This window comes from Manihot esculenta, chromosome 18 (genome assembly GCF_001659605.2).
Source record: "Manihot esculenta cultivar AM560-2 chromosome 18, M.esculenta_v8, whole genome shotgun sequence".
NCBI lineage: Eukaryota > Viridiplantae > Streptophyta > Magnoliopsida > Malpighiales > Euphorbiaceae > Manihot > Manihot esculenta.
This window is the reverse complement of record NC_035178.2, coordinates 3,052,313-3,120,372: the sequence shown is the minus strand read 5'-3', so window position 1 is coordinate 3,120,372 and position 68,060 is coordinate 3,052,313. Positions and strand designations below refer to the sequence as shown.

General features: G+C 36.7%; 11 protein-coding genes and 1 non-coding gene across 14 annotated transcripts; 5 read left to right on the top strand and 7 right to left on the bottom strand.

Annotated features, from left to right (window-relative positions):
• Positions 1 to 18,247: 18,247 nt before the first annotated feature.
• On the bottom strand, positions 18,248 to 18,370 carry LOC122722560. The gene has a single exon (XR_006349500.1). It is a non-coding gene; the product is annotated as a small nucleolar RNA SNORA76 (small nucleolar RNA).
• Positions 18,371 to 19,395: 1,025 nt separating this feature from the next.
• Positions 19,396 to 21,466, bottom strand: LOC110605974 (putative dihydroflavonol 4-reductase). The gene is made up of 5 exons (XM_021744672.2): positions 20,941 to 21,466; positions 20,717 to 20,842; positions 20,450 to 20,614; positions 19,936 to 20,241; positions 19,396 to 19,798 (listed from the first exon to the last, which is right to left on the bottom strand). Exons 1-5 carry the CDS (start codon positions 21,211 to 21,213, stop codon positions 19,658 to 19,660), a joined length of 1,011 nt encoding a protein of 336 aa, XP_021600364.1. The 5' UTR covers positions 21,214 to 21,466; the 3' UTR covers positions 19,396 to 19,657.
• Positions 21,467 to 21,879: 413 nt separating this feature from the next.
• On the bottom strand, positions 21,880 to 25,641 carry LOC110605973. The gene is made up of 7 exons (XM_021744670.2): positions 25,247 to 25,641; positions 24,665 to 24,722; positions 24,239 to 24,319; positions 24,131 to 24,166; positions 23,717 to 23,956; positions 23,495 to 23,636; positions 21,880 to 22,809 (listed from the first exon to the last, which is right to left on the bottom strand). Exons 1-7 carry the CDS (start codon positions 25,417 to 25,419, stop codon positions 22,316 to 22,318), a joined length of 1,224 nt encoding a protein of 407 aa, XP_021600362.1. The 5' UTR covers positions 25,420 to 25,641; the 3' UTR covers positions 21,880 to 22,315.
• A 3,200-nt stretch (positions 25,642 to 28,841) lies between these two features.
• On the top strand, positions 28,842 to 38,091 carry LOC110606048. Of its 3 annotated transcripts, none has more exons than XM_043952953.1 (9): positions 28,842 to 29,241; positions 29,338 to 29,426; positions 29,512 to 29,650; positions 33,038 to 33,136; positions 33,289 to 33,411; positions 33,584 to 33,846; positions 33,945 to 35,541; positions 35,869 to 36,290; positions 37,805 to 38,091. In XM_043952953.1, the coding sequence occupies exons 1-7, from the start codon at positions 29,094 to 29,096 to the stop codon at positions 34,053 to 34,055; spliced, it is 972 nt and encodes a 323-aa protein (XP_043808888.1). In that variant the 5' UTR covers positions 28,842 to 29,093; the 3' UTR covers positions 34,056 to 35,541; positions 35,869 to 36,290; positions 37,805 to 38,091. The 3 variants fall into 3 exon arrangements, with proteins under 3 accessions (XP_043808888.1, XP_043808887.1, XP_021600475.1); XM_043952952.1 differs by having other exon boundaries at positions 35,798 to 36,290; XM_021744783.2 differs by having other exon boundaries at positions 33,945 to 36,290.
• Positions 38,092 to 38,914: 823 nt separating this feature from the next.
• Positions 38,915 to 39,644, top strand: LOC110606967. Its single transcript, XM_021745997.2, has 2 exons — positions 38,915 to 39,079; positions 39,192 to 39,644. Exons 1-2 carry the CDS (start codon positions 38,915 to 38,917, stop codon positions 39,642 to 39,644), a joined length of 618 nt encoding a protein of 205 aa, XP_021601689.1.
• A 292-nt stretch (positions 39,645 to 39,936) lies between these two features.
• LOC110606966 (succinate dehydrogenase subunit 5, mitochondrial) lies at positions 39,937 to 42,242 on the bottom strand. Its single transcript, XM_021745995.2, has 4 exons — positions 41,943 to 42,242; positions 41,007 to 41,326; positions 40,716 to 40,901; positions 39,937 to 40,318 (listed from the first exon to the last, which is right to left on the bottom strand). Exons 1-4 carry the CDS (start codon positions 42,091 to 42,093, stop codon positions 40,262 to 40,264), a joined length of 714 nt encoding a protein of 237 aa, XP_021601687.1. The 5' UTR covers positions 42,094 to 42,242; the 3' UTR covers positions 39,937 to 40,261.
• Positions 42,243 to 42,826: 584 nt separating this feature from the next.
• On the top strand, positions 42,827 to 44,026 carry LOC110606024 (probable carboxylesterase 2). The gene has a single exon (XM_021744740.2). It carries the CDS (start codon positions 42,949 to 42,951, stop codon positions 43,924 to 43,926), a length of 978 nt encoding a protein of 325 aa, XP_021600432.1. The 5' UTR covers positions 42,827 to 42,948; the 3' UTR covers positions 43,927 to 44,026.
• Positions 44,027 to 44,087: 61 nt separating this feature from the next.
• On the top strand, positions 44,088 to 45,388 carry LOC110606025 (probable carboxylesterase 2). Its single transcript, XM_021744741.2, has one exon. It carries the CDS (start codon positions 44,265 to 44,267, stop codon positions 45,228 to 45,230), a length of 966 nt encoding a protein of 321 aa, XP_021600433.1. The 5' UTR covers positions 44,088 to 44,264; the 3' UTR covers positions 45,231 to 45,388.
• A 2,743-nt stretch (positions 45,389 to 48,131) lies between these two features.
• Positions 48,132 to 51,215, bottom strand: LOC110605750 (26S proteasome non-ATPase regulatory subunit 14 homolog). Its single transcript, XM_021744372.2, has 6 exons — positions 50,952 to 51,215; positions 50,209 to 50,386; positions 49,546 to 49,627; positions 49,120 to 49,296; positions 48,839 to 49,006; positions 48,132 to 48,430 (listed from the first exon to the last, which is right to left on the bottom strand). The coding sequence occupies exons 1-6, from the start codon at positions 51,091 to 51,093 to the stop codon at positions 48,239 to 48,241; spliced, it is 939 nt and encodes a 312-aa protein (XP_021600064.1). The 5' UTR covers positions 51,094 to 51,215; the 3' UTR covers positions 48,132 to 48,238.
• A 3,004-nt stretch (positions 51,216 to 54,219) lies between these two features.
• On the top strand, positions 54,220 to 56,325 carry LOC110605763 (patatin-like protein 2). The gene is made up of 6 exons (XM_021744389.2): positions 54,220 to 54,511; positions 54,655 to 54,836; positions 54,916 to 55,102; positions 55,206 to 55,370; positions 55,477 to 55,952; positions 56,062 to 56,325. Exons 1-6 carry the CDS (start codon positions 54,380 to 54,382, stop codon positions 56,144 to 56,146), a joined length of 1,227 nt encoding a protein of 408 aa, XP_021600081.2. The 5' UTR covers positions 54,220 to 54,379; the 3' UTR covers positions 56,147 to 56,325.
• Positions 56,326 to 57,920: 1,595 nt separating this feature from the next.
• LOC122722358 (patatin-like protein 2) lies at positions 57,921 to 60,619 on the bottom strand. Its single transcript, XM_043952917.1, has 6 exons — positions 60,248 to 60,619; positions 59,979 to 60,163; positions 59,342 to 59,528; positions 58,847 to 59,011; positions 58,448 to 58,750; positions 57,921 to 58,313 (listed from the first exon to the last, which is right to left on the bottom strand). The coding sequence occupies exons 1-6, from the start codon at positions 60,404 to 60,406 to the stop codon at positions 58,047 to 58,049; spliced, it is 1,266 nt and encodes a 421-aa protein (XP_043808852.1). The 5' UTR covers positions 60,407 to 60,619; the 3' UTR covers positions 57,921 to 58,046.
• Positions 60,620 to 65,255: 4,636 nt separating this feature from the next.
• LOC110606840 (patatin-like protein 2) lies at positions 65,256 to 67,531 on the bottom strand. Its single transcript, XM_043953567.1, has 7 exons — positions 67,246 to 67,531; positions 66,898 to 67,079; positions 66,577 to 66,766; positions 66,296 to 66,463; positions 65,908 to 66,210; positions 65,647 to 65,819; positions 65,256 to 65,562 (listed from the first exon to the last, which is right to left on the bottom strand). The coding sequence occupies exons 1-7, from the start codon at positions 67,378 to 67,380 to the stop codon at positions 65,484 to 65,486; spliced, it is 1,230 nt and encodes a 409-aa protein (XP_043809502.1). The 5' UTR covers positions 67,381 to 67,531; the 3' UTR covers positions 65,256 to 65,483.
• Positions 67,532 to 68,060: the final 529 nt, after the last annotated feature.

Genomic DNA, 68,060 nt, shown 5'->3' with positions numbered 1-68,060 from the left:
GATGGCTCCAGCCGAGTTGAAAGAATTGAAGGAACAGTTGCAAGAGTTGGTAGAAAAGGGCTTCATCCGACCGAGCACTTCATCTTGGGGTGCACCAGTTTTGTTCGTGAAAAAGAAGGATGGATCCCTTAGACTTTGTATCGACTACAGGCAGTTGAACAAAGTCACTACCAAGAATAAGTACCCATTGCCAAGGATCGACGATCTATTCGACCAGCTAGCTGGAGCAGGTTGTTTCTCCAAAATAGATCTGAGGTCGGGGTACCATCAGCTAAAGATAAGGGATGAGGATGTGCCGAAGACAGCCTTCAGGACCAGATATGAGCATTTTGAGTTCCTTGTAATGCCGTTCGGGTTAACCAACGCCCCTGCAGCATTCATGGATCTCATGAACAGAGTGTTTAGCCAGTACCTAGATCACTTCGTTATTGTCTTCATAGATGATATCTTAGTGTATTCCAGGAATGCAGAGGAGCATGCCCATCATCTGCGGTTGGTCTTGCAGACCTTGAGGGAACATGGCTTGTATGCCAAGTTCTCTAAATGTGAGTTCTGGCTGAGGAGCATTTCATTCTTGGGGCATGTAGTGTCTGAGAATGGGATTAAGGTGGACCCCAAGAAGACAGAAACTGTGGCTAACTGGCCTAGACCCACTTCAGTGATGGAGATCAGAAGTTTCTGTGGACCGACCAGTGCGAAGAGAGTTTTGAAGAGCTTAAGAAGAGGTTGACTTCAGCACCAGTTTTAGCTCTGCCATCTAGTGATGAGGACTTTACAGTCTTTTGTGATGCGTCCCGTGTGGGACTGAGTTGTGTACTGATGCAGAATGAGAGGGTGATTGCTTATGCTTCTAGGCAGCTGAAGAAGCATGAGTTGAATTACCCCACGCATGACCTTGAGATGGCAGCAGTAATCTTTGCACTCAAGATGTGGAGGCACTACCTCTATGGGGTAAAATGTGAGATCTTCACAGATCATAAAAGCCTGCAGTACATCCTGAGTCAAAGAGATTTGAATTTGAGACAGAGGAGATGGGTAGAGCTGCTGAGTGACTATGATTGCAAGATTCAGTATCATCCGGGTAAGGCGAATGTCGTGGCAGACGCCCTAAGCCGGAAGTCACTAGGCAGTCTATCCCACATCACGGCAGAGAGGAGACCAGTGGTGAAGGAGTTTTACAAGCTCATTGATGAAGGTCTACAGATGGAGTTGTCTGGTACAGGTGCTTTAGTGGCCCAGATGAGAGTGACACCTGTGTTTCTAGAGCAAGTGGCTCAGAAACAGCATGAGGACCCAGAGTTAGTAAAGATTGCCAGGGCTGTTCAGTCAGGCAAAGACAGTGAGTTCAGATTTGACAGTAAAGGGATCCTCCGCTATGGGAGTCGATTGTGTGTACCAGAGGACATAGGGCTAAAAGGAGACATTATGAGGGAGGCTCATAATGCAAGATACAGCGTTCACCCCGGAGCCACCAAAATGTATCAAGATCTGAAGAAGGTTTATTGGTGGCCAGCGATGAAGAAAGAAGTGGCACAGTTTGTGTCAGCCTGTGAAGTGTGTCAGAGGGTGAAGCTGGAACATCAGAAGCCGGCTGGAATGCTTAACCCGCTACCTATTCCAGAGTGGAAATGGGAGAATATAGCTATGGACTTTGTAGTGGGGTTACCGGCGACGTCCAACAGAGTGGACTCCATATGGGTGATTGTGGACAGACTCACCAAATCTGCTCACTTCATCCCTGTCAGGAGTGGCTATTCTGTGGACAAGTTGGCGCAGGTGTATGTGGATGAGGTCATCAGGCTACATGGGGTTCCTGTTTCAATAGTGTCTGATAGAGGGCCCCAGTTTACCTTCAGGTTTTGGCGGAGTCTGCAGAATGCCATGGGTACTAGGTTGGATTTCAGTACTGCCTTCCACCCCCAGACGGATGGACAGTCCGAAAGGACCATCCAGACTATCGAGGATATGCTTAGAATGTGTATGCTGGACTTTGGCGGTTCTTGGAGGCAGCATCTACCTTTGGTGGAGTTTGCCTACAATAACAGCCATCATGCTAGCATCGGGATGGCTCCATATGAAGCTTTATATGGGAGGAAGTGCAGGTCACCTGTTTGCTGGGAGGAAGTTGGAGAGAAGGCCTTGGCAGGGCCCGAGCTAGTAGAGATCACCAGCAGGGTGGTACCCATAATCAGAGAGAGAATCAAGACTGCTGCAAGCAGACAGAAGAGTTATGCAGACATCCGCAGAAGACAGGTCGAGTTTCAGGAGGGGGATCTGGTATTGCTCAAAGTGTCTCCAATGAAAGGAGTGGTTCGCTTTGGGAAGAAAGGTAAACTAGCCCCACGATACATCGGACCCTTTGAAATCTTGCAGAAGATTGGGAATGTGTCGTACAAGCTAGATTTGCCTGCTTCAATGGCAAGAATCCATCCGGTTTTCCATGTTTCAATGTTGAGGAAATTTGTGTCAGATCCGGGCAAGGTTCTTAGTGAGCCTGATGTGGAGATCCAAGAGGATCTCACCTATGTTGAGCAGCCAGTGCGGATCATAGACACCCAGATCAGAAAGCTGAGAAACAAGGAAATCCCGATGGTGAAAGTCCTTTGGAACCACCACAAAATGGAAGAGTGCACTTGGGAGACACGGGAGTCCATGCTCCAGCAATACCCTTATCTTTTCTAAGGTTAGTTCTTTGTGAGTTATATGTGCTTTACATGTATGTTATGTGTATGCCATGCTTTGTGCTAGTTGAGGAACATTCGGGGACGAATGTTCTTAAGGGGGGGAGAATGTAATACCCGGCTAGACTCCGGTATCAGAATTCCTACCGTCCGGTGGAATCTCGGATGTCGGAAGCCTCTAGTAGGGTAGAAACATGTTTTCATAAAATGATTTAATTGTTTTTGATGGTTTTAAGTAAAGAGGAAATGAGTTTTTGAATAAAAACAACCTTGGAGGAAAACCCAGGTTCGGCCGCCGAACCTCAAGTTCGGCCGCCGAACATGCAGGCATTTCGGGTGTGCCTTAGGCCCCCGAAGGCATAGGTTAAGGAAAGTCCAGGTTCGGCCGCCGAACATGGTGTAACGACCCGGAAACCGGACCGCTACCGGCGCTAGGATTCAGGTCGGCTTAAGGCCGCCGGAACCCGTAGCAAGCCAAACATACATCCTGTGTACCTGTTCAATCCCATACATGAACCGAAACATACATAAAAATTTAAAACTTTTCTTTCATTCAAACATTTCTTTACCCAGCCTAGCCTGTGCATGCATAAACATGACATAAACCCCTCATTGGAGTCCTCAACAAATACTCCAATGGGGTACATAACATATAGCAGGCTTGGGTTACATAAACATCATAAAACATTTATTTCATGTATTTAAGGGATTACAACAGACTCTAGTCAAGCACACTACAAAACTTACATTACATTACATAACATACTTTTACATTACAACTAAACCATGTCCACTTCTATGCTATTACAGAGACTTCTCTTACTCTTGCTGACTTCTCTATCTACTCTGCACCTGCAAGACTGGGGTTAGGGGAGAGGGGTGAGCTAAAAAGCCCAGTGAGCAAAAAGTAAAAACATGATATTAATTCCTCCATTTTTAGGTATTTTATTCTCCATTTTAAAATTAACGTTTGCTTTAATTCCACACTTTTTAGGTATATTATTATTCATTTTATTAATAACATTAAATAACATAACTGTAACAGCCCGGAAACCGGTACCCCTCTTGTAACGGTCCCAAACTGCTCGGCACTAGGATCCAGATCGGCTTAAGGCCGCCGGGACCCGTAGTAAGCCTCTATACATCCTGAAACTCTAGGTATAATCCCGTACATGATCAAACTTTGCTTGAAAACTTAAACTTTGATCTCATAAAAACCTTTAAGCTTATCTTTCTTACATCAGCTTGACCTATGCATGGAAACATAGAACCTCCTACTAGATGGGTCATCAAGCTTGCTTTAAAACATATCCGCTTTGGGTCAAGGGATTGGAACCCTTTCTTCCCCCACGGCCATTCAAAACTCATAACATTTAAAACAGGAACAATTGGTACTCACTCTCACCAGACTATTCCCTTAAAGTGGGAGGTCAAGGGTTCGAGCAGTGGGGGAGGCGACCTAATTCCCAGAGGAAGGAATTGGGCCAAATCCACTCGGGCTAGGGCGGGCCGTAATGGCTCCCCCGAGGGACAAATCCTGCCTGGAACCCGTGAGGGTGAAGGGATGTTAAGAGCTGCTCACAGTGGCTGGGCCCAGAGGTAGGTCACGGGCTGTGAGCGGTAACAGTGCCGTGCGAAAAGGGCCGGGCTGTTACATAAAAAGGCGCCTTTAGTCCTCACATCTCCAAGTGCCAGGTGTAATACCCGGCTAAATCAGGCATCGGAATTTCTACCGTCCGGTGGAATTCGGGGATGTCAGAGTTTTCTAGAAGGGTATAGAAAGGTTTTCTAAATGTTTTTACGTATTTTAAAGAGTTGGGTTAGAAAAGAGTTAAGTTTTGTGGAAAATTGGCCTAAGGAGGTTCTGCCAGGATTCGGCCCCCGAATGTTAAGTTCGGCCGCCGAAAGTGCCCAATGTTCGGCCCCCGAAGGTTATGTTCGGCCCCCGAAAGTTGCATGGTTTTGCATGCAGTTTCGGCAGCCGAAGCTGAGGAGGTCGGTTCGTTGTGTACACGCCTCAGTCCGTGGTTTGGCCAGGTGTTCACCTCCAGATCATGACCAGAGGTTAGGCCACGTATCCCTTTGACTCATCTGCAAGCTTTAATCAGCTCATGCAGAGGGTTTGGTCATTTGCAAAGGAGTTGAACGTTTTGAGAGAAAAGAGAGAAAAGTGAGGTTTTGGTAATAGTTGAAGAGGAGTTGCTGAGTTGGCTGTTCCTCTTCTGTTTTCAAGAGGTAAGGGAAGTCTTTAAACTTGTTTTAATGATTTCTACCAGTTTTGAACGAGGTTAAGGGTAGAGTTGCATGTTTAGGTTTTAACGTTGAGTTTTGGATGTTTTCATGGTGTAAACTTGTATATATGGTATAGTTGCTGTTTTGTTGGGGTTGTTAGGTAGTTTTGGACCCCTTGGAACATATACTTGAGTATATGTGAGTGACGGAGGAGTTATGCATGTATGGAGTGGGGTTGGTGCTTGGCAGGAGATGGTTGTGCACGAAGCTGAGTTCTGGATGAACTCAGGTTCGGCCGCCGAAGGGAGGATTCGGCCGCCGAACCCCTTATGAAGGTAGTTTCGGCTGCCTAAGGTTGCCCCCGAAAGAATGGACTTTCGGATCTGTCCTGCACGTTCGGCCGCCGAAGATGCCGCCGAAGGTGTCCTGCCTAGCTTTTCCTTTGCATGTGCTAAGTGATTGTTTTATGAGCTTTTAGAGGGGTTTTGGGAAGTTGTTTAAGAGTTAGTAAGAGTATGTTTGACACCTCAATCGAGTCCTTTTGTGTAGGTTTGGACCCGACAGTTCAGGGAGGTCGTCAGGTTTAGCAGTTGCAGAGTCAGTCAGGTTTCTGCTTGAGGAGCAGAGGTGAGTAGAACTAAACTTAATCTTTTATTAAAGAAACATAATGCTTTAGCATAGTTCATGCATCATGAATGCTATGATATGTATTAGGGTGATTGCATTAGAATCACGAATATGAAGCATTGCATATTATGTGATCAGAGATTAGGTGGACCCAGGCGACTCCAATAGCCTAAGCTTCGGCTCCTGTCATCGTGTCAGGTCAGTTGGGCAAATACATGTTGGTATGCCCTGTGTAGCTCCTTTGGGGGGCCCAGTAGTGACAGAGGGTATTTTGGGGTCATGTCTACCTTTGTGGAGATTAGACCAAGGCGACTTCAGTAGCCCGTCGAGGGAATTCTGGGGTCATGTCTAATCCAAGATATATTGAGATGTTTGTTTGGTGATGCATTTTCATATATAGTGCGTATGAATGAACTGTTTTCAGTGTTTCTACTCACTGGGCTTTAGAAGCTCATCCCTTTCCCTTAATCCTAGTTTTGCAGGTTCAGAGTAGCTGGGAAGGGCAGAAACATCAGAGGTGCTAAAGGATTGCATGTGTAATAGTATAGTGTGGACATGATGTAAATTAAGTTATATGTTACAGATGTAAAGTGATGTACTAGATAGAATGTGCTTTTGCCTATAGTGTATGTTAATCCCTTGAGTATATGCATGTATCCTGTTTTATAGTTTCTTCTTGATGAGAAATGAGTCAGACCAGACTTATTATATGTGGTGTTTCGAAAACCCAGTGAATGATAACTGTGAGGGAAGATAGGGATTCATTCCTTTGACCCAAGACCAGTGCAATAGGAAAGACCAGGTTTGATTCCTGTGATCCATAGAGAGAGGCCATTAGAGAAGACCAGGTTTGATTCCTGTGACTCTATGGTAGCCAAGTTAACTTATGATATGCTGACCCTTACAGAGTGGGTTCTATGCTGCAGAGCGCATAGGGCATGGAGGTTACTTAGTAAAGCATCACTGGTGTATTATAGATAGCCTGAGGGCTAGCTCAGATTAGTATATCTGAGTATTTTGGTTCTTATGCATGGACCTACAGAGAATGTTTTAAAGGTTAAGTCTGGTAGTTTTAAAGTAAAGTTTTTACGTTAGTAGTCCAGTTGGATCATGTATGGGATGGTAACAGGTACACAGAGTTCATAGCAGGCTTACTACGGGTTTAGGCGGCCTTAAGCCGATCTGGATCCTAGTGCCGAGCAGTTTGGGCCGTTACAGAGAGGGTACCGGTTTCCGGGCTGTTACAGTTGGTATCAGAGCATAGGGCCTCTAGAGTACGATGTGCTGAGTCAGTATACTCAGGGATCAGAGATATCTCACATCGGAAAGAGGTTACGATGTCAGAGTGATAGTAGAGTATAGGGCCTCCTGAGTACGGTGTGTTGAACATGTTTGTTCAAGGATTAGAGATCCCACATCGGAAAGAGGTTGGTTTAGATGTTCTAGTGAGGCAAAGCACAATAAGTATAATCATGTCCACTAGGCTAAAATGTTCAGTTGTTTTGCATGCTGATGTGAAATGCCCATGTATATAAACATGTGTAGTGATGTTATGCTATGTATGCGTGTATATCTTGTAAGTTCATGTGTTTTCATATGAACTCTATGTGTGCTAATGTTTGTTTCTTGTGGTGTTCTTCAGGATAGCTAAGATGAGTGGTGTTAGTCCACAGATTGATTCAGATCCGTCTGAAGAATCTTTTGATGAAAATAGAGGAGGCATGGATCTAGGAAACAAGAGAGAGAGAGGGGATGTTGGTATACAGGTGAATATGGATGCTGATTCTTTAGAGGATGCGCAGACCAAGGACTCTAGAATAGGAGAGAATGAACCCTCCACTTGGAGTACAGCTACCGCGAAAGGAGTGATGTGGGGGAGAACTATCAAGAAAAAGGTTAGAGGTTTGAAACGGTCAAAGAAAAATAAGAGTCTAGGTGATGATGTTGGTCCAAGTTCTGGTATAGGCAAGCCACAGTGTTTGAGGTGTGGTAGATTGCATAAGGGAATCTGTCTGGCAGGAACAATAGGATGTTATAGATGTGGTCAGAAGGGGCATGTGATTTGTGAGTGTCGTATGATGCCTTGGATGGTTCGGTCCCAGCGGTCTTTTTCTGGTAGAAAGGCTCAGCAGGGAATAGCTCCAGTGATGCCAGGTATGCTCTTTTTGAGAGTTTTGATATCTGTCTTGTTTTATGGATCCTAGTAGAATTGAACATAACAGAATGTAATAGAGTTACATGGTCAGAATAACAGTTAAAGAGATAGAATTTCAGAAAAGAGGTACAAAGCGAGATCACCAGGTATAGTGAGAATGGTTTTCTTACGAAAGAGTAAAAAGAGTAAAGTAAACAAGAGAAAGCAGAAAACAGAACAAGAGACAGAAAACTAAGAGCAAGTGTTAGGTTAGAGTAAGTTAAAAAGAAAAGGTTAGAGTTGTCTGGGAATGGATGGTAGTTGAGGCAGAGAAAAAGGGTTAGCTTTTTCCATAGATTCCCGAGGGAAGTTCCATTTGCTTTAGCTTGGATCTTCACCCTGACATCGTATAGCCTAACACATGAAGCACAGTGACGTCAGGTACGTTCACTTAGAGGTGCTCAGATGTGTACGTTAGTTGTTTTGGACCCCAGTGTTTCGCTTTCCTTGTTGTTGTGAGCTGTTGATAGGATTGGGTTTGATGACTTCTGGGCTTAGAGTGTTTTCCTTGGGTCAGTGGACCTGAGAGTGTGATCCATCGGATGAGTCAGTGAGTTCAGTTCAGAGTTAGTGGTGAGTAGATGCGATCCAGCTGACCTTATGGTTCTAGATTTGACTGTGTGATGTCATTCTAGGGCGGATTGATGCATTACTCCTGGTACTACCTGTGTCCGCAGAGACAAGGTAGGAGAGTTTATAGTTGAAGATGGATCAGAGTAGTCCTTTTAGGGGGACAGAGTATAGCTGCCTAGAAGTTGATGTCAGCCCTACAGGCTCATAGTGTCTCAGGAAAGGTTATCCGCGGGTTGTTCTAGCTCTTGTGAGTAAGTTTGTCAGGACAGGGAATCAGCCTCAGTACCCTTTTCTAGTGAGTACTAGATGTTTCCCAGGTAGGTTGTCAGGTTTACCATCTGTTAGGGAGGTAGAATTGGAATGAGAATGGTATCTGGACGCAGAACCATTGTTTCCTTTCTTTCCTCTCCAGAATGGCACCTGCAGAGAGAGAGCTAAGAGTTATCAGAATAGTGAAAAAGAGGCTTGGTAGTTAAGGTTTTATCTGACTTAGTACTTCACCCTGGTTTATGCCCTATTGGTGTGGGAAACGACAGATGAATCCTTAAGGTTTTAATCTGATAGAACAATAAACCAGTGAGTTTAAGCTGGTAAGCCAGTACCAAGTTATCTTAGTTAGGATTGATGATCTTTTAGCTGTTCTGATAAGAGTTGATTATGGTTGTAGTGTAATCCGAGTTTGGAGTATCCCTTTTGCGAGTTAGGAAAAGATACAGAGAAAAGAGGAATAAGGATCAGAGTAGCACAGCGAAAGCTGTGGAGTTTAGATCTTGTTTGTTTGTTTGTTTGTGTTTTTAACATTCGAGGACGAATGTTTTATAAGGGGGGAAGATTGTAATACCCGGCTAAATCAGGCATCGGAATTTCTACCGTCCGGTGGAATTCGGGGATGTCAGAGTTTTCTAGAAGGGTATAGAAAGGTTTTCTAAATGTTTTTACGTATTTTAAAGAGTTGGGTTAGAAAAGAGTTAAGTTTTGTGGAAAATTGGCCTAAGGAGGTTCTGCCAGGATTCGGCCCCCGAATGTTAAGTTCGGCCGCCGAAAGTGCCCAATGTTCGGCCCCCGAAGGTTATGTTCGGCCCCCGAAAGTTGCATGGTTTTGCATGCAGTTTCGGCAGCCGAAGCTGAGGAGGTCGGTTCGTTGTGTACACGCCTCAGTCCGTGGTTTGGCCAGGTGTTCACCTCCAGATCATGACCAGAGGTTAGGCCACGTATCCCTTTGACTCATCTGCAAGCTTTAATCAGCTCATGCAGAGGGTTTGGTCATTTGCAAAGGAGTTGAACGTTTTGAGAGAAAAGAGAGAAAAGTGAGGTTTTGGTAATAGTTGAAGAGGAGTTGCTGAGTTGGCTGTTCCTCTTCTGTTTTCAAGAGGTAAGGGAAGTCTTTAAACTTGTTTTAATGATTTCTACCAGTTTTGAACGAGGTTAAGGGTAGAGTTGCATGTTTAGGTTTTAACGTTGAGTTTTGGATGTTTTCATGGTGTAAACTTGTATATATGGTATAGTTGCTGTTTTGTTGGGGTTGTTAGGTAGTTTTGGACCCCTTGGAACATATACTTGAGTATATGTGAGTGACGGAGGAGTTATGCATGTATGGAGTGGGGTTGGTGCTTGGCAGGAGATGGTTGTGCACGAAGCTGAGTTCTGGATGAACTCAGGTTCGGCCGCCGAAGGGAGGATTCGGCCGCCGAACCCCTTATGAAGGTAGTTTCGGCTGCCTAAGGTTGCCCCCGAAAGAATGGACTTTCGGATCTGTCCTGCACGTTCGGCCGCCGAAGATGCCGCCGAAGGTGTCCTGCCTAGCTTTTCCTTTGCATGTGCTAAGTGATTGTTTTATGAGCTTTTAGAGGGGTTTTGGGAAGTTGTTTAAGAGTTAGTAAGAGTATGTTTGACACCTCAATCGAGTCCTTTTGTGTAGGTTTGGACCCGACAGTTCAGGGAGGTCGTCAGGTTTAGCAGTTGCAGAGTCAGTCAGGTTTCTGCTTGAGGAGCAGAGGTGAGTAGAACTAAACTTAATCTTTTATTAAAGAAACATAATGCTTTAGCATAGTTCATGCATCATGAATGCTATGATATGTATTAGGGTGATTGCATTAGAATCACGAATATGAAGCATTGCATATTATGTGATCAGAGATTAGGTGGACCCAGGCGACTCCAATAGCCTAAGCTTCGGCTCCTGTCATCGTGTCAGGTCAGTTGGGCAAATACATGTTGGTATGCCCTGTGTAGCTCCTTTGGGGGGCCCAGTAGTGACAGAGGGTATTTTGGGGTCATGTCTACCTTTGTGGAGATTAGACCAAGGCGACTTCAGTAGCCCGTCGAGGGAATTCTGGGGTCATGTCTAATCCAAGATATATTGAGATGTTTGTTTGGTGATGCATTTTCATATATAGTGCGTATGAATGAACTGTTTTCAGTGTTTCTACTCACTGGGCTTTAGAAGCTCATCCCTTTCCCTTAATCCCAGTTTTGCAGGTTCAGAGTAGCTGGGAAGGGCAGAAACATCAGAGGTGCTAAAGGATTGCATGTGTAATAGTATAGTGTGGACATGATGTAAATTAAGTTATATGTTACAGATGTAAAGTGATGTACTAGATAGAATGTGCTTTTGCCTATAGTGTATGTTAATCCCTTGAGTATATGCATGTATCCTGTTTTATAGTTTCTTCTTGATGAGAAATGAGTCAGACCAGACTTATTATATGTGGTGTTTCGAAAACCCAGTGAATGATAACTGTGAGGGAAGATAGGGATTCATTCCTTTGACCCAAGACCAGTGCAATAGGAAAGACCAGGTTTGATTCCTGTGATCCATAGAGAGAGGCCATTAGAGAAGACCAGGTTTGATTCCTGTGACTCTATGGTAGCCAAGTTAACTTATGATATGCTGACCCTTACAGAGTGGGTTCTATGCTGCAGAGCGCATAGGGCATGGAGGTTACTTAGTAAAGCATCACTGGTGTATTATAGATAGCCTGAGGGCTAGCTCAGATTAGTATATCTGAGTATTTTGGTTCATATGCATGGACCTACAGAGAATGTTTTAAAGGTTAAGTCTGGTAGTTTTAAAGTAAAGTTTTTACGTTAGTAGTCCAGTTGGATCATGTATGGGATGGTAACAGGTACACAGAGTTCATAGCAGGCTTACTACGGGTTTAGGCGGCCTTAAGCCGATCTGGATCCTAGTGCCGAGCAGTTTGGGCCGTTACAGAGAGGGTACCGGTTTCCGGGCTGTTACACCAGGGGCGTAGAATGGGCCTCGCTGGTCTTTCTCTTACATAACATACATAACATAACATTCCAAAGTGCCAGGGGCGTAGAATGGGCCTCGCTGGTCTTTCTCTTACATAATGCCAGGGGCGTAGAATGGGCCTCACTGGTCTTCCATAACATATCATCATAACATAACATTAGAGGACTATGGATCACCCAATAACCATCCACATCAACATCAAATTATGCAATGCAACATATTCGTGAATTTCTAATGCAAACATCCTGAAACATCGCATGGCATTAATGATGCATGAGTATGCTATCAGATTCATTCATTTGTTCATTTATTCTTTACTTAAAAACTTAGGGAAAGATCCCACTCACCTGGTGACCGAAACTTTAACGACGGACTCTGAAAGACTATCTCACAACCGGGGGTCTCGGGTCCTCGGGTCCGAACCTACACAGGTGGACTCGAATGAGGCACCAAACAACAAGAACATAACTCTAAACATACCCCCAAAAACCTCCTAAAAACACCTCAAAACATCCCTAGAAAACATGCAAGAAAAGGCTGGGAAGGGCACTTTCGGCGGCACCTTCGGCGGCCGAAAGTCCTTCCAGAGCCGAAAGTCAGGCAGGTTCGGCGGCACCTTCGGCGGCCGAAACTCCCAGACAGAGACGAAACTCATGCATGTTCGGCGGCACCTTCGGCGGCCGAAAGTCTCGGACAGGGCCGAAACTCAAACTTTCGGGGGCAAGCTTCGGCAACCTAAAGCTGCCTCCCAAGCTGGTTCGGCGGCCGAAAGTACCTTCGGCTGCCGAACCTGGTTTCTGCCAAAGGGCAGAAACTTGGTTCTTCATGCCCAAAACAACCCCCAACACAATCAAACATGCATAAACCTATTCTACAACAAGCATACAAGCTCCTAGGGGTCTCCAACAAGCTTAAACCCCAACTACAACACACAAGCAAGCCACATTGCACATAAACACACATTAAAACCATGGATTTTTCATAAAAACCCATCAAGCCTACTCATGCATTTCTACCCCAAAAACTTGCATAAAACTTACTTAAAACACATTTAGAACTAGAGATCGGCTCTTACCTCTTGAAGATCGAGAGAGAAACGATCCTAGCTCGAAGATGGGGAGATTCGAGTTCTTGAACCTCAAAGCTCCAAAACTTGCTTAAACTTTGAAACTCTTCAAAAACAAGATGTAACTTGTTAAGATCTAAAGGATTTGAGGGAAAACACTTAAAATGACCATAGGAGGGCTAAAGCTTACCGTCGGCCGAAATGGGAGAGAAAACCTCGCCTGTTTCGGTCACGGGGTCTCTTATAGGGCTGGTTCTGTCACCTTTCGGCGGCCTAACGTGCCCCCACATCTCATGCATGTTCGGCGGCCGAACATGAGGTTCGGCGGCCGAACCTTGAGTCTTTCAAACAAGGCTTTCGGAGGCCTAAAGCGCTCCCAAAACCCCACCATGTTCGGCGGCCGATCCTCACTTTCGGCGGCCGAACCTGGCAAAGCCTCCTTTGGTCTTTTTCATTCAAAACTCAATTTCCTTTTTGCTTAAAAACATAAAATATATTAAAAACATTTTATAAAACATGGTTTTACCCCTTCTAGAGGTTTCCGACATCCGAGATTCCACCGGACGGTAGGAATTCCGATACCGGAGTCTAGCCGGGTATTACACATGGCATGCATGCGGAGGCACGTTCGGCTCCCGAATGTGGCCTGGCCAGCCACTATAAAAGAGCCCCTTAGCCGAAATGGGCGAGCTTTCTCCCCATTTTCGGCCAAGGTGAGCCCTTCCGCCGTTCCTCACCAATCCTTGAGTTTTTCCTTCAAATCTTTCAAGATTTTCACAAGTTTTTACGTTGTTTTGAAGATTTTCGAGTTTAAAGCAAGTTTTGGAGCTTTGAGGTTCAAGAACTCAAAATCTCCCACCTCCGAGTTTAGGACGTCTCTCTCTCGATCTTCAAGAGGTAAGAGCCGATCTTAAGCCTATTTCATGATTAAAGTAAGTTTTATGCAAGATCTTTGGGGTAGAATGCATGTTTAGCTCATAGTTAGGTTTTTGAGTTAATGTTATGTTTTGAGCAATGTATGTTGGATTTGTGTTGTTGTTGTGTTGTTGTTGTGTGTTGTAGTTGGGGTTTAAGTTAGTTTGAAGCCCCTAGGAGCCAATGTATGTATATTTGCATGTTTTGGTTGAGCTAAATGCATGATTGGAAGTTTTGGGAGGCAAATGTGCTTGAGGAGCCAAGTTTCTGCCCTCTGGCAGAAACCAGGTTCGGCAGGCCTTTCGGCTGCCGAAGTTGCCCCTGAAAAGAGACTTTCGTCTCTGTCTGGGACTTTCGGCCGCCGAAGGTGCCGCCGAACCTGCCTGGGTTTCGGCTCTTGAGGGACTTTCGGCCGCCGAAGGTGCCACCGAACCTGCCCTGTTTTGCCTTCCTTTGCATGTTTTTGCATGATTGTTTTGAGGTGTTTTAGGGGGTTTTTGGGGGATATTTTTAGAGTTATGTTCTAGTTGTTTGGTCCCTCATTTGAGTCCACCTGTGTAGGTTCGGACCCGAGGAACCGAGGACCCCAGCAGTGAGTTCAACTGCTTCTAAGTCAGTAAAGCTTCAGCCAGAGGTGAGTAGAATAAACCTTTATGTTTTTAAAGCAAATGAATTACACAATTGAGCACGTTCATGCATCATGAATGCCATGTGATGAATTAGGTTGTTTGCATTAGAATTCACGAATATGTTGCATTGCATTTATGATGTTGATGTGGATTGGTTATTGAATGATCCTTTAGTCCTCATATGGTATGATGATGTTACGGCATGATATGGTATGGAAGTCCAGGTTGTACCCATTCTACGTCCCTGGCACTAAGTAAGAGAAAGTCCAGGTTGTACCCATTCTACGTCCCTGGCACATTGGTATGCATGATATGTTATGTTAAGAGAAAGACCGGTTGTACCCATTCTACGTCCCGGCACTTTGGAATGTAGAGGACTATTGGTGACAATACCATCCGAGATGTGATTTGTTGTGATGTGTTGCATTACATGATGGCATGAGATTTAAATGTTTTCTATTATTCTGCTCACTGGACTCTAGTAACTCTCCCCTTCTCCCTAATCCCCCAGGATTGCAGGTACGGGCTAGACAGAGAAGTCAAGAAGAGTAAAGTCTTATGCTTGTAATAGTTAGAAAGTGGACATGATAAATTGTAAGATAATGTAAAGTTGAATAGTTATGTTATGTTATGTATAATGATAATGAGGATTAGAAGTTGTGCTTGACTCTATGGATGTTGTTATCCCTTTTAAATACATGATCTTAGATGTTTTATGATATAGATGGTAGCCAACTCAACACATGTATATCGCCCATTGGGGCATTGATGAGATCCCACAGAGGGGTCAAGTTTATGAGTAAGATTATGTTTTAGTGCATGCACAGGTTGAGTTTGGTGTATGAGGAATGAATGAAAGAAAAGTTTTAATTTTTATGTATGATTGTTGATCATGTATGGGATTAAACAGGTTTACAGGTTACATGTCAGGCTTGCTACGGGTCCCGGCGGCCTTAAGCCGATCTGGATCCTAGCGCCGGTAGCGGTCCAATTTTCGGGTCGTTACATGGCTGGCCAGACCACCTTCGGCGGCCACACGTGAAACCGAAAGCCATGCATGTTCGGCGGCCGAACCTCAACTTCGGCGGCCGAACCTGGCTTTTCTGCCTTGGTTCATTTCACTCAAAAACTCATTTCCTTATGCTTTAAACCTATGAAACATACCAAAACCTTTTAGAAAAACATAAATCTAACCCTTTTAGAGACTGTCGGCATCCTGAACTCCATCGGAACGTAGAATTCCGTTGTCGGACTCTAGCCGGGTATTACAGTTTAGGAGGTAAGGTTTATGTCTTCATCACTTGTACTAAAACAAAGAATTGCCTTGTAAATTCATATTATTCTTTTATTTATGTTATGTTATCATTATGTCTAGCAATTAAAATTATTGACATAAGGAATGCAATTGTGTAATAACCCTTTGCAGGAATGGACAGTTCAAATGACAGTAGATTATTCATTAAACCAGGACCACGTGATACTTCATTCCTATATCTCCAAGCATCTCATAGGTCCCAAGTCATGTGGGATGATCCACAAAAGGCCGGTGTAATCACATGTCGACGATCATCTACTGTATTACACGGTCATGATATTGATGACAGGCTTATGCCTTATCTCCGTGCTAGTGGATTTTACGGAGCTGTTCGATTAGGGTTCTTCCATTTAGATCACCACCTCATAACGGCTTTGGTTGAGAGATGGAGACCAGAAACACATACTTTCATGTTACCCCATGGAGAGTGTACTGTTACACTTCAAGATATGGGACTGATATCTAGATTGCCTATTGATGGCAATGCTGTTACTGGGACTACAGGACAGCCTTAGCAATTACTATGTCAAGATTTGCTTGGGTTGGTCCCGGATCGTGAAGTTATGAAGGGAAATACTGTTGCACTCACCTTGTTGAGAGATAACTTTGATCAAATTTCAGAGTACGCTGATGATGTTACTATTCAGAGGCATGCTCGGGCTTTCCTATTACGGCTAATAGGTGGATCGCTATTCGTTGATCGGTCTGCTCATAGGGTCAATCTAATATTTTTTCCACTACTCGCTAATTTCAACACTTGTGGTCAATATAGTTGGGGTGCAGCCTGCCTTGCTTGGCTTTATAAAGAGCTTTGCAGAGCAACATCACCACAAGTGCAGCAAGTTGGCAGGCCACTTCATATTTTACAGATTTGAGCATGGGACAGAATCAAAACAATAGCCCCTACCATCTCCCAGATGCATCCCCTTCCAGATACACCAATTGGCAGTCGGTATGTGCTGTTAATTTTGTACTATTACACCATCAAATCCAACATCTTGTAAGTAATTCCAAACTATAAATTGTGTAGATGGAGTAATGCTAGAAGTATTACCGAAATTACAAGGCATGTGCTGGTGCAACTTCGGTACCAACTTGACCGCATGGAAGCTGAAGAGGTCATCATTCTATACCTTTAAATTACATGTCAATTCAAATTATATAATTTTTACCTTTGACATTATCTTATCTACACAGTTTATGTGGGAGCCATACTCTGATGATGTGGTGGACGCTATGCCAGATTACTGTCTACAGGGTAGACAAATATGGAGATCGGTTGTTCCACTTATTTGTTTTCATATTGTTGAGTGGCATTAACCTGACAGGGTGCTGAGACAGTTTGGATTTTCTCAACCCATTCCACAACCACCACGTCAGACAGATGATATGCATTCAATAAAATTAACTTCTTCAGCTACCAACTGGATGACCGAGAACCAACATTGGATTACGCTCTGGGAATCAAGGCACCGACGGATTGTGGCCAGCAATACTATGACCCAGCTGTTACATTATCATTCACAGTATATGGAATGGTACAAATGATTGCACGTCGGTGGGTGTCTCAAAAGGGTGCATCAATCAGCGCTGTGGTAATGGGCGCTTTGATTTTTATATTAATTATATAAATATTTACATTACTTAACTTTTGGGATAGATATCTTAATAAATACATTTTGCAGGAGGATGGTCTGGAGAATTGCCGCTTATGGGCGAGTCAAGTTCGTCACCCAACAGTAGACAAGATTGGAAATGCGGTTAATTCAATGTTTCATGCACTTCGTTTGTTCGATCGCATTTCCCAAATACCACCTCCACAACCAGCGCCACCTTCCCAACTGCTTCCAGATGACATACATGACGCACCCTCCTCCTCCAGGAATCCTCCACGACATCGTCGCTACACTACCAGGCCATCAAGGGAGACGGAGATTCCACGGCCTACACCAAATCCTGGTGTAATGCAGATACCATCACCAGTTGCATTCCATCCATACGGCTTATATACAGAATTGGGTCAATCTTCACAAATGTCAACTTATGGAGACGATTTTCATAGTCAGTATACAGGATGGACACCAGGGCCTTCTTCTATGCCTTTTCAGTCGTTTACTCCAACTCCTTCCAATTACGATCAGACTGGAGGGGAAGGCATGGCTAGCACGTCGTTCGACTTCTTCTCCCCTGCGCAACCACATACTTCATCAGAGTCTGTTTTTCCAGCATTCCCTCGACAATCACTGGATGATCCCTCAAGCCGACTTAGCTTGTTTTCTTCGGATTTTCCTGAGTTATTTTCTGCAACCCCTTATTCAGGAGATTTCGGCTTTGCAACTCAGGATCCAGTTGTTGGGGAGAGTTCAAGACATCGATCTTAACCTCCTGATTTAAATATATCTATGGTTGACGATGATGTTGGAAATTCTCAAGAAACTCAACAGGAGCCATCATTTGACGGGCGTCGGTACAACACAAGACGTTCTGATGAGGGGAGACCACGACATTGTGGCACGGGCGGTCATTTGCATGGTCATCATTAGACATCATTGAGAATATTAATGTAAATTTTTGTATAATTAAATTTAATTATTATTAATTTTATTCTTATTTTTTAAAATTAATTTTGTTCTTATTTTTTAAATTAAATTTAGTTATAAATATATTATTACAATTAATATATTTTTTAGGGCTGCCTTGGCGCTTATTTGAGGGGCGCTAGGACCGTCAGTCCATGCTTGGCGTCTCTTTGAGAGGCGCGGTCAGGCTGGCGCCTCTCAAAGAGGCGCCAGGGTCAAGCTGGCGCCTCTCAAAGAGGCGCCAAGACTTTATCTGGCGCCTCTTTGAAAGGCGCCATGTCCTGGCGCTTCTCAAAGAAGCGTCACACTCTATTTTCGCCCGCCACGTGGCACGTGAACCCCAAATCGGCAAATAATAATTTGCCAACCCCAAATCCACAAAATTTAATTCCCCCGCCCCTAATTTTGCAAAAAGCCCTTCTTCGAACCTCTAGCATGTTCGAAACGGTCATTTTCACGGTGATTTTCTTGCTAAAGAAAAGGCCGATGGCTTGTTATTCTCTATTTTCTGTGTGCCATTTGTAGCCTATTCTCAGAGACATAAAAGCCTTATCTCGCTGTTCTATGGTTTCGACTTTCTCTTGCTGGGATTCTTTTGCCCAAAGCTTCTGGACCGAGGACATAGTGCTTCAGTTTGGATTTGATATGTGTTTTGGGCATCAGACTATAAATCCAGCGTTTTAGCCTTCGACGCCTTATCCTGGTTCCCTTCCAAAAAATGCTCGGGTTTCATATTGGGCTATGGGCTGATATTGTCTTTGGCTATGGGCTTTTGTTGCAATTTGAGGCTTGGGACTCCTTGTAATGCTTGGTTTTAACTTCTTGTGAAATGCAACTTTCTTCGAGGAAAAACAAAAAAAATACTGTCGTGGAAAACTTGGAAAAGGTGCAAGTTAAGCATATTGGCAGCAATCAGCATCCACAGCCACTACGAGGCTTATCTCTGAATACAGATTCTTAAGAGGGCTAACAGAAGATAGTTAAATATTGGCAATGGCAATTGCGGAAATGGATAATAATTCAAAGGACTGAAGGAGCAAGCTAAGAAACTATAACTATTATTTTTGAGCAGGGGAGAATAACAAAAATAATAATATCCCCCCTAGCCACGGCTTTGTTATGTTATTTTACTAAATGTGTCAATTCGATTCTCTAAAATAACGAGATGGCCTTGTGGCTATTGCCGGTTAGCTGAAAGCCAAATCTGTAGAAGTAATAGTGATCCTTTTGTTAAAGTTGTGTGCAAGTATACGTGTACTCACGTCATGTGGAATGGGGATCAATTTGTAGTAAACTGCTGAGAATTGGAGCAACAAGAGGGGACAAGATATTTCAACTCACACCGTCGGTTGATACTACAACGTAGGATAAATATTATACAATCAGAGGGACCTTGTTGATGTATAGGATAACAGGAACAACATAATTGAAAAAACTCGAGACACCTCTGATTTCATTACATGTTAAGTTGAACTTCAGAGACTGATATAGAATAGGGAACTCAGACAATCCCAAGAGATAGAACTCATCTCGGAAGCAAGAGTCGGACAATATTCAGCAAGATTACAACTTCAAGAAAACACCTTCTACTCAATATTTTATGACCCCTAAGCTTTTCAACCACGGAAGCACCTCCTTTAGCCCTTCCTGCAAGCTTCGAGGATTATAATCCAGCTCTGCTTTTGCCTTCTCGCAAGAATATGCCCATTGGCGACTTAGAACATACACCGTCTGCTCAGATAGAATTAAATTAAAATGGATTTAAATATCAAAAGGAAACGTAAGTTTGTGAAAGTTGAGTTAGTTTGTGCCTATCAAATAATAGTGTCGAAATAGAACAATAGAAAACTTGAAACTACAGAGCATACCGGTGGACTAATAAGAGGAAGCTTTCCTGTAAGTCGACAGAAAAAAACCAGCAACCACCCATAAGCCTTAATCACCCATAAAGGAATGTTAAATCTCGGCTTGCTTGTTTCAGTAATGATGGCAGCTATATTGAAAACATGCATGAATGATGCATTTTCTCCTGTTAGTAGGAATCTTTCTCCCAATTGACCTTTGTCCATTGCTGCTATATGTCCTTGTACTACATCATCAACATGACTGAAAGAAAATCTATCATTTCCGTTGCCTATGTATCCAGGTAAACGGCCTTGAAAGCGCTCAATCAGCTGAATGATGGTTTATGGAAGCTAGACATCAGAGTCTACCATTTCTTAAGCAAATATGCATTTTACATTGCTTTTCAATAGTAATATAGAATGGATCAGAATCCTTTAAACGATAATCACAATTTTGAGGGATGATAATTGACTTCAACTAACAGCAAATACTTGACTACATTGATTTAAAATGACATATAACAGCAACCACTCTTACCAACTGAGCCACAATATTACCCGTACTAAGCTTGCCTGGACCATATATGACACCGGGGTAAACCACCACTATTGGCACCCCATCGGCAGCAGCTTGTAGTGCAATTTTATCTGCCATCGCTTTGGACCTCTCGTACTCCGAACAGAAAACTTTCTCGGGATGCGCCTGCAACATAGAAACAGATTTTGTGTTTTTTTTTTTTCTGAAAAAAGAGGGAAAAAAATCAGATTTTGGGGAAAGGAAACCAATAGTATTAGTTGCTAATACTTGGCTCTCATCAGCAACGTGTCCATCAGTCGGTCCAAGGGCGAAAAACGACGACGTGTAGATAATCTTCTGGATTGTCTGTTCTCTAGCTGCCTGCAACACGTTCTTCAATCCCCCTACATTAACCTAGCAAAAAATTACGCGATTGTTTTCTTATCATTTATCAATTTAGTAACTTTGAACTATAATTCGAGTTGAAGAAATATAGAAGATCGTATGCTTACCAAGAAGAATTTAGAAGGATCGGGTAGCCAGGGTTCAACGAGAGCGGCGGCGTGGAAGATGATGGAGCAACCAGAGAAGGCATCCAGAAGAGACCGGTAGTCGGTTACATCACCGTAGGCAAGCTCGAAATCACCATCGGTGGAGGACGAAGGGAGGGCGGAGAGATCGCTGGTGCGACGGACCAAGGCGCGGACAGAGTGGCCTTTTTCCAGAAGTCCGCGACAGAGTCTCCCACCTAAGTAACCGGAAGCGCCAGTCACCAGCACTTTCATATTCGCTATAATTTATTGGCTAGGGAGAGAGGGAGGCAAGTCAGCTTCCAGTTACAGCGATGAGTCTACTTCGGAGCTCGGAGCTCGGAGGTCGGAGATTGGGGGCAGATTCTTTTTTGCTTCTCTTGATCTCATCTGGAAGTTGTGAAACGCCCTTGACCTCTTCGTATTTCCAAGTGAGGATAGACGATTTTTCATGCCCACATGCATCCATTCCTCACAGGATGATTGCCCGGTAAAAAAAAACTCCTCGAGGGGGTGACCTAAAGAAATCAATTAAGCCACTAAATTAATAAAATCCTCACTAATTTAATTAAAGATTTTTCTCTCTCTAATTAAATATTTCTAATGAATGATAGTATATTTTAATTCAAAATTATAAAAAAGAGTTATTATTCTAATCGAGATAAAGCAAAATTGAAAAGCATTAATTCATATTACTTAAGTTTCTCAAAAACCGCAGCCCGCTCTACTTTGTTCATCATCATAAATTGCTAAAGAAAATGAGGTAGCGGGATTAGTTCCGCAAAGAGCTTTCTGAATTATTAAATCGTAGAAGTATGGAGTTCATGGGAAAATTTCTTTTAAAGCAAAATAATAGAATAGGATAGAATATTAAGTATTAAAAACTAGAGAATCCAGAATTTAGTAGATTAACTAGTGAGATTTTTAAAAATTTTAGAACTTTTAGTTCTAAAATATCATACATTTATTAAAAATCCTTCCTCGAAATAAACTCAACACTACTTATATCTTACATTTAAATTTTCCAAGGATTCCCGATTCTCCCAGTTAAAGGTATCCACATTTCATATGTTCTTGTTACTCTCAGCAAGGATCTCTGACATACTTCATATCAAGCGAAAGCCCCCCCTAAAGTCACTGTACAGCAACGATATCCTTATTGTCCTACCAAACAACAGTTATTACAAATTTCATATCTCAAGCTCCTTTGTCTACCATGTTTAATATTACAGGAATTTCATGTTAGCTTTGAACAAGTAATTTCCTCTCTCATATCTTCCAAGCCAAGTCTTCAAATCAAATAGAAACCCGCATATTCACATATTTATCTGCCTTCATTTGATAGTAGTGAGAGATCTTACAATCTTGAACGACGTATGCATTTGATGGGATTAAACGAAGCATGCCTCCGACTAGAAGTATATGGTCGATTACTCGACGATGTTGATGACCTTATATCCCAATCTTCAACGTTCTTTGGAACGCAGACATCGAAAAGGAATTGACCAAGAACTCCATGTGCATTAGTACTTGGTGAGCTATGCAAATGAATCACACCTTCCTTTTGTTCATCTTGCAGAGAACCAACATCTCTACCCTCATAATACCCCACTGAGCTTGGTGTGAAGAAATGGTCACTTGGTTGGATAGTAACTCCCCAAAAGCTTTGGTTTGGACTGGTAGCTGCTTTCCGAAGGTCACCAATTGGTTCAGAAATCTCATCATGTGTGCCCTCTACACCCATTCTTTCTCCTTCAAGGTGTTGAATTCTTTGGGAATATACTGCAGTAGCCTTGCCAAGGAGCTCAGTCACTGCAACCCTGTAGTCAATTGGATAAACCCGATAGTGACCTACAACAACAATAAAATGCATGAAGAGAATTGAAAGCACATAAATATGATGGTATCGAGAGCATTCAAATGCAAATTAAATCTCGTGACAGTCCAAAAAAAGTAGAACAATGGCAATTCAAATTCATTAAGCAAAGTTCCAAGATAATGAATTATTAAATGTTATATGACATTGTCCTTTAAGATACAAGAAAAACAACAGAATTCTATTAGGCTTCATTTGGAAAAAGTCATTTGCAAAAAAAAAAAATATTCAAATGATTTCTTCGGCAATCATGCAAGATATCTATTTCTTTTAAAATCAATTTGCTTTAAGTTAAAAAGAATTGCATTATTTCATTCCAAATACAGGAAAAAAGAAATTCAATTAAATTGAATTGAATTCTTGCAAAATTCTTTATTCCAAAGAGAGGATTAATAAAATGTCCAATCATTCAAAATGTCAAAGTTAAACAAAGGATTTTATCCATCACATCACTGACTCTAACACAATGTACATATGCTTGGCACAAAGAATTATAACTTAGCTTTAAGCGTTTAGACAGCAGAAAGATTGAACCAAAAATATATTGTGTGGTTTAACATTTTTTAGTTTCATTCAACTCATCACCAAGATATTTATGCTCTCTGCAGGGCATGACCAAAATGCAATCATGATTACAAAGCATTGTTATTTCAGACAGACCTACGTGAGGAGAGCCACTCATTGTCACAAGCTTTATATCACCCCCAAGCTCTTGAAGTCTTTGAGTGAAATTGCAAATAACTTGATATGAAGCAAGCTCATCACTTTCTGAACACAAAATAAGATAAGGAGCCCCCATGCTCTGCAATAGAAAGATAGTGTATTAGCAATGGGGAAAAAGGCAAAAAAGATTGGTATAGAATTAGGGTACAATGAACTCACAACAGAAGAGTACAGCGTCTGCCAATACTCAGCTCGCTGTGATTCAAACCTGTTGAGGAAGACTGCATCAAAACCATCACTAATGACATTTGCCATCCATGACAATACACTTGGTGTATGGGAGATTTTAAGAACAGATGGGTGAACAAGAAATCGTCTCCCCAGATCACTTGTAAAATCCACTGGACTAGAATCATAGATATAGCCCGAAATACAGTCCCTAATCAGTCGGCAGTCATCCTTTATATTGAAGAAATAAAAAACACGGTATTTAAGTGCATGGATCACAAAACACTATAAAAAAAAAGACAGTACTACCTTCGTAGAAATTATAGCAAGTTAGCAACTAGAAATGGTAAATTTCATGTGGAGAAGGAAAAACTCCAACTATTTAATTGTAAAAGACTAACATACCAAATTCAGTTGAAATTCACATTTTCCCTCAATAATCTGCAACAGAAAAATAAATTTATCATCCAGTGAAATTCCATTCATATTCACAGAAGTCCAAGCCACAGTTACCTGAAGAACCTTGTACATACAGGCTTTTGGACCTCCAGAAAAGGATGCAAGGACCAGAGGACATGCCTTCATTTTTAGCTCCTGAACATCAAAAATGAAGCAAGAAAATTAACAGATAACCAAGTCCCAAGCTTTATCAGATTCCATGTGGAAAAAAGAAGCACAAAATTTCAGCTATTGGAGTGTGCCACAAAATCCATATGAAAATGTTTGGTAAGGGAAAAGGCAATGAAACATGAGATGGTACTCCACCAGATCACAGCCAAATAAACATTCATCAAAGAAGCGCAGGAGTCTGGCTTATGCAGTGTCCAAATGGAAATGTTTCTCAGGAGAAACTGATCAGGGAGAACAGGATGAAATTCCATCGATCATATTCAGATACATAAGGTTGTGCACAGACAGGCAGAAAAAGATGGAACTAACCTCAACAAGTATGTTGAAAATATCAAATGCTAAAGCTTCAGCCTTCTCGGGAAAGAACCTGCGCAAATTACAAGGATTATGCTCGAGGTCAAAATTATCGTGTCAAAAGAGAGCAACAGTAAAGGGCTCCTTCTTCTTGGGTTATAATTTCAGAATACTAGACACCCTGATATGGAAAAAATTGCAAAATTTAGCAATGAATATTGGATGACGACTAACTCGCAAATTGCAAAATCTAACATAATACCTCAAAAAGTCAAAATCACAACATACAATAAGTTGATTGCCGAGTTTAGCAGAACACTTTGTAGTACAGATTCCAAAATACTACAATTGAGCATCATCTGCAAATAAGTACTTATCAAACAAAAGATTAAACCAGAAGTCCTTCACTTTTTCGTACCAAAACCAATCTCGCAAACTCGGTCAAACCGAAAACAAACCCAAAAACAACATAACAATAACACAGAATCAAAGTCCACCAAACCCAAAACCAATATCATCAGATACTGCAGAACCAACCAACTCCAAGTACAAGAATTAAACAAAAGAATCAGAGACTTGAGAATTATGAAAACTTACATATTGAGGAATTGGGCGTGACAAACAAGAGAATCCCAGCCAAGCGACGAGTAGAGATCTACGTAGCTCTTCACATGCTTCTCTTGGCTAGACATCCAAGCAAATACCACCACTATCCCTTCCCTTTTCTTTTCTCTTCTCCCCCAGTAATATCTCCCTCCTAATCCCCACATTTCCTCGCGTCTCTTTTCTTCTCAAACCCACCCAGAGACAGCTCCCAAATTCTCCCTTACTCGTCTCTGATGAGCTCACCAACTTCGAGTAAACCACAAGTTACAGAGCATCGGAACCAATCTAAACAGCAAAATTCAGAGATACAACTATAGCTTAGAAGGATCCATTTCTGTCTCTCCACTGGTTTTTGTTTTTCACCCTTTTTACGGCCTTTTATATAGACAGAGATTGGAATTGGCGAATTGCAAAACAAAACATTGTGGGTGCTATGATTCAGTACAAATTATCCAAAATTTTTCATCTGTAACTGCCAGACGTCACATTCGAAGTGCGAGATTGTCCGATTACAATTACGAAATTACCCCTAAAAATATGTGGAGTGAAAATTTTGATTGGTTAAGTCTGTTTAGAGCAGAACCGTACACGCAATGTGAAGCGGCCAAGCGTGCGATCATACTGGAGCTAGGTCGGTGTTCTGTTCGTTGATGCAAAAAAGCGGCGTGTTTGTGAGAAGACAATATAATCATAAAAAATATTAATGATGTAAATTATTATTATATTTTATTATAAAAATAAAACTGATCTTTTCAGTTTTAATAGATATGCATTGACAATAAATTAAAAGTTTCTAAAGTGAGAATTTTTCTTAGTAAAATGTTTTATAGTTTTAGTAAGATATATTCAGTTGGGTGCAATTATTGGTTAATAAATTTATTAATTAAATTAACTAAAATAATTAATTTTTTATTAATAAATATATTTAATTAGAATTTATTAAAAAAAAAACATTGTCTAAGCTCCTAGTCTCCTCAAAAAGAAGGCAAACTAAGAGTTCACACATAAAGAGAACCCTAAGGATAAGGTTGGGATCAAAGCCATAGGACGGACAACCTAATAGTCCAGAAGAGCGTTGTCATAGTTTGGCAAACCATCTAGCAGCAAAGAAACAAGAGGAGCAAAATAGAAGAGGCTTCCACTTATTCGTGCATAGAGACAAAGCTAAAAGGAGGAAACTAAACACTAGACAATAGCTTTATAGGCTCATATTTTTTACGCAAATAACCAATCTTTAGAGACTAGAATGATCAAGCTTCAGAGAATGATCCTAGAGCGAAAAATATTTCCTGCTAAGAATAGGATAGTAGACTCTTTGGCCAGGGATGGAGCTAGAACAGATAATTTGGAGGGTCAAATATAATAATGGTAATAATTAAAAAATTCAAAGAAAACCTTTTTTTTATTTTAGAAAATACTTGAGAAGAGTATAAAAATTTCAAAAGTCTATTGTAAATATATAATTTTTAATGATAATGAAAATATAAGGATATATTAACAAGTTTTATAAAATTGGAGGGACCAAAATTATATTTTTAATAAACATTTTAAAAAGCATATGGGTATAAATGAAAATTTTGAAAAGTTGAGAGGGGCCATCGGGGCCACTGCCCCCTCCCAGCACTTGTGTAGTTCTGTTCCTATATTTAGCTGCTCATCTGTACCTTTTACATCTACCGTCAAACCCTTTGAGTTACCATCGTCATATGCATGATATTTTATACCATTCATAAAAAAGAAAAAATACAATTTGGATTTTGGATTAATAAAATCCAAGCTTCCCAAACAATTAACTTCAAACTATTGCAAGCAAAGAAACATAAATCATCAAGAGATACACCGCATGTAAGCTTGAATTTGCAAAAGGGAAACTAAAAATAAAAGGAGAAAGTACAATTTAGCTAAGAGAAAAATGAGGACAAAGCTCTCTTCTCCAAGCCAAGGGAGAGGTCTTCTGCTTGGAGGTGATAAAGAAGGTCATTAAATGGTAGCAAACATCAATAAAGACTATTTCTACTAGACTCATATAATTTGAAAGGAAATGCTTTTAGTTTTTTACTCCTTTCTTTTTATTTTTACGATTCATCATTTTTTATTGGTTGCTAATTGGCCGATTCATCCTTTTTTATTGGTTGCTAATTGGCCTTTTTATGTCCCTAAAGTAGGGAAAGGCCACTCCTCTTCATTCTCAAATGTGAGATTTCCCTCTTCTATGTGAGATAATTGTTTTTCTTTTTGTTTGATTTAGTAATTGTGGTGAATGGCAAACAGTTTACGATATTGCTCCTTTCTATTTGTATTTATTGATTTGTTGATTCTCTCTATTTATTTACAGGTAGTTTTTTTTTTTTCACAAGATTTTGATAGATTATTTCAGTGACGTTCACAACACTCTTCTGACAGATTACTTTGGTTTCAGATTTATCAAGATACTAAGAGTTAGACTATGCTAATCTATTAATATTGAGTTTAATATTTGGGTTTCCTCCATTATTGGTGGTTTCGCTATTCTCTCTACTTTATTAGAATTTATTGAGTGATTTTCTTCTAGATTTGCATGTAGATTTTTTCTTTTTCAAATTATGGTGGAATGATAGTGTTGAAATATATATTGAATTGTTAATAACGATTTATTTAGACATGCGGTATTTAATTATCTTTTACAGCAATATGTAACTGGTAGTGTCACATTGCTTTTCTTTCTGAACCTCCACTTTAATTTGAGTTGATCAATTCTTAAAATTGTTTGTTGAGTCTTCATCACTAAATTTTAGTTTATCAACTTTGACTTGAGTTTATTTAGGAGTTTTTCCTTTTTTAAAGCATGCACTTTGTATTTTTGTTAGCATTCAAAATTTGCCCCAATCTCATCAACTCTCAATATCTTTGAGAAAATGGAATAATACATCATTCCCTGCTGAGGAAATACCCCAAATGGAAACTGATAGGGCACTTTTACCTTTTTTTTTCCATATTATTTAATAAAATAGTTTCTACGCTTAAACGCCATAAAATTGTGTCTAATATATATATATATAAATTTCTTCTCATATTGTTATATAAATTTTGAATAACTGATGTTATTAAATTATTTTTAAATTAACAAATTTTATTTTAATATATATTATTAAACTGATAAATAAATTACGTCTAAAAATAAAGTGACTTATAATTGAATATTAAAAAAATAAATTATTTTTGTGAAATAGAGAGCGCCTATCTTTAAAAGTATACAAATTAAATCAGTGAAATTAAATTTTTAAAAATAAATCAAATTATTATTTGATTTTAAAAAAATTACAACGATTTAATTCAATAATTTATTTTAAACCGTAGGGAGCTTGAGTTTAAGTTGGAAAAGAAAAGAAAAATGAGGGCTTGTGTCTCATGTATTATTATCAATCCAATACTTAGCTTTTATAAATTTGTTAGAATTTTAACGACTCATGCTTATAGCTTTTGATCAACCGGACGATAGCGCACGATAGCATGAGCCGATTAGTCGTTGTTTAGCAATTTCTGAAATTAGTGATACTAATGACAATTAACAAATAGAAAAGCACGGAAGTCACTTTACTGTTTCGGTTTATTTCCCAAAATTAAAAAAAAAAACTGGTTCTCTTATAATTTATTCCCTAATCTCCCTCGTGTTCGATGCAAAACTGAACAACCAGCGAGCCCGCCCGGTGGTCTCGATTTCTGCGATCAGTTTTTTTGATCTGGTCGAGGGAAGAAATATTTTTTGTTGCATTGTGGGGGGGAGAGAGAGAGAGAGAGAGAGAGAGAGAGAGAAAGGTGGATATGGTGGGATGAAGTGGAAAAGAAAGGGGAGGTGGAGATGGCGAGGAAAGTGAAATTGGTATGCTCGTTCTCGTACAAGAGAACCACTCTTATAGTTTGCTCCATCAACATTTTTGTTGCTCTTTACGTTCTTCGCTCTCTCTACGGCTCACTTTATATTTACTCCCATGATGATTTAAATAATGGTAATGCCTCTTAATTGTTTCTTAATCAAATTGTTTCCTTCTGGAGGCTTTCCTTTTTTGAGGGTCAATTTTGATTTTGAGAATACTTTATTGCAGTTGTAAATTATACACCGGATCAGATTAGTATGATGGAAGAATCAATTCAGATACGAAGAGCCAAACAGCCTCTACAGCTTGTTAAAATGGTAAGAATTTTGTGTTATTTCGTGATTTTCGGCTGGTGGGTTATTTTTAGTTTGATAATGGGTGACCAGTGGATTTTGTTGAAAGGTTAAGAAACTTTACAAGGAGCTTAAGAGAGATGAAGAGGTGGTTGAATTGCCTAGGGATGTCAGACAGAAGATAGCTGATGAGATTTTGCAGCGGTTGAGAAGCTTGAAAGCGAACGCCAACATCACTGAGCAGCGAGGTTGGTTCACATTCCAGACATCGTTTTATTTGCTATTGTTGTTACATTCAATCTGATTTTATAACAATGGCTTTTAATTTTTAGTTGTAAATTAAAGCTTAGCTTCGATTTATAGAGGCTGACTTTAGTAGATAGAGTTGCTCCCTGTCTTTGTTCCCCAGTTCATGAGGGCTAACATTTTCTGTCTCATTAATCAGTGTTAAATACTATAATGAGAGTGCAACCTAGGAAATTTTAGTCGTAGATTTGCAGTGTGGATTCAATTGGACTCTATCTTAATAAGCTGTTAGGTTGAAATTGCTCACAAGTTTGTTCCCAACATTTTGTCTTGCTAATATGGGAGTTCTGGATCCACAAAACCAATGAAAACCTTGGAAATTTTAGAGAAGGTGATTACACGATAGTGTTTTGTTGTGTGCATAATATGGTGCTCTATGAAATACCATACACCTAAAACACCAAAAGCTTTTATTGGATTAGCAACGGATTTTCAATAGAGGAATTCACCGATTCGTTCATAGGATTTATTTATTCAGTTTAAACATTTCACACCTAGTTTTTAGATCATTTATGGTTCATGCATCTCAAAGGGAAAAAAAATGAAAGTAGACTCTTGTTTCGAAGAATATTTGCATTTCTTTTTTGTCTCTATTTAAGGTTTGCTACTTGCAATTGCATTTTTAGATCACAATTAGCACTCATTTTCCAATACTGACATAAGATTTATACCTTTTCCACTACCATTTCTACATCACTTATTACGCATCACCCATGCTCCTTTTGCATGTGACACCTCTCTTTTTGCAGCTGAGTTACAGGGACATTTAGCTGCTGCTTCCAGCTACTTTGTCCTTCTATCTTCATATAGACCCAATTCTTTTGATTCTACGTTAACATTGAGATCTGCTCTTGAACAGTTTAACCTTTGAGATTGCTTCATTTTCTTTCCAATTGCTCCTGTCCCGTTTTTCCCACATTGCTGTTATGCTATTGTTTCCTTAGTCCCCATTTGCTTTACTAATGGCAATCTGTTACCCTCTTGGTTTCTCATGTTCTCCTTGTCTTCGGCCTCAAACCATCTAAGTGATTTAAAAAACTATTAGAAAAGTGCACTCTTGATCCTGCTGCTGGTTCTGAAGTAGAGGTGGTGATTTCTGATTTGAGTACTTGGCCTGGAAAGAAATTTGAATGTGTAAAGGATTTCAGAGAATAGTGTAGAAGATGCTTGTGGGATGCAGATCCCTGTTCAAAGGATTCCAAGTTGTTGAATTTTTGGATGACTGTCAAAGCAAGGGAATGTATATTCATAGGAAGATCAATGAGGGGCATGTGAGAGCGAGTGGATATAGAAATGGAAGAAGCGTTTATGAGTGTGGGGAGAGAGTGAACATGTCATTTTGGGCTTTTCAGTAACAATATAATTCTCTTCAAACCTATTTATTATTTAAAAATGTAAACAAAAATATTGCTCTTCAAACATCATGAAAAAAAAATGCAATAAAAACACAAAAATATTTTAAAAAATGCAATAAACTAATGGAATAATTTAAACATCATGAAAATAAAAACAATATTTAAAAATTGGATATAATTATATAATATCATAAAAATATTATATAAATGTATTAATTTTTTTTAAAATAATGCATACATAATTACATAAAACATATTATTTTTACGTTTAAATTTTCAATGATATTTAATTATTTTTCATGTTAAACTTTTATTCAAATCACTAAAATTTTTAATTATGTAAAATAACCCATTTTACTAAAAATTTCAGAAATTACTTTCACAATTTTATAATAAAATATTAATTTAATATTTAATTTTAAAAAATATCATATGGTAGCACATTCTCATATAACAAACAGTGACTTAGATTATAAGGACTTTTCTATTCTGGTGAATCACTAAAACCTTAAGTGAATATATAGCAAAATTTTTAGTATATTCACAAGTATTCCCAACCCATTAAACTAAATCTGGCTGTCAATAAATTGACCCATTAATAAATAAAGTGCTCCAACAAAGCAAAATTTAAAACACATATAATAATATAGTTATCTTCAAATTTATTTATTATTTAAAAATGTAAATAAAAATATTACTCTTAAAAAATTAGTTTCAAAGAAATATAATATTTTAAAAAAGGCAATAAACTAATGTATAATTTTAACATCAGGAAAATAAAAACAACATTAAAAATTAATAACAATTATATAGTATCATAAAAATATTATATAAATATATTAAAACTTTTCAAAATAGTGTATTAAATAATAATTATGCTATTAACGAGTTAAGATGACATGCAACGAACGTTGTCTAATACTAGTTAAAGTGTAAAAGAGAAAAAGTTGAAATGCCTGATGTAGAATTTGTAAATGGAAGGAAGACGTCTGGTGGTTGATATGATAAAGTGCATGTAATGAACATGTTCTTTTACCACAAGGCTTGTGTTGTGCTAGTTATCTATTTTTATTCCCAGAATTAAAACAAAGATTATTGCTTGGTGAAATACTGGATGTTGCAAACTCTAAGAAAAAGCACATATATAAGTCCACCTGCATTCAACTCGATTAATTCACAATCCTTATCTAGTTGGGCTAGATACATTCACGTGGTATTGACAAAATGGTTCATGTTTCCATTTGGTGGCCTTTTGTCTACACCCAGTGCCTGGTCAACGACCTTTTTCTATTTTCTAGTAGATAAAGTTGTTGGCAACTCAGTTGATGTCGAAATATATTATTTCTGATGTCCAAATATATTATTTAAAGAAATACATTACTTTCTGATGAGGTAACAATCATAAATTAGTGTTTTTTTTAAAAAAAAAAATAATTAATTTCGTTTTTAACAGTGTGCTTTCATATGGATACATATAGACAGACTGTTTATAACTCGTTAACTGTTCTTAGCTTTGTGCGTATGTGAATTCTGCAAATTCTTAAACTGTGAAAATATAGGTATTTTGCTGAAATGCTCATGTAATCCTAGATAGATCTCCTACTAGATGGGTAAATGCTTCATGAGAGTCTTAATTGTGCCCCTGGAATGATGTCATCTTAAAAGTGCCATCAGCATATGGTTACTAGTAACTTCATTAATCATTAGGCATTAGCTGATACTAGAAGTACGGCCTCAGGAAAGTGGTTTCCATGTATGTTTGCTGTAACTGCTTGATGGGTTTTAAGCAGACCAATTTTAGGCTACATGTTAGCATTACAAGTTTCATTTCTAGTGATAACAAACTTTAGGTGACGTAGGCAAGATATGCAATCTAACTCATTTAGGCTGGTCAAAATAATTGCTTCAGTTTGTTTGTTGATTTATTTCATATCCTGGTTATTATCTTCTTTGCATTCTCGTTTTGGTAAACAGAAGCTATTGAAAGCTGGCGCAAAGAAAAGCTGCACGAAGTCAAACAGTTGATTCATGGAACAGGAGGACTAAATTCAACTATTCTGCAGGAAGAAGCCAGTATGTTTTTTTGCCTTGAAGCCTGTTGTTTTATGGCATGAGTTTATTCTGTATGAAAACCTTGAGGATCTATCATTTTTTATCTCTGTGCTGAGTTTGAATATTGTTTGGCGGAACCTTTTTCCTTACTGTTGTAACTGACTATTCCTTAGGGATGCTAGTAAGAGCCTTGGACTCTGATTTTGCTGTGCTGTCGGAAAACATTGGCCTTTGGATACCTGTTGAAATCATTAGCCAGGAGCATGATGATAAGCCAGAGGGTGAAGAAGATACTGGTAACTAAATCAACCTTTTCATTAGTTAAATGTCTCCATATATTCTACTGTCTCTCCTGTCCAGAAATAGGTTTACACACCGTGGCACTTTAACTTGCTTTGCATGTGTCCGTGGCCCCATCACTATTTTCCATTTATATCTATATGTTTGTGTTCTTGCTTTCCTTTGCAGAGGAAGAAATTTTGCCTGGCAGGCCACTTCCACCTGAATGCCATGCTGAGCTTCATACTGATTATGATGGTGCAGCTGTAAGATGGGGTCTTACACACCATAAAGAAAGTGCAGCTGACTGCTGTCAAGCTTGCTTAGATCAGGCAAAACGTGCAAAGCCAGGTAGAAAGAAATGCAATATATGGGTCTATTGCCCTTCGGAGATGGGATGCCATTCACCTGACATCTATAAACATAAAAATCAGGAATGCTGGCTGAAATATGTAAGAATTGACTCTCGCTCTCTCTCTGGCACAATAATCTCATTTTCATGTAATTTGGGACCAAACAAAAATTGACACTTAAATTTGTCGTAATGCAGGCTGAAAAACCAAGATTGAATTTTAAGGACAGGTATCCCGAATCATATAGAAACTCCCACCCAAAGGCACCATTGATTGTTCCCTGGGTCTCAGGTGTTGTTAATGCATGATTGGATTTTACCAACCCAAGTTGTGCTCAGTGTTAAAAGTAACTTGAGCTGCAATCTCTACCTCTGGAAGTTTTGCAAAGATATCATGCGGGCTCTGATGATAACTTAATTACTCATTGCTTACATCTGGAACTGGTGGATTTTGACTTAATTCATCTTTTCTTTTCCTTTATTACTTTTGGCTTATCAGAGTCGATTTTTGTAACATGCGTCGTGGCAGTCTTGGCACTGTTGATTCTAAAGTTGGGAAATTTAGTGGCCATGTGAATTGATCTCTCTTCACTTGCCAAGAAGAACTTTCATTATGGATTAGACTGAGAAGACTGATTGGCCATAGGAAGGAAGAGAAAATTGATTTGTTGCAGTGGATTGCAAATTGGTAAGCAATCGTGAACTGCCTATTGCAATTGCAAATTGCCAAATTCATTCTGTTGCTGGAAATGGTTTGCCCACGCTCTCTTTGGTTTACAGGAATTTTTATTTTTTAGGTTAATAAGCTCATTAAATTAAAGGAGAACAGAGAAAATACTCAACTTTTATTAATATAGTCTTAAAAATCATCAAATACCCAATTGTGAATAATTAATTAGGTCGTACAATTCAATTGGCCATATTTCTTTTTAAAGTTATAGAAAAATGCAAGGATGATTTTCTTTTAATATATATATATACACACGTTTTTAAAAATCAATAGTTCAGTTCTATATTTTAATTTATTAAATTTAAAAAATAAAAAATAAATAGAATAGAATAAAATTAAAATACAAAAATTAAACAGGGCAGACTTGATAATTTGCATTTAAGATTATTGTTGACATTTATTAGACAATTAAAGAAAAATTAAATGGAAGAAAACCCTTTAATTTGATAAGAGAGTAAAAAAATTAACATCTCATCAGGAAAAAAAAAGCAATGGGGTGAACATGATAATGGACAACGTGACATGGTATGGGAGGACGAAGTTATCACCGGTTGCTAACTTTATTTGTTTGTTATAATTTTCCTCGCTGCAGTTTCATTGCAGTTTTAAAAAAGTTGCCCAATCCAAAGAAAACTGAGGACACTAATTCATGGTTCTCATATCCCAAATCATGGGCTATTTCTCTTCTGATGGGCCTAACACCATTCCGGTTTTCCACTCTCTTACGCCACGGGTGCATCCGAATCCGAGAAAATGAACTGTTGCCAGCCGTTGACAGTCAGAGGGCCGCTGTTCTTAGAGGAAACGACATGCCGTCTTTAATGGATGAATTTAACATTTACACGGCGGTAAGAGTCAAATCAACGACTCTTCGGAGAGAATTATTACGCTAGTATTCTACCCAAAGTGGGACTGAAATCCGAGAAAGCTTATAGCTTGATCAATTTCTCAGCTGTAAACCTTCCTTGGGCAACTTGGAAAGATTCACGGGAAATCACTGAGCTAGCTGTAAAGATTTCTACTTGCAAAAAGCCTCGGCTGCGAAATCAAGAAGCACATTTTGAGGTGAGGGTTTCAGCCATTATTTTCCGACTCACTGTTCGTGTATGTGAATAATGAAAAGGAAAAAAAAACCAAGTTTGTATCCGTCATATGATGCTCAGTTGTGTCCCCAATTGGCCTCGATCAAATGCTAATTTTCAGCTTTGCTGGCATTTGATTCTCGCTATTTTACTTTGTCGGGAGTAAATATGTTTCTTCTAAGGTTTTTTTTGTTTTGATCAGTAATTTGTATACTGTACTTGGACAATGGATTTGGCAGGATTGAAACTGCGCAGTCATTATTAAGCATTTGGTTAAGGGTTATGCTTTTTTTCTTTTTTACCACACTAGCAATCCGTAGCGAGTGAGGAAGATGGGCTCGGAGGAAGGGAACTCTTCTTGGAGCGTCTTTGATGGAATTCAAACTGTCCCATCAACTCCAGAAGCTCTCATGGCAGAGATTGACACAGCTATTAAAAAATTGGAATATGCTCGTACAACTACACGCCTTGATCCTCCATCTCCTTCCCACTTAAAGACCAAGAGCTCCAGTGGTGGTACACCTCCTCAATATGATGCCCGAATGGCGGACGAGGCTTATAGGGCAGGGTGTGCAGCATTAGCTGCAGGGAAACTTGATGATGCTCTTCAGTCCTTGAGCATTTCTCTTTCGAAATGTCCTCCTGATAAGACCTCTGCTGTTGCAAAGCTTCAGTCTCTCATTTCTTTAACATCACAGCAACTGCAGAGATTGCCCAGTTGACTTAATAGGAGTATGTTTAGTACTTTCGGTGCTTGTTTATCTTATTTTCCAAATGATGATTACTTAATGCAGTTAGCATGTCATGGCCTTGACACAAAATTTTCTAGCTGACATATGTTTGTTTCTGTTATCAACTAAATATGCTCCTGAGGCTTTTGTTAGAATCGAAGATTTCTTCTATTTGTAGGCTTTTTTCATAGTGTAGTAAGTATTGTTTTCTAATTTCGATGACAAAAAAAAAATCTGTTTTCTAAAAAGTTAAGGTAGAGACTTCACCTGGTTCACACAATTTATTTGAAGATTGTAAACTTTAAAAAAATTTCTGAAATATCAAAAATTGAGACTTTATTAGTATGAATGATGACTTGGAAAGAGAAGCAAGAGGCAAGGATAATATGCCTACTGCTGCATCTAAACCTTTTCTAGAAGGTTATTTACTTCTTCTTTTTTCCCCCTTTTTTGTGTATTAGAAATCAGCCAAAGCTCCTAGTGTGTCCTCTAGTAATTTGCTTTGCGATACTGGATTGTGCTATGGCATGTATGTGACAATAATATAGTTAATTGATCATTTTCTTACATTTCTACTTGCTATGGACAAAAGTTGTTATATAATGTTTTATGAGTGGGAATATTAATGCTTTTGGTTTGAGATTGGGTTGGCTTTCACTTTCTGTGGTTGCAAATAATGTCAAAATAACCAACTAAACGCTAATGGAGTTTCTAGTTTCAACATTACTGAAGATGAAAGGTTTTTCTTCTATGCTACTTCTAGCATTTAAGTTGGGAGGATGCAAACAGTTTACTTTTCTCTTACCTTCTTAATGCCTGGCTTGACGAGAGGGAGAAGTGAGAGTACAAAAATAGTTGGACATTTTTTTTTTAATTTGGCTCCGATTAGTATTAGAACTTGAGATCTTATCATTATGCAGACGATTCTAATACCATTAAGCTAAAGCTCATTGGTACAGTTGGACAAATTTTGAGCACAAAATAAGTAAAAGTATCAATAGGAGTTGGGAATACTGTTTAAGAATTAGAAAAAAGACAGTTCAATCTATATGCTTGACAGGAGATAAAAAAGGAGAAGCAAAGAAGTTTTTTTTTTTTTTTAAATGGTTTTGTTATATACTTGGATTGGAAAATGTCATGTGATTGAGGGGGTAGCTTTTTGAAGTCCAAAATCAATTGCGCTTTTTGCCTTTTTTACTCCAATTTGGGTGGCTAAGGGGAAAAGAAAGTGCACCTTGTTGGAAAATGCATTTTCCCACATTTTCCACTTTTTTTTTTCTATCCTACACAATGTTGGAAAACTAATTCTACACTCTAATCTCATTGCTATATTTCCATTATCTTTCTCTTTCTACAAAGGTACTCTTATTATTTCTAATTCTCTATTTTATTAATGATGTTTAGATTGCAATAAGATGCATGTCCTTTGTTAATATGCACAGCTGACTGTCTAGTAGCCTTCTTAATATCCTGTTGAGTTGCAAGGTCAATTCTAATGGATTGTGTTTGCATCAGAGTGCTAAAAGGGGAAGTGGGTGTGCAGCATTCTTCTTCAAAAGCTGATAATAGTCAATGTTGGTGCGGTACGTGACATGGTTTCCTCGCTTGCTTCTCAGTGGTTTCAGCATCTCGATCAGACATTAAATTATTTGAGATATCCTCTCAATCTGAAAATCGATATATGGATTCATTATGATGTGTAAAGTTATAGCACTGTAATGATAATTGTGAAAACAACAGCAACCATTAAGCTTTAATTCTAAACTAGTTGGGTCAGATATATGAATTATTTTTCTTTTGAATTCTGCTTGGAATCAAATCTGTATCAATGTTGACAAATCTGAGAAATTAAAAATTGTATTATTGAAAGAGATAGTAATGAATCCTGAGAAACTAGTCTCCTTTGTATTATAAAAGTAACATAGTAGTATATTCAATTAAAAGGAAAAAAAAAAAGAAAAGAAAAGAAAAGAGAGAGAGATTGGTTAGATTTGGAGCATTAAAGATATTTGGTATCTAATGCATGGACTCACTATTCTCTTTGTTGTCTTTTCTTTCAATTTCAAGATAGTTAATAAAAGGAATTGATTTGATATATCGTAAACCCAAAATTAAAATAAAAGATTTGGCTAAACTCAGCATTGTAGCTGGTAATTACGTTTCTATCTGACTAATTAATTGCCTTCATTTTTTTTCTGCAACTTCATAAATCATAATAAGAAGAAGTCCCGTGGACGGTTCTTTTAGCCCTCATAACTTGAAGGATGGTGCACCATTCTTAATTTCTTATCAAGTAAATAGCATTTCACGGTTTGGTAACATGTCCAAGTTCCCCATAACTTCAGATTTAAGATAATTTTTGAAAACGATTATATTAGCATATTAATCTTTTTGATATGAAGATTGAAGGTGGAATTTAAGCCAAGTGGTGGAATTTTACCCTTTTTTAAAAAACTTTGTCTTTACCCCAAAGGATGGAAATGACTGTATTTTCAATTAAGCTGCAAGGCCACTATCACAGAGGCAGGTCAATTTGAACATCAACTCCAAGTGTGACTTGTTGTTTTATATGTTGGTTGTGTATGTATTTCTGTGTCAGAAGAAAATTTTTTCAAGTTCTCCAATATGGGTGTCTTTTATCACGAGGAACAATCAAATCCTTCCAGGAAATGCAAGTTCTTTACTGCAACTTTGAAGGATGCGTTTTCAAATTGCCGGACTTGTCGCCGAGTTTCAGTTTCTAGCCCGGAGCTGGAGTACCCTGCCAGTGACTTGGATGATGAGCAGGAAGTACTCACTTTTGACTGCCGTTGATATAATCTTCTACTAGTTAATTTCTATCTTCCATTTTCAATTCATGATTGTTTTTTTGTTGTGTGATTGTGTTTCATTGTTTCTTCAGCTTGTTGTTTCAGCAGTTCGAAGCCGTGCCATCGAGAAGTCAAGGCAAAGATCTTTTGTTCTGACAGATAGCTTTTCATGGGTGTTTTCTCCGAGGACTGGGGAATTGTACTTGGCTCCTAAGATTTTTCAAGACAAGGATGGTGATGATGAGGAGGTGGATGATGAAAGAGAAGAATTTCTCTCTGTTGCAAGCCGTTTCTCATGTTGTTCAAGTGCTTTGAGCAAGGAAGCCTTTGTTTCAGTGAAGACAAATTTCTCCCGCTGTTCAAGCTTCAGTGAGGTTCTTGGGTTTCAAGATTTTCCAAAGCGTTCCATACTTCTGGAGTTGTGTCACTGCGAGGGATGGCCATTTGGTCTCTGCAGGAAGGCTGTGTTGCTTCCACCTTTGCCCAAATCCCCTTCTGAATCTTGGTCTTGGCGTAAAGGCAGCAGAATAGTTAAGATGGCCTGAGTTCAGTAATCTTCATAATTCATACTGTTCTTGGCAATGGAGGCAAGCAGACAAATTAATGAATAAAGATTACATATTAATCGGAAGATGGTCGAGATTACCTATTTCATGGATCATATTCTCATCTGCTATGTTACATGGCTGACGAATTTAGAAGCCTCGTCATACAAGACTGAAGAATTGCACTTTTCTAGATAGGAAGCACAGAACTAGTGACTAGCTTCCTTCATAATTAGAAATTTTGATACTGCCATTGTAATTTAAATTGAGAACTTCCAAAGAGATCAGAAAGGAGAAAAAAAGCTCCGACTTTTCATTAAAATAATTCTTCCCATTCTCGAAAAAACAACAGTTTCGTTAAAACAATAACCATAATGTTCTTTTTATGTAGAGTTTGATTCACTTGAACATACAAAATGATCATCCGACAACCAGGTGCATTTATTCCCACTTAGATATATGGTTTTAAATGTGGACATTAATAAGATCTTATTCACCGGCCATCAAGTCCAACTTAGATGGTTCTTCCAGAGAGAAGACATGTAAACTGTCTCCAACTATTCAAAAACATGATCCCAAAATTCACAATTACATCAAACCCTTCCTCAAATGTGTCCTTAAGCTCTCTGCTCAACATAAGAACCAGCAAGTCCAGAAGTGCCAAGAACAGTAACCTGCAACCAAAAGGCCAAACCATATCAGAAATTAAATTATCACCTTAGCATTCATAACAGAATAACTGCAAATGAAGGAATGAAAATTTGAGTTTGCAGCACATCCTTAGAGCAGTCGTATATCCTTCAGCCCAGGGTTCTCCTAACTAGCTATAGCATTAGTATATCAGAAAATTTACTCCATTTGTTGGCTAAAAAGAAAACCCTATTGGACATTTGACTTGACATAAGACCTATTTTGCTCATCATATATTTCGCCATCAAAGGCATAGGCAGTTATTATTTCATGGTCCTACACGATGATTTTTGCCCTAAAGAAATGACAGATGTTGGTAATATGTTCTATCTCAATGCAGCAAACTCTGTCCTGTTTAAACCGTGAAACAAGTTTTAGTACCTTCCCCCACTCTGAACCAAGCCCACTGCATCTCATCTTCAGGTGTATCATCTTTGATCCCAACTCTGTCTCCACTTTCTTCCGCAAATAACCTTCATCAGGTCCAAAGGCATCCAAATAGGCAGAATACCGCTGATAAACAGCACGAAGAGCATTGGCAAAATCACCTGATAAGGGCTTTACATCCTACACGAAAATTGAAACCATCAAACTACATGAATCATGGAGACAAAGGGGGGGGGGGGGGGGGGGAATAGAAGAGGTCATGTAATTCCAGTTAAATTATACGACCTCGCCACTCAATCCAATACTGTCATCAAGTTCCATTTTCATAGAAACGAGCATGCCACCAAATTCACTAACTGCTTCAGCCGCAGCGAAAACATTCTTCACAATTTCTTGACCAGCTTTATCATCAGTGTTCTTAGACAACGCATTCTTCACATCATGGATGAGAGTATCGGGAAGCTCGTCCCAACTTGCAGCCATTAAGTCCTTGAAAACATTTTGAATTTCAGGATCTTGTATGACTGGCATGTGAGTTACATCCTCACTAAAAAACCGTCTGCTTCCAATTCCCATTGTGAAAGAAGATCTGAAATCTGTGAGGTCTGACCCATAAGAAATAAGTTCACAACATGAGAATTTTAATCAGATGAAGTTAATTGCAATGTGGTATTCAATCACACAACATACTTAAATAAATATATATCGCTGCCTTCCACAGAGTCAAGGACCCTTGAAAACCCAATACTGCTTTCTTGCAGAGAACATAAATAAAAACCCAAAATGGTATGATGAAATTTAGTTTCCTCAAATGTTAACATACGATCCCAATCCAGTCAATGCAGGAAAAAAAAAAAAAGAAAGAAAATAACCAAAACAAACGAAAAGTGAGCAATTCCATGAGAAATGACCAGAGAATACTTGAGCTGAAATGTTGGGAGTATTAAGAATCAACAAGACAGATATATAACTCCATAAAACTCTTTATCAGGAATTTAATATTCCACGGAGCTCTTTGAAAAGCATCCTAACAGATAATTTTATCTAAACAATTGAAGAAAAACCCTAAATTTCGATAAAGGAATTGAACAAAGCATTAGTCGATTAAGGGGGAGAAAACAAAGCACAGTCGCCACCAACCGCGTCGTAATCGAATTAACAAACAACTTCAAGTTGACAAATTGAAGCCAGTATCAGATATAAATATATAAAAATGAATACCAGAAAGGATGCGATTAGAAGGGGCAGCAACAGAATGTGAAGAAAGGGTAAAGAGAGATCGAGAAGCCAGGCGGTGGGTAACGGCGGCGCAACATGAAGTCCTGAAACAGGCTGCGCGGCATATGGATCTGAGTAACACCATCTTCTCCATTTGCTTTTTTCTGATCTCTTTGTCTGAGGAAGAATAGCTGAATGGAAGCAGTGAGTTACTACTGACTTCTTAGATTAGAAAGCAATATTGGTAAAAATGCGGCGACGTTTTATCAATTTGCTTATCTTCTGCTCCTCCGTTTTGTCTTTCTATTTTAAAATTATTCTCTATTTCTTTTTAAATTATAATAATAATTGTTTTTTGAAAATTAATAATAGTTTATTAGTTAAATGACCAAGCACTAAAATTAAATATTTTTTAAATGTTTTTATGACGCGTTTTGGTATGTCCGATTAATAATTTATTTTATAAATGATATGGATATGAAAACTTTGACACGTATGGGGAAGGAAGCAAGAAAAATCAGTTTATGTAAATAGTTAACCAAGAAAAATAATTTCACGTGTCCTCGCAGATTTACTCTACAAATTCATAGTCAAGATTGTCAATTGGAGGATGCCAATGAGATACGTAAATTGACCTGACTACTAAAAGGCTTGACTGAGTTGAACATTCAGCTTCACAGACTAACCCACATCGCCATACATATTGAAACCGTAATAGAACAATTTACTATTAATTTGATGGAGTAATAATATTTTTCTGACAAATTATTAATTAATTATTATTTTATAAAAAATGATATTATTCATTCCTAATTTCCAATTCTGTATAAATTATCTTTACTTAAAATAATTCCTTTTCAATTGGAGAAAGGAAAAAAAAAAAAAAAATTTTACCCGTCCTATAGATAGAAATGGAAGGACGATAAACATTATCCATCCATTAGTCCCATTTCCTCGTCTCCTTCTTACGCCACAGACACAGTAGCTGGCAGTCCATCTCAAAATTCCAATGGACAACTCAAGCAAACAAGAACTGACTTATGAGCTTGAAGGGATCTTCCGAGTTTACAAAGATGGCCATGTTCACAGACTCCGAGATACTGACTTTGTTCCACCATCCTCCAGTCTCTCTTCTGGCCTTTCATCCAAAGACCTCACTATAATTCCTGAACCCAACCTCGTCTCTGCTCGCCTCTATCTCCCAAAACTCCACCATCCCAGCCAAAAGTTCCCTCTCCTCGTCTACTTCCACGGCGGCGCTTTTTGCGTCTCATCTCCATTCACTCACAAGTACCACAACTACTTAACCAAACTGGTCGCTGAAGCCAATGTGGTTGCAGTTTCTGTGAACTACAGGAAAGCTCCTGAGCACCCTATTCCCACCGCGTATGAGGATTCATGGGCTGCACTCCAGTGGGTAGTTTCTCATAGAAACAGAGATGGTCCTGAGCCTTGGTTAAATGACCATGCAGATTTTGGAAGAGTATTTTTAGCCGGAGAAAGTGCCGGTGCCAACATTGCTCATAACTTGGCTATAGCTGCAGGGAACCCGGAGTTTGGGCTTGGTATTGAACTTCTAGGAGTTGCTTTAACCCACCCATACTTTTGGGGATCCGAGCCAATTGGTTCGGAGGCAGTGGATCCGGATAGAAAGGCATTGGTAGACCGATTGTGGCCAGTAATTTGCCCGTCGAACCCGGACCATGATGACCCACGAGTCAACCCATTTGCCGAACATGGGCCGGGCCTAATGGGGCTAGGGTGCAAGAGAGTGCTGGTGTGTGTAGCTGAGAGGGATGTGCTGAGAGATAGAGGATGGGCCTATTACGCGGCTCTGAGTAGGAGCGGGTGGATGGGCGTGGTTGAGATTGATGAGACTCGAGGAGAGGGCCATGGTTTCCATTTGAATGATTTGGAGTCCGAGAAAGCTAAGTATTTGATCCAACGGTTAGCTGCCTTCTTCAATAGGGACGTGCCTTTATTTTAATGTTTATGTAAATCTTGATTTCATCATTATTTGAATGTTTTTGTATTTCATAGTTCTAAAATGATGTTTTTAAAAAATTAAAAAGAATTCAATTATTATATTTTAAATAAAAAAAATTATTAAAGAGGTATTAATTAAATTAAATTTTAATTCGAAACGAATAATTGATTGAGATATTCTCCTCAACTGTAAAAGTTGATTTGGACATCACCTTAGCTGAATTGGTCAACTCTTTTATAACTCGTACATACATCAATTCAATTCTGGTTAAAATCGCCACCAATCCTGCTGCCTATATTTAATACCACTAGCTGTCTCTTGCCAAATAATTTTTGCAAATGGCTCCGAGCAAACAAGTATCTCAGGAAATTTTGCCTTACCTTCGACTGTATACTGATGGAACCGTCGAGAGATTTGTAGGAACAGAAGTTACACCTCCAGGCTTGGATGCCGAAACTGATGTTTTATCCAAAGACATTTCTATCACCACTCCACAAACCACTCTCTCAGCTAGGCTTTATCGGCCCAATTCCATTAACAACAGCCAAAAGCTTACACTTCTAGTCTACTATCACGGTGGAGCCTTTTGTATAGCATCACCGGCGGAACCCAAGTACCAATGTTGCCTCAATAGGCTAGTTTCTCAAGCTAAAATTATCGCTATCTCGGTGGACTACAGGTTAGCCCCAGAAGACCCGCTTCCAACTGCATACGAGGATTCATGGGATTGTCTCAAATGGGTATTGGCTCACGTAAGTGGTGGCACCGAAGAATGGCTCGAGCATTATGCAGACTTTGAACGGGTGTTTTTAGCAGGAGACAGTGCTGGCGCTAACATTGCACACCACTTAGCCTTGCGGATCAATAATGACTCGAATCTGCAGTGTCCAAAAATGAAGAAGCTTCAAGGCATAGCTATGGTCCATCCCTATTTCTGGGGAAAAGATCCAATTGGAGAAGAGATGAATGATAGTGTGAGAAAATCAATGGTAGATAATTGGTGGATGTTTGTTTGCCCCTCTGACAAAGGGTGTGATGATCCGTACATTAACCCGTTTGTGAAAGAAGCCCCAAGTCTTAAAGGGTTGGCTAGTGAGAGTGTGCTTGTTTTGGTTGCAGAGAAAGACATATTACGTGAAAGAGGGAAGCTTTATTACGAAAACTTGATGAAGAGTGGGTGGCAAGGAAAAGCGGAGATTGTGGAAACAAAAGGAGAAGATCACGGTTTTTATATCTTTAACCCTGATTGCGAAAATGCTTGTCTCTTGATCAAGCGGTTGGCTTCTTACATCAACCGAGCATAGGACACTGTTGTTCTATGTTGGAGATCTAAATTAATTTGTGTTAGCTGCTGCTCTTGTGTACCTTTACTGCTAATTTGTGTTAGCTGCTGCTCTTGTGTACCTTTACTGCTATATGTCCAATACCCATATATCAGAATTTTACTTTTCACTGGTTAAAAGCATATATAACATATTGCTGAATTTTTGGAATTTTTAAATCTAAAGGTTACAGAAGAAGCAAGTGTTTTCCAGACAATTAATCCAACTTTTTAGTAGGATGTGTATTATCCATAGGATGTTGAAGAGGAAAGTGACCGTACCGGCCGGAAATAAAAATAAAATTATCATCTTTAATGTATTTACCTCTTTAGAAAGCTGCAAACAGATCTTTATAGGAAAACCCAAATAATTAAATAGAAAAATGATTGAAGAAGCTTCTGTAATATATCCATCAGCTCTGCAGTCCCTTTTCCATCGGCTGCTCGCCAATTTTTCATAATAAAGCTATCATTTATCCCTCAAATATCATTCCTCCCTGGGACAACAGGATTGCCAATATCTGGAAATTTGGGACTTAAATAATTATTGGGAAAAGTAAACAAAGTATTTTGTCTATTCTTAAAATATATTTAATTTTAAAGTGAAAAATTATAAAGTATTCAATTTTAACTGCTAACTAATAAGAAGATTGTACTTTAAGTGCAATAAAATTCATTCTCTATTCTTAAAAAAGTTATAAAAATTCACTATATTAGTTTTAAAATTTAACGTTATAATATTAAAGAAATAAAATAATGTAATATTTATTAAAAATAATTAACTGTATCAATCGATTTATTAAAAAAATAAATAATTTAAATAATAAAATTATTCAATTTATAAAAATATACTAAATATTATATTATTAAAACATCATATAATAAGTTTAAATTTTAAAATTATTATTACTGTTTATACTTAAATTATCATAGTTAATTTTTTATTATAATTTAAATTTATAATATAGATAAATAAATAAAATTTATAAATATTATAATGAATTTAAATACGTGTTAGAGAGATGCGGCAGGGGAGAGTGGAGGGATTTCATCGCTATGGTCAAGGTCAGAGAGAAATACGCCTTGATCTTAACTTGTCAATTTTAGGTAGTTTGTAGTTATGGATTTAATTTTTTTTAATAAGTTCGATGTTTTGAATTTGAAATTTGTGGTTTGCCTGCAGAGTGTTTGACAACCACTGGGTTTGACTTAACCATGGTTGATTGACGCTGGAAGTGGTGAATTCAGTATTGGAGCAAGATATGGCTCCAAACGGCATTTCCATGACTATACTAAATTGGAAAGGTAATGAGCCGGTTTCTCTTTTATGGTGGATATTGTCGGTGAGTCTTGAGAGCCCTGGTTGTACGGGTGGTGCATATGGGTTTGTGGTGTCTTCTCACTGGTTGAGCAGTAATGGATTAGGTTGTGTGGGCTCCTGGCTCTTTAATTGGGTGGGCTTATTCTTGTCGATTGTTCATTTGCTCCTTGTTAGACTTGTTCTATTGCCCATAGGGCTTTAAATGCAATATCCTTCAATTGATAGAGAAAAAATCAGAAAAGAAAAAAAAAATGAATACAAAAAAAGGAAAATCTGTCGTTTATGAAATTATTCTATCCATTTACAAAAACATATTAAGTAGTTTACATAAATAATTATTATTTTAGAATTACGACCACATGGTTGTAATTTTAAACTATATAAGCTAAAAACTATAAGAATTAAATAGTTTTTATTTTAACATTTACAAGGATTGAGTCATACTAAATAGTATTATATAAACTAGGTAAACTGCAATTTAGTTTCTCTAATTTAGTAAAATATAACTTTTTATCTTTCTGTTTTAAAAAATCATCAATTTAATCACTATAATTTTTAAAAACCATACTATTGGTCCCTTCCGTTAAATTTTCAGTTAAGTCACTGTTAGTCTTAGTTAAAAGACTAAAATATCCATCACAGCTTTTTCTCTAATACTTTCGACGACTTTGTATATTTTCTTTATTTTTCTCTTTTTCTCTCTCTTTCTCTCTCTTCTTAGAAAGAAAAAAAAAATCTTTTTTCCTTTTTATTATGTGATTTTTAACGTATCACAGCTTTGCTACGGCGTTGACGGCGTTGAAGATTTGAGTTTTGCATATTTCGCTTATTAACTTGTGAGTATTTTTTGTTCTTAACGTTACAGTGGTGTTTGAACCAGATTCCACTGATGAATCAGGCAGAGGGTTTGATGTGAATTGATTATCAACGGAGGAGGTAGAAGGAGTAGCAATATCATCGCCAAACAGTACTGTATCGTCATTTCAAATGGATTTTAAAATTAGGACAAAAGCTATAAAAGAGATATGGAAGCCATTGATGCCGAGAGAGCGAGTTCTTATTCCTTTTAAATTCAGAAATTTCTTATTTATATATTTTTTCTTCTATCCGCCACTGGTATCGAGTGAGCAATGGGTGACCGACATCCTTGATTAATTTGTTTGTGCATTAATTTTTCCTTATTCTTAAATAGCCCCTTCTATAATTGGTGAGAAAAAATATTCATCCCTCCCATTAGTTAAAGGGTAATTTAAAAATTTTTTATTTAACTTTCTATTAACCAATTTATAAATAATCTAACGGTTGAAACCAATAGCATAATTTTTAAAAATCACAGTGATTAAATTGACAATTTTTTAAAACAGAAAAACGAAAAGTTATATTTCACTAAATTAGAAAGACTAAATTGCAATTTACCCTATAAACTAATAATAAACCTTCACACATTATTAAACAGTTAATAGCTTGAAACATGAATTAACTAAAAATTTCCTGATAAGTTTTTTTTTTAAAAATCAAATTAACCATAGAAAATGACTATAAATAATTTGAGAAAAGATAAAATGAACTGAAATAACTTAAAATATAAATCTAACTATTTGTAACATACAATACAAAAGGTAACCAAATAAAGGATTCCAAGAGAATGGAAGAAAATAACTAAGTATACTTTAGAACACAACTGTGTCGAGCATGGTACCCAATGTCTGAACTATGTTGGAAGACATCAAATTAGACACGTGTTCTTCTAAGTGCTTCTTCGCATCCTGCCTTCCAACATTTGCGATTGCCAGCTTCTCAGGAGGCAGCTCATCTTCCTCTTGCACTGCCTTGTTGTACTTAATAGCTAAATTCAGCATCTCCTGCACATTCGAAGACAAACCATCACATCACCCGTCAAATGAGAAAATATTACCAAGTTAAGTGGATTATTATTGACAACTCACATGTTTTACTCTGCATAGGACACATGACACAACAATGCATATTGAAGTCTGAATAAAGTTCTACTGACTGGAGGTATATTTTAATTTGGGATTCCCTCAAGCTAACCTCCCCTTGTTTAATGAACAAGCTTAGCTTGGGTCACATGAACTCAACTGGGAAGCAAATGGAATACTCGATTTATCTACACATGTATTTTTCAAATATAGCATATTTTCCATATTAGGATCTTTGAATTTGGACATTCGATATTACCAGGGCTCTCAACTGTAAAGTCAAAGAACGCCATAAAAACAGTAAGCTCCAGTTTTCTAACAATCACCCACCTGAACAGTCTGTTCATTGGTTTTAGAATGAGTATCAAACCGCTTGAGTGTCAATCCATCTGTCCATTTCTTTTTATGAAGGTTAAGAAGCATTTTTTCCTCTAGTTCATTCTTCCTGTAATTAATGGCTATCGAGTAATAGTGCCTGTTCAATCCATGGATCAATGCCTGGTAATTTTAAGCCAAGCATATCAGAGTTATAGTAAAATAAGAAGATAGCTATCAGATGAATAGGGAAAAAGAAAAATTAACGAAAAGGTCAGTGTTGGTTATGCACTCACCTGAATGGATGGTTTATTCAGATGTCCAAGGTTGGAAGTTGTCTGCCGTGGTTCTTGGCCAAGCATCATTGTCTGTGGGTTAATCAAACGAAAAGCATCAATCACCACCTTCCCTTTAACACTCTGAATTGGATCCACGACCACTGCTACAGCCCGTTGATTCAGAGCTTCAAAACTCTGCAGATAAATATTGAACATCAAGAAGAAGGTGTTATTAATAGCATGCAGGCTAATAATCTCCAAAAAAAATAACAGATGGATAAACTATATAAGCAATTGTAATTTAATCTAGAGTGACCAACACAGTAAAAAGTTTGAATGCTTTCCTCTAAAGCCAGTTATGAGCAATTAGTCTTTTGAAGACCTAAACAGGATATTTTCTTAGTGGCATAGGGAGCATAAATACTAAGTAAAATAACAAAAAACCTGCTGTGTGTTTATATCAACGCCAGAGAGCCAACAGCCAAATCCAGGATGGGAATGGTACCACCCAACAACCATCTCTGGCCTGCAAAACAAAAATTAATAGGACAAATGAAATGAGCTACATGGCTGGGAAGTACACAAAGAGATAAAAAAAATCCAATGTTGGATGAATGAATGTGACGCAAATAATGAACCTCTGTGTAAATAAACTAGGTCTTCCATTGGAATCTCATAAATAGTTAAGGCTTCAACTGATTAAAACCACAACCAACAGACACCCCTGTACTTGTACATGTAAATAAATCCAATTCTACATAGAACACCAACAGATTCCGTAGGGTAATTGTAGCAGGTTGCCCTACAGTCAATTCTAATAGTAGCGGGTTGCTCTAGATCCATTAAAAGTTCAACCCAGTTCTTTGAATCTCATCATGTTTGCATTTAATTTAAGTTATTTTCCAAGAGCTTGCACGACCCGACCAAGCATGCACACCTTCCCCAAACCCAACAAAAAGTTTCTCTAAACCAAAGAATTTATACTACCACAGATAAATTGTTGTTTGAGAGAGTGGAAGAACAGGCAAACCACCACATGAAAACAAGAATACAGATATGCACCCAAAATAATAATATTTCATTTAAATCTAATTGATTGAAGAATACCTTCCAGTTTGTTTGAGCATATCAAGCATGTTAGTCTGGAACACGTGATCAACAGCTTCAACACTAACACCAGTACCACTTTGAGGCATAGCAAAGACATCAACAACACGAACAGTGTATTCATCCACAAACTCTCCCAGCATCAAGCCCATCACTTCCATGGGGACCCCAGCTCTTCCTATATTCATGTCAGTCAAGTCAAACGTTGCATATGATAATAATTTCAGTCCAGGATATTTACAAGTCTCAAAGAAGACAATGTAAACGAAAATAGGAACTAAATCTTCACATCCAACATGGAGTCAATAATCCACCATCTATATATATATAGAATTGTGATACAAGGAACAAAAATTAAAACAAAAACAAAAGCAAGTCATAGAGGAGAATGATAATTAGGACTCAAATGCTGCAAAAATGTCTACGAAACTGTTCAGTTAATAGAAGGAATCGATGACTAAAAAATTGCAAGGTTGCAAATTCAAATTTTAATTAGACAGCATGACGTCACCAAAAAAACAAACACAACGCATAATCGAAATCCCTAAATTGCATCAAAATCCATGTATTATAATCCAAATGCGTAAGCGCAAGATTGAACAGAACCCAAAAATCACATATGAGATCGACTAACCCTAGCTTCAGCTTCAGTCACAAACAGAACAAAATATCAACGAAACCCTAAAACTTAATTAGAAATGTAAGTTTAGATGTCTATAGGTCAAGATAGTTGAGAAGCGTACCGTGTTTGAGCATTTTGAGGAGGGCGAGAGAGGAGATGTAGACCTGCTCCGATGAATCAAGTGTTGGAGAATCGGGGGGTGGGTGACCTAAAGCGCCTCCTGCACCCGCAAACATTCTCTGCAGTCTCTCCATGCCGGACATTTCCTCTCACTCTCTCCTATCTCGGTAGCCAATCAGAGGAACTTGGTGTTATCTTCTGTAGCAAGACAAGATTTCAGTGATGAGTAAACCATACCGCAAGGGCGGTTCTGGACATTATATAAGCCGCAGCTATAATGAGGGGTGATTTTGCTTTTATGCCCTTGTTACTTCAGCTAATTGTAAAATATCCCTCGTTTTTTTGTTTAATGAACTCATTATAAAACTTAAGGGTAAAATGACTAATATTACATTTTTGTTATGAATAATTTAAAGTTAAATTTCGAAACATGTCAAAATTCATAAATTATTTCTTATTTTAGATTTTAGTAACTATTTAACTTGAAAATGGAACAAAATTTTAGTTAACCATATATCATTACCCACAATTTTTTTTTTACAATAATTAGTTGCCAAATTATTTGATGAATTTATTTATTAAGTATATAATACTTGGTGACATCTATAATTTTCACAAATCTCAAACAATAAAGCATTCAACTGAGTCTGAAGCACAGCCCAGAGTAGTAATTGAGCCTAAGGCCGAAACACTTAAAAAAGAGGATTGGGCTTACTTTTTTTTTTTTTAACTAAAACTCAATTAATGGAAAGAGCTGAGCCCCATAAAATTGCAAAAAATGGTTTCCAAGAACTTGTTGGGCTTGCCCCATCTATATCAAAAGCTTCAAATAATTTTTTTTTTCCAAATATAAGAAATTTAATAAACTTTAAACAGGTATAACGATGATTACGAAATGCAAAATGAAACTTCAGTAAAGAATTATCCACAAGAAAAGCATCCCTCGCTATGCGAGCAGCTAGGCCATGGGAGTCACTATTTCCGGATCTATTAACAAAACTAAAGAACATTTTTTTTTGAAAACATAAAGCATGTGAACAATATCACTAATAATGTTTCTAATACTACTAGATAGAAAATGATTTTTTAGAGCTTTAATTATTGACCGATCATCCTTCTAAAATTACAAATTCTAGTAAAAAATATGATTTTTCTACAAGCCATACTTTCCAAGATAAGAGGATTTATAATTTTTTAACTTTCTATAATTTCATCCACATGGTTAACCTTATCATTTTTTGTGCTCCAACTCTATCTATTTTGTTAATAGCGACATTAAAATTGGCTTTTATTTTGTTTAAAGATAATGGTATTTTATATTTTGTTTAAAGATAATGGTATAAGATCATGTTTACGATAGGTGTAAAATTAACTTTTATTTTCTTTAATTTTTTTAAAGAAAATAAGTAGATTTTTTTTTCATGGTGTAGAATTATCTAAGAAATGTGGAATTTTAGGTGAAGATTCCATGTGATTTGTAGGTGAGAATTTTAGGTGTTATGATGGATCTGCGGACATCAATTAATTAGGTTAGCTTGTGAGCTCCAAGTTGATATCAATAATTATGCAATACAAAACTAGTTGAAAATTTTTGCAGTCTAATGTCAATTTTACATATGGATGAGAAAGAGAGACGCTTAAACATCACCATCCAATTAACCATTTTCAAAGTGTTTGATATTTATTGATGGGACCGTCTCAAGTAAAATCAATTAATAAGATAAGTGGTAAAAAAAAATGGTGGTTATGTAATTTTTCATTTTTTAAAAATTTCAATTCTAGATTAACTATTGATTATTACAAAGAAAACTTAAAAAATACAACGAAATAAATTCTCAAGGAAATAAATCTCAAAATTGTCTTATACTTGGAGTATAAGTCAGTAACATTGATAATAGTAAATTAGCTCACATCATAATTTTGAGGGACACACGATGAAAATTATACGTCAGCGATAGTCTCAAGGAATAGAGGGATAGATTTGGCAATTTCAAGAAATGTGAGTTTCCTAGCAGGTAAGAAGCAAGAAGAAAAAAAAAATTTGTGGTGGGTAGAAGTGTCACTCACAATACGCCGACGGATAACTTCCCAAAAATAAGCTTTGGAGAATTCGTCAATCATTAGTGTTCATATTTTTAAATGAAAAAATTATTACTTAATATATATGGTATAAAGTAATTTAATTTTTTTAATTTTAAAAAATATATTAAAATATTTGTAATAAATTTTTTTATATTATAAAAATTAAATAGTAATTTTTTTAAAATTATTTTTTATTTAATATTTGTTCGTCGGATAATGGGAAGGAAACAGCCCTGCAACTTGGTTAATTACGGGTAAAAGTTGACGTTTGACAATGTCAAATAGTACTTCATTTCTTGGTTTTGAAGGGTAAGCAGAAAACGAGTTGAAAAAGTATTCGTTCATTTGATATCAATAGCAAAGATTTGGTTAATAATTAATGCATTCTGAATGGATGAATATTTTTTTCAATTATGAGAAAAACACTAATGCATTAAGAGAAATTATCAACTTTCTTTTACTGAAAATTTTATGGACATAATTCATTTGATGAAAGTCCTTCTCAAAGCTTATCCAAATTTTGGAAGAAAAAGAAAGCCTACCATTCTCATTAATTATTAAGGAAAATTTTGTTTAGATTTTGAAAAAATATCATTAAATCTTATCGATGAGTTTAGATAAAAATTATTTATTAATTCAATTTTCATTAAGAATACGTGCATAGATAGGAAATTATTTTGTCCTCCTGATTATTTTCCTGTATGTAAACAATTACATCCTATTAAAATTGACATAAATTCATTTTTTACTTGTTTAATAGTTATGAACTAGCTATATATTATAAATTCTTAAAGATTTTTATAAAAAATTATGTATTCATTGTAGTTTTATATATTATGTTGAATTAAATATAATTATTAAGTCAAAATTAAATTATTAATTATTATAATTTATAGATATTTTAGAAGGGTACACTCACCTATTTATTAAGTTTATATAAATTTTTTATTGCTATTAATTATAATAGCTCAATTAAAATCAAATAATAAAATATGATTAAAAATTGTTTGGATAAATTTTAACCCGCGGTTGCATTACCGGGCAGAGGAAGGTACGATGGTCCCCGTTGTCCTGAAAGTCCCACATCCATTAAAACCGGCGAAAGTTCAAAAGTGGTCAAATTTGACTAGTAAAAGGCTTGGCTTACTTGAAAATTCTAAATGTAGTGAAGTGTCCAGGTCTATAAGTGCCATTCCAGGTCGCTTGGGATATTGCAATCTTCAAATACTTCACAGTGCGTACTAAGTCCCTTAACATCCTTTAGCATCTTCTCCGTTAGGACCTCCTCCGTTCTTTCTCTGAACTTCTTATATTTTTTAAGAATTTCTCGGTCATTTAATATCTCATATGGAAACTCCAAGATCACCCCTACAGCCTCCAACTTACGGAAACTTAATCACCATTCTTAGCATCGATGGTGGTGGAATAAGAGGAATCATTCCTGGAACAATCCTTGGCTTTCTAGAGTCTGAGCTTCAGGTGAATATATGTTTATTTATTTTATAATCTGAAACTCATCTGTGAATTATATAGACCCTCTTAAACTCTTTAACCGTATTTGAATAAAGACGGACGATAGTATTTTTTTTTTTATATAAACTTTTGTAAATGGTCGTGTGCAGAAACTAGACGGAGAGGATGCAAGATTAGCAGACTATTTTGATGTGATCACAGGAACTAGCACTGGTGGTCTCGTCACTGCTATGCTCACAGCACCAAATGAGCAAAATCGACCTTTGTTTGCCGCCAAGGACATCACAAACTTCTATCTCGAGCACTGCCCTAAAATATTCCACCAAGACAGGTAATAATTCTTTGAAGATTGAAGATGATTGATGAGCTAGAACATGCATATACAATTAACTTATGTAATTTTGCAACAGGTCTCCCTTTGCTCCTGCGGCCAATCTGGTCAAGGCTTTTACAGGACCCAAGTATGACGGCAAATATTTGCATCAAGTTACCAGGGAAAAGTTAGGAGATATAAAACTGGAGCAGACATTGACAAATGTCATTATTCCAACGTTTGATATCAAGCGCCTCCAACCAACTGTCTTCTCCAGCTATGAGGTCCATAACTTGATATAGACATCTGCATGAATTTGGTTCGTTGAAATTATAATCTACCCAGCACTTCTAATGATATATATTTACCCGCGCATGATCTGTTCAGGTGAAGAAAAATCCATCCATTAATGCCCTTCTGTCGGATATTTGCATTTCAACTTCAGCTGCCCCAACTTATCTTCCAGCACATCATTTCGAAACCAAAGATTCCACAGGAAAAGTGATCAGGGAATTCAATCTCATTGATGGAGGCGTGGCTGCTAATAATCCGGTATCATCCCATGAACATTAATATTCAACATCTTCATCTTTGATTTGTATATATGTGAAAGTCTCTGATTATTCTTCTCGTTACTTTCAATCAATTAATATTCCAGGCTTTGGTAGCTATGAATGCTGTGATGAAAGAAATTAACAGCGAAAACACCGATTTCTTCCCCCTAAAGCCAACAGACTACAAAAGATTTCTCGTGCTGTCCCTGGGAACTGGTTCACCAAAATCTGAAGAAAAATATCATGCTCATGATGCGGCTAAGTGGGGTTTGTTGGGATGGTTAACTAGTGAAAACTCCACTCCTTTGGTGGATGTGTTTATGCAAGCCAGCAGCGACATGGTTGATTTTCACATTGCCACCCTTTTTCAGGCTCTTCACTCCGAAGAAAATTACCTTAGAATTCAGGACGATACACTGACTGGAAACCTCTCTTCTGTGGATATCGCCACCGAAGAAAACTTGAAGAACCTGGTGAAAGTGGGTGAGGCGTTGCTGAAGAAACAAGTTGGCAGGGTGAACTTAGACAACGGTGCCTTTGAACCTGCTTACAAGGCTACAAATGAAGAGGCTCTCAAGAAGTACGTGTTTACGTATACGCAAACCTTTGGCTACGTTCACTTCTTTTTATTTATTTATTTTTCCTTTCTTGTGAGATTTGGTTAATTTGATTTTCATCTGGGTGTGTAGGTTGGCTGACATACTGTCCAAGGAGAAACGGCTTCGTGAAGTTAGATCACCACAAGGCCATGGAAAAGGTGTTGCTCATAAATGAAGAATTGACTAATTAGTTTTTTCTGCTAATAAACAATTGAAAATTTCTAGTGGAGACTGATCGCTTATCTTGTAATCATAGCTACGAGCATATTCTAGTGGTACCATATCCTTGTAGCTAGGATCCTAAATTCCTAATGTATTCGTTTGTTTGAAATCCTAATTTATTGTTTATTTAAATTTATAAAAATCAATTATGTTAATTAAATATAAATATTTATCTTATTAATCACTTGGAAGAAAGTTAAACATAGCACCATATAATTGTTGAATATTTTATTTTATATTTTAGTAAATGTATTATTGATTTTCATAAAATGATAATTTACTTTTAATAAATTATATTAACTTTGTTATTTTATGAAAATTTAAACTACACTCAATAAAATTTAGAATATAAATCCATTTCAAACAAAAAATTAGAATATAAATAGTAAAAACATAATTAGTAAAATTTTGTTATTTTAAATTATTTTATCTACCCTTAATCTAATTTCAGTTCATTCTTTTTCTCTTAATTTCCTAAATCTTTATTAAAATGTCATTTTTCTTTAATTAATAATATAAATAAAGATAAATCAATGAGCTTTATCTAAGTAGTATTGGAATCATCTACTCTGAATTTCTCCAATTTAAATCATAATGAAAGCCAATTATAACAAATAATAATAATAATAATAATAATAATAATAATAATAATAATAATAATAATAATAATAATTTGTATACATGTTAAACAGCCAACACCATTTAAGAGCTTATAATTATAAATCGGTGTCTGATCAGTGTATTATAATTTATAAATCGTGTGTCTATTTAATTATTTTAGACGATTCTAATTGAGATAAACTAATATTAAAATATATTAAATATAAATTTTAATAATATAAATCACGTCAATTATTTAAATATTTTATAATTTCTACTAATTTTAATTACAATATCAAAATATAAAGAATATTATCTTTATATGATAAAATTTCATATAATATTTTATACCGTATTCCATATCTTATCATATCTAAAATCTCAAATTATATTCAAATTGTATCTAATACAAGAAAAGGTATTCTCCCTATTTTTAACCATTAATTTTATAATTTATCCATTATATATATTGAATTCAATACCGATAAATTATTTTGATAACCTAGTTGATATTTGAATAATTGGTAATTTAATTTATTAAAATCCATATTTAATATATTTTAATATTTATTTATATCACTAATTTAAATTAATTGTGATTATCGGTCTTAGATAACATTAATAAAGTTTAAATATAAAATTTTAAATTTTAATTTGTGATTTTTAGCCTCTATTTTTAAAATTAATTTTAATTTTAACAATTCTGTTAAAATCGATATTATAAATTTTATCAAATTTTGTAAAAGATTCTTTTATTTCTATAGATATTTCCGGATGAAGATTGATGTATACTTTGTCTAAATAATCTTGCACTGATAAAGACATTAGAAATTTTTTCTATTTCCCTCTTAGAAAAACTTGGCATGGGTAGCTATGGATATTAATGCGGCAAAAGAATAACAATATTTAAAATTATTATTTTTTCTATTTCCCTCTATAGAATTTTTTTTACAAGTATGTTTAACTTTCTTCACATATATCCAAATGGTGCAAGAGATTTATTTTTCCACTCGTTTATTTCTTTTATTAATATAATTATTCTCTTTCTCCATCTTGCATTTTCAGTATTAAATAAAAAAATAAAAGCAATAATTGAAATTTAATAAAAAAATTTGATACATCTGGATTGAATAATTTAAAATAGCTTAATAGAACCCTTTCTGGGATCTATTAATGAAACAAAGAATCATGAATTTGAATATTAAAAGTAAATAATTTTCAATAAAAATAAAATTTTAACGTAATATTAAAATTCACTGCGTCACTCGTTTAGAACTTAAAACAAGTCGTCCATGGGGTGATCTTGCTAGACGAAGCAGCTTCTCCTGAGAGAGTATTTTTGCAAACCTTTTGAGAGCCTCTTCATTAGTCCCCTGATTAGCTGGTTCGAATTCACCAGTCTCCAAGTTTACTTTGGAAACTGGTTTTTTTAATATCCTTTCACCAATTTCGACAAGGTTTTCCAAATTGGCCTTTGTTGCTATATCCAACGATGATTCTTGTCCACTTAGTGTATCGTCCTGCAAGTACACGTCCCAGTTTACAAATGTCAAATATTTTTATATTTCATTTCTTATTATTAAAACAATATCATAAAATAAAATTTCTTATAATTTAAAATCGCTTCATTTTAGCCAATATTGATCAGATATACCTGAATGCGAAGATAATGCTGTTCAGAGTGCAGGGCTTGGAAAACTGCAGAAAGGTAGAAGTCGACCATATCTGCGCTTGCCTGCGTGAAAACGTCAACCAAAGGAGTAGAGCCACCGCTGTTTAGCCAACCCATGACACCCCATTTTGCTGCCTTATTTGCGTTGTATCTCTTCTCCGATTTTGGTGACCCTGTTCCTAATGATATCACCAGAAACCGTCCATAATCCATTGGTTTTATCGGAAAGAAGTCTGGATTTCCCTTTATTATCTCCTTTGTCACTTCCCCAATAGCAAGTAATGCCTGATCACGAAAGAAAAATTCAAGAAATTAATTACCAAATAAGAAAATAATTTAATTTCTTTGAAAATTAATATAAAATAGAACCATGCACAATACCGGATTATTTGCGGCAACCCCACCATCTATAAGGTTGAACTCTCTCACTTTTCCTGTTTGCTCGTCCTCGGTTTCAAAATAATGGGCTGGAAGATAAGTTGGTGCTGCTGAGGTTGCAATGCATATATCGGAGAGTAGAGCATCCAAGCAAGGCTTCCTCTTAACCTAATTAACCGATTTAATAAGCAAGTGAAAATATGTTTATTAATAAACTTAACCTGCATTATGTCAAGGGGCGAAAGGAAGGTACGGCACGGATTACGTGCCGTACGGGCGACCGAAAAATGTTTTGAAGGGAATAAAGGTGCCACAGCGGCGCAGCCGGTGCCCTACCAAAGGAAAGCTCCTGATTCCGCCACTGATTATGCCACCATTTTTTTATAAAAAAATTCTTATCTAAATCATGAAATTCATATATTATAAATATATCTTTACATATATTCAATTTAGATAATTTTTTTTATATTCTTAAATAATACTGAGAAATGATCCAACCTCGTAGGTGGAAAAGATGGTTGGCTGAAGTTGTGTGATGTCGAACGTTGGGATCACGATATTTGTTAGTGTCTGATTCAATCTTGTCTTTGCAAGTTTTTCCCTAACAATTCCATGTAGATATTTTCCATTGTACTTTGGTCCTGAAATTCCTCTGATCACCTTTTCCACTTGTCCAAATAATAAACTGCTTTTAAAAGAAAACAAAAATCAAATATCATGTTAGTACAAAATTCTAATATCATGCTCCATTTATTTCATAAAGAAATATATATGTAAAAAAAATAATTTATTTTCATTCTTAATATTAAAATTAAAAATAAATGGTTAATAAATTTATATAAAAAATTTAATAGTATTAATAATATTTTTTGATATAAGTGCTTTAGCACTCATTCCAACCGTTATTAGTAAAATAAATTTATTTTTTTTATAAAAAATAAGTCATTTTTCTGATTTAATTTTTTTAATTAAAAAAAAGTAAATTTTCATTAATTAATTTTTTTAATGTTTTAAACGTCAAAAAATGTGCAGAAATAAATTTTTTTGGTAAAAATTGTTTTGAAATAAATGGATGCTTATACATCAAATAATTAAATTATAGTATATGATTGTTGTGAACTCCATTGTTAATTACCACTTTGGTTGTGGGAAGATTTTAGGGCAGTGGTTGAGGTAGAAGTCCTTGATATCTTTAGCAGCAAAGAGGGGTCGATTATTTTCGCTTGGGGCAGTAAGCATGGCAGTAATAAGACCACCTGTGCTCGTTCCAGCAATAACGTCAAAGTAGTCTGCAATTCTTGCTTCCTCACCATCTAGCTTCTGTCCATGGCCACATCATACACATCAAGAGTTAGCACTTGTCTTACCATATATTGCTATAATTGATTACTTACTACAACCTACCTGAAGTTCAGATTCTAGGAAACTAAGGATGGTTCCAGGGATGAGTCCCCTTATTCCACCTCCATCAATGCTGAGAACGGTGACTAGGTTTCCATAAGTTGGAGGCTGCAAGGGGGGATTCGATCCTTCTTCCATGTAAGAAACTAACGTGTTAGACATTCTGATATATCCAAGGATGGGTAGAGAAGGAAGGAGAAGGTGTTGTAGCTTGAGAAAAGAGATTTGATGACTACTGCAGTAGAGAACTCTATGGTCTTGTGTTGATTTCTATGCAAGTTAAGAATCGTACCATGCATGGTTATTTATAGAATCAATTCTTGATCAATGCCATGTCCCTTCACCCTGTGTGTTGACTGCAGTTGCATTCTTTCGCTATTGGATATACTTCAGAATGGCTGCTGATCATTCATTGGAGGACAACTTTAAAATCCAAAACGCGTAGATCAGCTCTATTGAGACTTGTAGGTTAGACTCTGGCATGTGAATTTTAGGTGAGAGTAAAGGCCAAGCATAAATGCCACCATAATTGATAATGCTGACTATACTAGTTGCCATCTTTGTTTGATAACCTATTTGATGAAGGAGACCTTTGTGCAGTGTTCAAAGTTGGAAGAAAACCAGTTTTTATTCCAAAATAACTGTATATCAATGTAATGGATCTCGTCCTAGCTGTATCTTGATTCCATTATGATAAATACCTATATTTAGGTCAAATCTATATAAAATGGTAGCATAAAATCATAGTAAATAAATAAAAAAAATATTATAAATTATTTGGTTTTTAAGTACGATTACAAAGTTATCAGGGAACAAATTATAAGCAGAAGCAGTTCTTTAAGCAACCATCTGGTGCTTAATTATTTAGTTATGTCAATTCGTTTTCTTTTCTTGTGCCATGGAAATTGCAGACTTTGAGAGCCGTACGTTGAAATCTGAAAGTAAGAAACCACGATTTCTTAGATTTTGTACATATTCATAGAACAAAATAAGTACCTCTTTGAACCACGACTTAAATAATTAAAAAAAAATTAAAATTCATGGGTATGACTTTCTTATTTTATAATAAAAATATTGAATGTTATGTGTTAGAATATATTATGTGTTAGGTCAAATGCATGAAATCTGAGTTAAATTTAGAAGCAGTAGAAAATAATACATGGAGGCAAACGATGTAATAAATATACAGAAAATTTAGAAATCTGGTAGATATCCATCACAATCTTAAAAATTGAATAATTTACAATATAAAAAAAATTCAAAAAGGTAATATAGTAAAAACATATTTTGAAATTATGTAAATAACTCTATTGATCCACGTAATCTTATATAGCCCAGATATTTACCCCTGCACGCTGTAACGTCTCCACATTGGATGCCACATCGGGGTTACAAACATACAATTCACGGGGAGATAAAGAAATAGATGGAACAGATCGCAACGTCTCCACATTGGATGCCACATTGGGGATCCGTGCACGCGGTAATGTCTCCACATTGGATGCCACATTGGAGACCGGACTCACTTCTGGCACTATTCTTGACCATATTAAATACCCTTCCTTTCCCCGTGGCTCGAACCCTCAACCTGACTATGATACCATAAGGGCGCATACCATTCTACCAAAAGCTTAAACTGTTAATAGAGGCGTTACTTTAATCCTATATAGTCCAGATGTAATTTGGGTTACAAAGTCACGTACTATTGAAAGTTATAACCTGATTTGTTTGACAAACCTGTAAGTTTCTTGATTTTGAATCCTGTATGTTCGATCCTGTAAGTTTGTTGGTATCAAGCAATAGGTTTTTTTACATGGCAAAAAATCCATTATTAAAAATTTTTGAAAGAATATGTTTTGGATATGCCAACTGAACCCGTTTTAGCTAAAGTTTTGGGCGTCATAGGGTATAACAGGCAGTGACCACGACATAATTCAAAATTTTAAAAATGGATCCTTTTTTTGTATAAATCAGCTAGTACAGTAAAATTAGATGATTTAGAGTCTTCAGAAATTAAAAAAGTAATAAATAAAAATGAGTTAATACTGAAAGATTTTGTAAAACTCATAGATAAATAGGAAATTCCCAAAGTAGATAAGAAACAAATTTATAAAATTCTAAAGTTTAATGTTTTTAAAACAAATTATGTGATAAAAACCGAAAAAAGAGATTTTCAATTAAGTAAACTTTCTGATAAAATAACTCTTTTATCATCAAAGACACTAAGTCATCATAGGAGTAAAAAGTACAAGTTTATTCATATAGGATTAATTCAAGTAGGAATAAAACTTTTAACCCTAGAAGAATTAAATACTAGTATATTAGCAGTATTTAGAGATGTACGATTTTTAAATTTTCAAGATTCTTTATTAGGATCTGTAGAAACTAGTTTAAGTGAAAGACCTATATCCTTTGAAATATATCCAAATATGGCCATTTCATTAAATGATTTAAATATTTTAGAAAATATAGTTTTAGAAATAAAAACTCATAATTATAGGATGAAACAAGGTTCCATTCCGATAGCATTAATATATAAAATTCATTATAAAGCCATGAATTCGGCGTTTGGAACTAAGTATAAGTTGTAGTCTAAATTGGAAGAAACAAGATTTTTACAGACAGATTTGACTAAAACAAATACGGTAATTCCTAAAACAATTCAGTGGAAAGATATAACCTTGCCAGATGAATGAATATTAGAATGTATAGTATCTTCTCCAGAACCAGAGAAGGTGAAACCAAATACAAATTTAAGTAAAATTGAGCAGTTTGAAGATGGTAAAATATCGCAAAAATTTAATAGAAATATAAATAGTAGATATACAAGATCTTTTATCTTCAGAAATAACAGAAGATATAGGAAGAGTTTCAAACTTGCCTTCAGTAATATATGCAACATATAAAGGAGATGAATCTAAACCAGTAATTCAGACTATAGTAAAACTCAGGTTTTCAACATCGGATATCCTAGATAGACACCTTAAAATGAAAGGGGTTGATTATAGTTCCAATATATATATATATATATATATATATATATAATTATTTTGAATTAATGAAAAGAATTTCAAATTTCAAATTTAAAAATATAGGCGAGATTTAATTTAATTAAAAGAATTATTATATTTAATAAGAATTTCAAATAATACAATTACTGTTTTTATTTCAAATACTTATATTTTTAGAAGATATATATATATATATGTTTTTTTCTTAAAGTTGATTGAAAACTAAGTGATGTTATTTAATACAAATATAAATCTCAATCTGCATATTAAAATCCATGGATATTTCAAACACAACACTGTAGTATTATCAGCAGCATATGCATTACTATCAACGAGAGATCAATTGAACCCCTTCTCTTTTTAATTATTCTTACTTATATATATAATTCTATCCTCTAAATTTTAAGCATTGAACACAATTTTTTGGTAAATATTATCTTTTTATAATTAAAATTTAATCCATACCGATCCCCATTTTTGTAATTTATAGTTTTTACAAATTAATAATTTAGTATTATTTAAATATAAAAAATTAACTAAATATCTAATTTTATTTAATATAGTAAAATAATAATAGATAGTAATAATATTTATGTGAATAAATTTTTAAAATAATGAAGTTTTAAATAATTGATAAGGAAAAAATTATTTTTTAGTCCCTGAGGTTTAACGTAATTAACATTTATATCCCTTTATTTTGGCGATCCAACACTTAAGTCCTTCACTTTTTCTTCCGTTCGAATTTATAGTCCTTCCGTCCAAAATAGGGTCAAAGAGTCTAAGGTAAGAGATGAAATTTTTTACCAAAAATACCCTTAATGAACGTGATAAATCCTTCTCAACGTAAAATTCCTCCATCCTTCTTCTCTCCCTCGTATTTTCTCTCTTCTTCGGCACACGAAAGTTAATTAGAGTAGTGTGTGTTAATGAAGTTGCAAGAAAAGGACGTGAAGCGCATATGGATACTTACCCAATGCAAGATTTTATAAATAAAAACCAAAAAAGAAAAAATTAAAAAATCCAAAATTTATCATCCCATCATTCCCACCCAAAAACCCTCGACTCGATGATAATTCATATACCCAAACCCACCTTCTCTCTATTAGTACCAACCCTTCCTTCCCTTTGCTATTTCTGATAAATCTCTTTCACTTCTCTCTATTCAAAAATGGAGTCTCTTGACCCAGCAGCTTGCTTCATCATGGATGACCTACTGAACTTTGTCTCCGACATAGGAGAGAGAGACGATGATGAACACAACAACAAACCCACAAAGGCCTTTCCTCCCCTTAACCCTTCACCTAATGGACTTGCCGTTGCCCCGCTTCCTTTTGATATTTTTGACCACCCAGATCCTTCACCCGTAAATTTATGCCTTCATCACTCTTCCGTTAAAAGGTTTTATTAAGCTCATTAAGGGTATTTTTAGTAAAAAAATTCACTTCTCACCTTAGACTCTTTGACTAAACGGTCATTTTGAATTGAAGGATTACGAATTCAGACGGAAGAGAAAGTGAGGGATTTAAGTATTGGATCGCCAAAATAGAGGGACAAAAATGTTAATTACGTTAAACCTCAGGGACTAAAAAGTAATTTTTCCAATTGATAGTAATAAAACAATTTCAGTTGGCACTACAAGCCAAAGAAAAACTTTACAAAAATGGTAAAATACGTACATATGAATACAATACATTTCAACGCTCTTTACCAAAAATTAGCTTTCCGCGAATATATCCCAATTAAATATTCACTTTCACGGCAGAATATTTATTTCAACATCAATTTTTCCATAGAATTGGGCAAAGAAGAAAGTGATATATTGAGATCCTTGTTGATATGAAATTATCAAGAGCCGATCCTCATTCCATCTTATTGGGTTAATTAATATTTTTGCTTTCATAAGGACAAAAGTAATTTATGATCTGAGACATAATTAACTATGACATATAACTTCATCAAATTGAACAAAATAAAATTTGAGGGAGAGAAAGACAGTGCACAAAATAATGTGGTTATGAAATTTTATTCAAACTGGTTACATCAATTCATAGTATACCTGTACATAGAATTTAAAGAAACAAGGAAATCTCACAACTCTGTCCCATAGAGGACTTATTCAATCACAACTTCATTACAGTAAAGAATCATACAGTTATGGCGGCCTTGATTTGCGACCCACCTCGTAAAGACTAAATTAGGAAGATCGATCATTTCTGTTATCGGTATAATCATTTCGAATTCGCGACTTGTCCATGGGGTGATTTAGAATGGCGAAGCCTCCTCTCTTCGGAGAGCAATTTGGCAAACCTACAAGCAGATTTCAGACTGTTATTTTATGAAAGATTAAATAATTCCGTCGCCGGAAAAGTTGTGAATGGTTTTCATGTATACCTTATAAGAGCTTCTTCATTGGTCTCTTTTCCAAATGGTTCAAAGACTCCAGTCTCCAAGTTCACCCTGGAAACTGGTTTCTTTAACAGACCTTCACCAACTTTTACGAGATCATCCAAGTTCTTTTTCGTGGCTACATCCACTGACGAAACTGTCCTACTTAAAGTGTCATCCTGCACAAATGTTTAATCAGAAATATTAATAAGATCGATGTTATTGTTCTAAGCTTGAATTTGTGTGGTAGCTGTGTAAGCTTATTACCTGAATGCGAAGGTAATTACTTTCCGAGTGCAGGGCTTTAAAAACCACAGAAATATGGAAATCTACCATGTCGGCACTGGCTTGGCTAAAAACATCGACTAAAGGTGTGGATCCATGGCTTGTTAGCCAACCCAATACACCCCATTTTGCTGCATCAGCGGCACTGTACTTCTCTTCAGCTTTTGCTGCCCCAGTTCCTAAGGATATGACCAGAAATCTTCCATAGTCCATTGGCTTTATAGGAAAGAAGTCTTGGCTTCCATTGATGATTTCCTTCGTCACTTCACCCATGGCAACCAAAGTCTGATGAAAAATCATTTTAGTTGACTAGCCAGAGAAGATGCAATTAGATTTAAAAATTAAAAAACATCTTAAAGTTATCGATTACCGGATTGTTTGCAGCAACGCCACCATCAATAAGGTTGAATATTCCCCTCACTTCTCCTGATTTCTCATCTTTTGTTTCGAAATAATGAGCTGGAAGATAAGTTGGTGCAGCTGAGGTTGAAATGCATATGTCTGAGAGTAGAGCATTCAGAGATAGGCTTTTCTTAACCTGGCCAATGAAAAACAAATTTCAGCGGAAGTTAATGTTATATTATACAATGATCATAGATATGCAACAGAACTAACAGAATCTGACTTTTAAGCGAAGATGGCAAATTAAACCTGAAAGCTGGAAAAAATAGTCGGCTGAAGCCTTTTGATATCAAATGTTGGAATCACAACGTTGGTCAATGTCTGGTTCAATTTCGTGTTTCCTAGTTTTTCCTTGATAAGATAATGCAGATATTTCCCATCGTATTTTGGTCCTGACAAAGCTTTTATTACCTTCTGTGTTTGCGGAAATAATGGACATCTGTTGTTTAAAAAATAATAAAAATAAATAATGTTATTATTTTACCATCCCAAAAGCAGAAATTAACGAAAGAATTCCTTTCCCTTATTGATCATAGCAACCGTATAAAGAATGATTTTGTTTTTTTTAACCTGTTTTGTGGGAAGATTTTAGGGCACTCATTCAGGTAGAAGTCCTTGATATCCTTGGCTGCAAACACCGGACGATTCTTCTCATTTGGGCTAGCAAGCATTGCAGTAACTAGACCTCCGGTACTTGTTCCTGCTATTACGTCAAAATAGTCTGCGATTCTTGCATCCTCACCATCCAATTTCTGGACCATGCAAAGGCAAAAAACTTAGCATACATTCTGTTAATATATTTTTATTTGAACAAAATTTGATATCCTAGCATGCATGCATGCATGTTCATGCTTCATGAAAGATTGAAGGAAGGTCTATTCCTGCACGATGGAGGAATATTGAAGCCATTATGGATACCTGAAGTTCAGACTCTAAGAAGTTAAGGATGGTTCCGGGGATAACGCCTCTTATCCCGCCACCATCAATGCTGAGGACGGTGATCAGGTTTCCATAAGTTGGAGGTTGAAGGGCCACTGCGGTTGTTCCTTCCATCGGGAATCGATGACCAAGAGAACTGTGTGATCTTTGTGTGGGACTTAAAAAATTTAAGAGCCTATATAGTAGTGATCTTGATGTCTCTCAGATAGAAGCAGAGATATCTCAAGTACGCCTTTGATAATAGCTTGATGAATTTGTGATTAGGGTTTCCTTGGACATGGGTATTTATAGACTCTCATATGCATATATGGTACGTACACACCCCATTTTTTTTCCATGTTTTAATAAACTTTTATCAGCGGATGATCTAATCTCCATCAATTTTGACCAAAATTGCACTTTCCTGGACGTAATATAAATATTGGATAATGCATAGCCATCAATGGTGGGGAACTTTGAAAGCTTGGAAAATTTTTGATTTGAACCGTGTGGCCTGTTCACAGAAAATCAGGTACACTAGTAGGTGAGACTCTTGCACGTGATTTGTAGGTTAGAATATATATTTAGGTGATGCTCTTCCATGGAGTTCATGAATCTGTTAGCTCCGTATGCTTATCCAAATTGAAGAGCCATGTTTATTTAATTACTCACATAGATGAAAACATTGACGAAGACATGGTGTTATGAATTGAATCGTTGAATTATCAAAATTTTATATTCGTAAAAGGCAGCTTTGAATTTGAAATATTCGAATGCGAGATAATAACATAAATTAATTAAAATAAAAATATAAT

Bases quoted from the DNA above. Each gene is read 5' to 3' on its own strand.
- LOC110605750 (XM_021744372.2), bottom strand. From the start codon at position 51,093: ATGTCCGGCATGGAGAGACTGCAGAGAATGTTTGCGGGTGCAGGAGGC. The intron at 49,628-50,208 runs GTATTCTTCAAT...TTTGTTTTGCAG, and splicing joins ATGCTCAAACAAACTGGAAG to GCCAGAGATGGTTGTTGGGT. The intron at 48,431-48,838 runs GTGGGTGATTGT...TCGAATGTGCAG, and splicing joins CCAATGAACAGACTGTTCAG to GAGATGCTGAATTTAGCTAT.
- LOC110605763 (XM_021744389.2), top strand. From the start codon at position 54,380: ATGGAAACTCCAAGATCACCCCTACAGCCTCCAACTTACGGAAACTTA. The intron at 55,103-55,205 runs GTCCATAACTTG...TGATCTGTTCAG, and splicing joins CTGTCTTCTCCAGCTATGAG to GTGAAGAAAAATCCATCCAT. The intron at 55,371-55,476 runs GTATCATCCCAT...TTAATATTCCAG, and splicing joins GCGTGGCTGCTAATAATCCG to GCTTTGGTAGCTATGAATGC.
- LOC110606966 (XM_021745995.2), bottom strand. From the start codon at position 42,093: ATGGAGAAGATGGTGTTACTCAGATCCATATGCCGCGCAGCCTGTTTC. The intron at 41,327-41,942 runs GTATTCATTTTT...CTTATGGGTCAG, and splicing joins TTCTAATCGCATCCTTTCTG to ACCTCACAGATTTCAGATCT. The intron at 40,319-40,715 runs GTACTAAAACTT...TTTTGGTTGCAG, and splicing joins TTGGTTCAGAGTGGGGGAAG to GTTACTGTTCTTGGCACTTC.
- LOC110606967 (XM_021745997.2), top strand. From the start codon at position 38,915: ATGGGTGTCTTTTATCACGAGGAACAATCAAATCCTTCCAGGAAATGC. The intron at 39,080-39,191 runs GTACTCACTTTT...TTGTTTCTTCAG, and splicing joins ACTTGGATGATGAGCAGGAA to CTTGTTGTTTCAGCAGTTCG.
- LOC110606048 (XM_043952953.1), top strand. From the start codon at position 29,094: ATGGCGAGGAAAGTGAAATTGGTATGCTCGTTCTCGTACAAGAGAACC. The intron at 29,242-29,337 runs GTAATGCCTCTT...ACTTTATTGCAG, and splicing joins CCATGATGATTTAAATAATG to TTGTAAATTATACACCGGAT. The intron at 33,412-33,583 runs GTAACTAAATCA...TTTCCTTTGCAG, and splicing joins AGAGGGTGAAGAAGATACTG to AGGAAGAAATTTTGCCTGGC.
- LOC122722358 (XM_043952917.1), bottom strand. From the start codon at position 60,406: ATGTCTAACACGTTAGTTTCTTACATGGAAGAAGGATCGAATCCCCCC. The intron at 59,529-59,978 runs GTAATTAACAAT...TTTTAAAAGCAG, and splicing joins ATCTTCCCACAACCAAAGTG to TTTATTATTTGGACAAGTGG. The intron at 58,751-58,846 runs GTATTGTGCATG...TTTCGTGATCAG, and splicing joins GGGTTGCCGCAAATAATCCG to GCATTACTTGCTATTGGGGA.
- LOC110606024 (XM_021744740.2), top strand. From the start codon at position 42,949: ATGGACAACTCAAGCAAACAAGAACTGACTTATGAGCTTGAAGGGATC.
- LOC110605973 (XM_021744670.2), bottom strand. From the start codon at position 25,419: ATGTGGGGATTAGGAGGGAGATATTACTGGGGGAGAAGAGAAAAGAAA. The intron at 24,167-24,238 runs GTAACTGTGGCT...TTTCTGTTGCAG, and splicing joins GTATGTACAAGGTTCTTCAG to ATTATTGAGGGAAAATGTGA. The intron at 22,810-23,494 runs GTCTGTCTGAAA...TTGTTGTTGTAG, and splicing joins GAGTGGCTCTCCTCACGTAG to GTCACTATCGGGTTTATCCA.
- LOC110606025 (XM_021744741.2), top strand. From the start codon at position 44,265: ATGGCTCCGAGCAAACAAGTATCTCAGGAAATTTTGCCTTACCTTCGA.
- LOC110606840 (XM_043953567.1), bottom strand. From the start codon at position 67,380: ATGGAAGGAACAACCGCAGTGGCCCTTCAACCTCCAACTTATGGAAAC. The intron at 65,820-65,907 runs GTAATAAGCTTA...ACATTTGTGCAG, and splicing joins GTAATTACCTTCGCATTCAG to GATGACACTTTAAGTAGGAC. The intron at 65,563-65,646 runs GTATACATGAAA...ATCTGCTTGTAG, and splicing joins AATGAAGAAGCTCTTATAAG to GTTTGCCAAATTGCTCTCCG.
- LOC110605974 (XM_021744672.2), bottom strand. From the start codon at position 21,213: ATGAAAGTGCTGGTGACTGGCGCTTCCGGTTACTTAGGTGGGAGACTC. The intron at 20,242-20,449 runs GTAAGAGTGGTT...ACCATCATTCAG, and splicing joins GTAATATTGTGGCTCAGTTG to CTGATTGAGCGCTTTCAAGG. The intron at 19,799-19,935 runs GTATGCTCTGTA...CTATCTGAGCAG, and splicing joins TTCCTCTTATTAGTCCACCG to ACGGTGTATGTTCTAAGTCG.